Source organism: Grampus griseus, assembly GCF_964374135.1.
Source record: "Grampus griseus genome assembly, chromosome: 6".
Classification (NCBI taxonomy): domain Eukaryota; kingdom Metazoa; phylum Chordata; class Mammalia; order Artiodactyla; family Delphinidae; genus Grampus; species Grampus griseus.
The window spans coordinates 96,579,118-96,651,206 of NC_139000.1; the positions used below are offsets into that span (position 1 = coordinate 96,579,118).

General features: G+C 39.2%; 1 long non-coding RNA gene and 1 pseudogene across 4 annotated transcripts; one reads left to right on the forward strand and one right to left on the reverse strand.

Annotated features, from left to right (window-relative positions):
• Window positions 1–19,438: 19,438 nt before the first annotated feature.
• On the reverse strand, window positions 19,439–41,385 carry LOC309824269. Of its 3 annotated transcripts, none has more exons than XR_014296899.1 (4): window positions 41,245–41,385; window positions 39,971–40,029; window positions 37,878–38,004; window positions 19,439–19,523 (listed from the first exon to the last, which is right to left on the reverse strand). It is a non-coding gene; the product is annotated as an uncharacterized lncRNA (long non-coding RNA). The 3 variants fall into 3 exon arrangements; XR_014296900.1 differs by having other exon boundaries at window positions 37,878–38,029; XR_014296901.1 differs by having other exon boundaries at window positions 37,878–38,029; window positions 41,173–41,362.
• Window positions 41,386–49,678: 8,293 nt separating this feature from the next.
• On the forward strand, window positions 49,679–52,696 carry LOC309824503 (nonsense-mediated mRNA decay factor SMG5-like; annotated as a pseudogene). Its single transcript has one exon. The product of its transcript is annotated as a nonsense-mediated mRNA decay factor SMG5-like (transcript).
• Window positions 52,697–72,089: the final 19,393 nt, after the last annotated feature.

Genomic DNA, 72,089 nt, shown 5'->3' on the forward strand with positions numbered 1-72,089 from the left:
TCTGGATACTATTTAGGCGTTCTTGGGACTGACCCATGAGGGTGATGGACAAATCATGGGAGCACAGTCCCTGTCACCAGATGGGTTTTGTGTATGGTCACTCACAAGGCCAATTAGTTTGTAACAATATTTGATATAAAGAATTGGTGGGTAAGTATCACTTAGACATCACCTCCAGAGAACCCATATCCTGTGAAGGGATTCAATCCCTCTGCTGCTCAGATTTGGTGTCTCATGCTAGCCTAAACCCTTCCAACACAGCTCTCCAACATTCCCCGTTTATCCACCCTGTGGTGCAGTTGTGGACAGGAGAAGTATTATTCTAATATTGTCCCTGAGTGATGGTTAGGCCCCACGGGATCTGCCAGTAACTCAATTATCCAGACTGCATAATGCAGTAAGAATGGCTATAGCCATACAGAGCACCAATATCTGATGGGCTTCTATGGGATTCCTTCTGGATGAGCTACTTGAATATCGATTAACAGCTGACTGCAGTTGCTTTTGACAAGAAAGCCATGGGATACCTCTCAAAGTGTGGGAAAGGTACATTCTCCTGCAATATGGAAAGGCTTTTGATGTCAAGTTTAGCCCTTCCTGTATGCCCCAAACCCAAAAGAAACTCAATAGACTCAGGTTTGGTGCAGAGACTCCAGGAAGCAGAGTCAGGCGTGGCCACAGACTATACTCGGAATGTGGAGTAGGTGGCGCTGAAGGTAAGGCTTGTTGGACTTTCTGTTGGGCAGTTTCCAAAGCACACTGTTGGGCCTCACCCTAATGGAAGGTGGCAAATTTGCATGTGGTTACATAGATAGGGCAAATAACCAGTGAGAGATAAGGAATGTGTTGCTTCCAGAACCTGAAAAGGCCTGAAGCCTGAATGTGTTGTGCCTGTCTGAGCGTAGTGGGTAATTCAACAGTGAGCAATGGATATTTGGCAGTTGGGGGAATTTCTCAGCCCTTAAAGTCCCAGGTGATGCTCAGGAACGTAAAGATAACACTGGGCATTAGATGTCCTAAGGGGCATTTTCCCAGTCACACTGGTGTAGGTGGTGTGTAAGGGTGTGCAACTCTGCCCATATCATTTCCTCAGACGGACAACTCAGCATAATGCCATCAAAATAATGCCTCAAAAATGCAATTTTCCGGGCTTCCCTGGTGGTGCAGTGGTTGGGGGTACGCCTGCCGATACAGGGGACATGGGTTCTGTCCCGGGAGGATCCCACATGCCGCGGAGCGGCTGGGCTCGTGAGCCATGGCCGCTGAGCCTGCGCGTCCGGAGCCTGTGCTCCTCAACGGGAGAGGCCACAGCAGTGAGAGGCCCGGGCACCGCAAAAAAAAAAAAAAAAAATGCAATTTTCCAATTGCAATTTATCTGAATCCCAGGAGCAGAGGTCCGTGCAATTGCAGTATTGTTTAAATATGCCATTGGGAGCCATAGCAATGTGTTTAACCCATTCAAAAGTGAAAGCAAATTGCATCTGGGATTCCTTTGAGATGGGAACAGATATATTAGCTAGGTCAATGACGGCAAAGCACACTCCTTGGGCCGCTTGTATCTCCCCAATCTTTCTATAATACTAGAAACTGGTGTCTTAATTGGGAAAACCTGAGAACTGAGGCTTAGCTAGTCCATGGTGAGGCACCACTCATCAGTGGCTAGCTTAAGTACCAGATAAACACTGCTATTGAAAGGGGAGGTTGGGGGCTTAATGACTCCCATTTCTGTAATAACAGGGCACAGGACTTCAGGGCCCTGTTTAAGTCAGTATTGGGGGTGCTCACCATCTTGACCTGAGGAAGAAGAGTCATTTGCAGCCAGCTGGCCACTCCCAGCAGGAAGGCCAGCAAACTGGGCTTCCTCCATGTGGCATAGATTCATGTAAGTGCATCCATGCCAATAAATAAAGAACCAAGGGGGCCACCATAAGAGGAAGCCATTTGATGTGAGTGGTCCCAACAGTTACATCCGAATGGATCTGACGGTTTTACCAGCAATTCCCTGTAAGTAGTAGGGCTCCCACACTGGGAATTTAGAGGGACTGCCTGGAATGACAGTGATATTGGTTCTAACAGGGCCAAAAGAAACCCCTGTATATTTTTATTGTCCCAATTGTCCACCAGAATGGTAACAGGAGCGACTGTCCCCAGCGGATGGGAAAAGCCCTCAGGAGCCCCCAATTTTCCAGGATAGGGGCTTAGGTGGCTGGAAGTCCTGGAGGTTAGGGAAGAACACAGAGGGAGCATTAAGGACTGAGGGGGTTTTGTGGCAAGAGGATGGATGGTAGAAAGGGGCTGCAGTGGGAGAATGCTAGTTCTATAGACTGAAATTTTGAGACTGGCTGTTCAGAGATCAAGTGGCCATGACTCCCAGCAGAGGTCTGCTATGTATTCCCTTGAGGAGCAAAATTAGGGTGGGAATTCATTGGGGAGGAAATGGGGAGCCTTTTCAATTGAGGGAAATTTGCTTTAGGGCCGTCTCTCTAGGGCAGTGGGGCAGAGGGGCATAAGCCTCAAGTATTTGGGTGTCTGGGTGCAAATCTCTCCTCCATGTCTAACGACCGGGTTCATGTCCTTCGGTGCCTTTTGAATGGTTTCAAAAGTCTCAATAAAATGGAATAGTGCCACTGTGTATTTAGGGGGAGTGCCTTGTAAAAATCCTCTGGACTAAAGAGTTAAATGGGCCCTCTTTAGGGTTAGAAACAGAGAGGCGTTCATTTGAGTCACTATAGTCATAGAAATGGTACACCCATTGGATCATGCCAATTTTGTGCAGCACAAGATGGGCCTCATCTAATGTTTTCTATTCACTGAACTTAGCAGTAATCACCATGATGAAAGGTGGGCATGGTGCCAGGCAATAAACACCCAGGTGAGGAGAAGGAGGGCTGGTGCGAGTATCAGTGGTTCTTGTCTTCTCTTGTCCTCCCCCTCCCCGTCACTAGAGGCCTTAATAACCTTATCAGCTTTTTCCTTCGTGGCAGGGGTATCTCATGAGGTGTGTGTTTTGGTTCTGCCCTCATTCGGGGAAAGCCAAGAGGGCTTAGGTTGTGGTATCTCAGAGGAAATGAGCACACAGCCCAGATGGATCTTTAAGGTCTTTAAGAGGTACTGGCTAGTTGGTACATTTCAGCAGCTGAGAGTAACACTCCAGGGCCCATTCCAAAAACCCGCAACAGTCAATCAGCTCCCTTCTCTCCCCTCTGCTGCACCAAAGTTTTAAGTTTTCAATTGAAGATATAATTTCAGATCTCAGTTTGACTTTGAGTTTTTCTCCTGTTACCTGAACCTTATGTGTTGGTATTGGAAATTTCGTGGAGGACTTCTTGTAAGCCCTCTTAGTAAGTGGCTGACTCCCCTTCCTGGGTGTCCCAGTGAAGCACCCAAGAATTAGGGTCTGCCTCCACTAGTGTCTTACACACAGGGTCTTCGGAAAAAGCCCCGAGGCCTCTGGAGAGTAATAACAAAGCCCTGGCCTGCTGTGCTCCCAAGCCACACCCAGGAAGTTCCTATAGGGATTTTACATTTATGGAGGAGTTACTGAATCTCTTCCAGAGTTTCAGAAGGCACTGGCACAAGATGCTCAGAACACTTAACAGTTGTCCATTAATTTTTTTTTTTTTCAACACTGTGTTAGGGATTGGACCCACTGTTTTGTTACAGGGCCCAGCAGTAAGGCCAGGTAATAATCACAAGATTAAGATACATGAAACTAGCCAATATTCAACAAGTCACTTGGTTTATTGCACAAAATTAGCACACATCACAGATTAGTCAAAATAGTTAACGTTCAAAGGGGATAACGAACCACACCAAGGAGAAGTCTAAGAAAGAAATGTGTCAGCACCAGCAGCAATCTCTCTGGTCCAGCAACAGGTCTTGAGACAAGCAAGAGTGGGAAGTTGCCTTCTGCTCCCACAGAGGCTCCAGCAGCATCAGTCGGGAACAGCTCTCAGCAGGGTGGAGTCGGTCCTCCAGCAAAGTGCCTTCAAGTTGCTGAGTTCAGTGGTCTCATTTGAAGGAGCCTGCTGGTAGGGTATAGTGGTTACACCCCAGGGGGACTCCTCTCTCATTAGTTGCTCCTTCTGTTCTGGTGAAGTATTTCCTTGGATGTCATCGAATACCTTACCTACACTTTTTTTTTTAATTCAAGTATAGTTGACTTACAGTGTTGTGTTAGTTTCTGGTGTACATCAGAGTGATTCAGTTGTACATATATACACATATTCCTTTCCATTATGGTTCATTATAGGATAATGAATATAGTTCCCTGTGCTATACAGTAGGTCCTTGTTGTTTATCTATTCTATAGATAATAGTTTGCATCTGCTAATCCCAAACTCCCAATCCGTCCCTACCCTTGGCAACCGTGTCTGTTCTCTTTATCTATGAGTCTGCTTCTTTTGCGTATATGTCATATTTGACATTCCATATGTAAGTAATATCATATGGTATTTGTCTTTCTCTTTTTGACTTACTTCACTTAGTATGATAATCTCCAGGTCCATCCATGTGGTTGCAAATGGCATTATTTCATTCTTTCTTTATGGCTGGGTAGTATTTGTTGTATATATATACAACATCTTCTTTATCTATTCATCTATAGATGGACATTTATATAGGTTTTTTCCATGTCTTGGCTATTGTAAATAGTGCTGCTATGAACATAGGGGTGCATGTATCTTGTAGAATTAGTGTTTTGTCTGGGTATATGCCCAGGAGTAGGATTGCTAGATGATACAGCAATTCTATTTTTAGCTTTTTGAGGAACCTCCATACTGTCTTCCATAGTGGCTACACTAACGTACATGTCCACCAACAGTGTAGGAGGGTTACGTTTTCTCCATACTCCCTCCAACATTTGTTATTTGCAAACTTTTAATGATGGCCATTCTGACCAGTGTGAGGTGGTACCTCATTTTACTTTTGATTTGCATTTCTCTGATAATTAGGGATGATGAGCATCTTTTTGTGTGCTATTGGCCATCTGTATGTCTTCTTTGGAGAAATTTCTATTTAGGTCTTCTGCCCACTTTTTGACTGGGTTGTTTGTGTTTTTGTTATTGAGTTGTATGAGCTGTTTGTGTATTTTGGAAATTAAGCCCCTGTCAGTTGCATCATTTGCAAATATTTCCTCCCAGTCCATAGGTTGTCTTTTTGTTCTGTTTATGGTTTCCTTTGCTGTGCAAAAGCTTGTAAGTTTGATTAGGTCCCATTTGTTTATTTTTTCTTTTATTTCTATTGCCTTGGTAGAGTGACCTAGGAAAACATTGTCACGATTTACATCAGAGAACCTTTTGCCTATGTTCTCTTCCAGGAGTTTTGTGGTGTCATGTCTTATAGTTAAGTCTTTAAGCCATCTTGAGTTTATTTTTGTGTATGGTGTAAGAGTGTGTTCTAACTTCACTGATTTACATGCAGCTGGCCAGCTTTCGCAGCACGACTTGCTAAAGAGACTCTTTCCTCCTGTATATTCTTGCCTCCTTTGCTGAAGATTAATTGACCATATGTGTGTGGGTTTATTTCTAAGCTCTCTTTTCTGTTCCATTGATCCATATGTCTGTCTTTATGCTTAAAGTAACACTCTTAATTCATCACACTAAGACATCCACAGTCATATACCGAACATTTCAAAACAACCAATATGTAGGTTCACATTTGCCACTATGACTCCATTTAAAATTAATTAATATACGTAAGTCCTATGATTTCACACAAGATGAATCATGACACAAAAGAAATCACATCCCGACACCCACAGTATCCCGTTAGGTTGGGGGACAAAGAGTTACAGCAGGAAGTGAGGCAGCCAGTTAGAGAAAGCAAGTCTTGGTTGAATTTCCCCTTTCTTGGTGCCATGAGTTTCTGTTGCAAGGATATTTCACTCATCTAGGTTAGGACACAATAGTCCTGGCATGCTACTGCCTCAGTGGTTTCAGGGGTAAGCTTCCCTCCACCTTACCTATGGGAATACCCCCTTTCCTTGTGCCTTTGACCAGAGCTCCACCTTGGGCAGTGATAATAGCCTTATGATTCAATCCCCCCTCCTTAGCTCTCCTTGGCGTGAGGTGTGGAAGATAGTTGATTATATTAACAGTTAATTAAGACCTTTATAATTAGTGGTCTAATCATTTTATTAGATCATATGGCCTTGACCATGCAGCTCTGGGAAAACTGTTCAATTATTATGGCAGTTGTGACACTTGGGGATGGGTACTGCTGACAACACATGGCAGAGGAATATGCAAAAACACAAAGCAGTGTCATGGACCTCCAGTAAGTGGTTGCTGCCTTCTCAAAGGGTGTTACCCAGCTGGGTTAGCCAGTCACTGATAAAGGGAACTCCCCTTGGTTAACTGCAAGTACAATCATGCAATCCTGCTGGCTACGCCAGCAGGATGTACTGGTCTCATTCTATTAATAGTGAGGTTATTGAGTAGGAATCCCTGAGGCACTCACCTAGGATGTACTACTGGTGGTGAGAAACCACAGACACCACCAGGGAAGCCCTAATGTTAGCATCTTTAATACATTTTCTGCAAAACAGCCACAATGATCTTTTAAAATATGCAATGTCTTGGGCTTCCCTGGTGGCGCAGTGGTTGAGAGTCCGCCTGCCGATGCAGGGGACACGGGTTCGTGCCCCGGTCTGGGAAGATCCCACATGCCGCGGAGCAGCTGGGCCCGTGAGCCATGGCCGCTGAGCCTGCGCGTCCGGAGCCTGTTGCTCCGCAACGGGAGAGGCCACAACAGTGAGAGGCCTGCGTACCGCAAAAAAAAAAAAAAAAAAAAAAAAAAAAGCAATGTCTTTAGACTTCTGGGCTGCTAGTGACAGAGTACTTAGTACGCAACTGGCACTAATTCAGTCAAAGACAAGTAATAATGAACAAAATATGTCACGCCAGTATTTTCAGTCATGCACAACCAGGCAATTGCTTTTTGTTATGGGGGCACATTCTTGATCCATAGAAATTATCTAAACTAAAGATCAGAAAGAGAAATAGGCTGAGAAACAAGTGAACACTGTATCAATGATCTGTGAGAAAATACTAGTGATCGAATGTGTGTGGTTAAGACATAGAGAAAAATGGTAAAATATCTGAAGAAATAATTCTTGAAAATTTCTAAAATTTGGTGACAAAATTACTTTTTGTATCCAAGAATCTCAAAATCAAAGCAACATAAATATGAAGAAAATATGTAGGTACACAACAGAAAAACTTCAAAACCTAAACATGAGAAGAAAAATTTTAAAGCAGCCAGAGGGTTTTCTGAGGCTAAGCACAGAGGTGTGGTGGATCATCGACTCACATAAAAAACAAACAAACAAAAAAACCCAACAACAACAGCAAAAGAGCCGATTTAACTGGAGAAAATTGTCTTTAAAATATTAAAAGTTTCTGGATATTGTCTGTAGTGCATATCGTAAAGGGAAAAACACAGATTTGAGAAAATCTAAATTTTACTAACAGCCAGAGTCTGAAATATGAATGCATTACTTTCCCCTTCTCCCACCCCACAGATCTTTGCTGTGGGCATGCTAATCTGAGCAGATTCAAACCAGCAAATGGGTTCCATTCCCCCATTTCAGAATTTTGCATTTTTACCTCAGGAGGGGCAGGACATGGAATTTCTCATTTCTGCCCGCCCGGGGCTGCAGAAGCTCTTTCTTGCAGACGCGGCAGTGAATATCCCCACCCAGACAGTACACATGGGATGGAAGCTCTACTCCAGGTACAGTTAAGTCAAAATTATTTGAGTCCTGATAAACCTCACAGTAGCTCACGGGGTGGAGTATCCACACAGGGAAGGGCAATCCAAGAAGACTAGCCATTACAGCCCCTACCCTGCATGTTTGCAGAGCATGCATGTCATTCCAGGAGAAGCAGGATACTGCCTGAACCCAGTTCCAGAGCAGTGATGCAGAGATTTTACCTGGGAAGGAGAGGCAGTTGGAACAGCTCCTCAGTTTTGCCTTGAGGAAGTGCATCAGAGCAGGGATAATTCAAGCCTAGCAGCATTATCAAAAACCGTGGAGACGGTATGTTCATGTTTCCACTCCAACACGTGAAGAGCCTTGAAATTGTCAGTCCCATCTTCACAACAATGAAGAAAATCTAACAAATAAAGTGAACAACTACACTTCTTGGATCTATCAGACAACTGAGGTTGTTAGGGGAGACAGTGATTAAAACTGCCCACCCTAGCCAGGCACCACAGTAACCATTTGCATGAGTTATTTTATGACAGGAGATCCTGGTAAGGAACATGGAGCTAACAAGCTACCACCAACCAGAAGAATTAGGGAAAGGTCAAAAGGAGAGAGGAGACTCCAGTCCATTATGTCCTACCAACCTCCCAGAATCCGCCTCACTGGAATCCATCTGGGCTAAGCGATGCACACGTCACCAGGAAGGGCCCTGAGTCAGAATGTTTGGCCAGAGACAACCCAGAAAATAATCCTATCGCCATAAAACCCGAGACTGCGAGCCACATGGCAGAGCAGTTCACCTGGGTTCCCTTACCCTCCTGCGCTTCACCCAGGTGCCCCTTCCCAATAAAGTCTCTTGCTTTGTCAGCATGTGCGTCTCCTCGGACGATTCATTTCCGAGTGCTAGACAAGAGCCTGCTCTCACGCCCTAGAAGGGGTCCCCCTTGCTGCAAGAAGGTCACTGGGAAAACAACTGCCCCAAAAGAGGTGAATACAGAGAAACACAGCTTGCCAAGAGAAGAAGCTGCTAGAGCCAGAAACTGGTAGGTAAATATAATCAAACTGCTGGAGCTTGAGTATGGACTAGCTTGAGATTTAGAAACTCCCGTGAGCCTATTCTTAGGGGAAGTGCCAGACGTTCATGAGTTTTACCTCAAGGAGCCCCACCAAGTTCTCCTGATGACGGTCAGAGAAAAATCCCCTCGTGTTTCCAGCAGGGAGGGGGAAAAGGAGCCATTTTTAATATATCCAGAGCATACTGTTCTGTGCCTGTTCTTAAGAGAAATTACTCTGAGTTAATCTAACTCATGTAGGGGAAGGAAAACACTCAACTCCAAGCCTCTCTGTTTCTCACACCTACAGGAAACAAAAAGCTGAGAAGCACTTGAGAAGGATACATCCCAGGGGCACAGGTCAAGTAAAAGACTGATAGGTAATCATAGACTGCTTCCCCTCCCCCCACACCTATTAACTCATTAACAGGATTCTTGCATAAAAGAGGATTACAGCTGAAAGAACTGCAAGATTTAGACTCTGAGGAGGAAATTCTAGGGAAACTCAAAGACAAGAACAGAAAAACAAGCATATTAGAGGAAATTGATTTAGACACCTACAGGTATAGCAAACAGTGAACAGTGCAGTGAACATGCTAGCATAAGTCCTAGCAAGATAAACATAACCCTCTCACTGAAGTCCCAATAAATTATGTCTGGCTTTCAGCCAAAAATTACAATGTATTACAAGACAAGAAAAAATACAGTATGTAGAGACAAAGCAAGCAAGAGAACCAGACTTAAATTTGACAGATTTTGTAATTATCAGACTGGAATTTTAAAATATGATTAATAGGCTAAAGGCTCTATTGCAAAAAAAAGGATGACACGCAAATACAAATGGACATTAGGAGAACAGAGATTAAAACTGTAGGAAAGGGACTTCCCTGGTGGTCCAGTGGTAAAGAATCCTCCTTCCAACCAGGGGACGAGGGTTCGATCCTTGGTCAGGGAACTAAGATCCCACATGCCGCAGGGCAACTAAGCCTGTGTGCCACAACTACTGAGCTCATGCACCTCAACTAGAGCCCACATGCCGAAAACTAGAGCGCCCACGCGTTATGGAACCCCCGCGCCACAACTACAGAGCCCATGCGCCCTGGATCCTATGCTCCACAACTAGAGAAGAGAAAACCCACATGCCACAACTAGAGAGAAGCCCGCACACCACAACAAAGAGCCCATGCGCTGAAATGAAAGATCCCACGTGCCGCAACTGAGACCCGACGCAGCCAAAAATAAATAAATAAATAAATAAAATATATATATTAAAAAACCTCTAGGAAAGATCCTAAAGGAAAAGTTAGTAGTTAAAAACACTACAGCAGGGATTTCCCTGGTGGCTCAGTGGTTGGGAATCCGCCTGCCAAAGCAAGGGACACAGGCTCAATCCCTGGTCCAGGAAGATCCTACATGCCGCAGAGCAACTAAGCCAGTGTGCCACAACTACTGAGCCTGCACTCTAGAGTCCACGAGCCACAACTACTGAAGCCCACATGCCTAGAGCCCGTGCTCTGCAACAAGAGAAGCCACCGCGATGAGAAGCCCACACACTGCAACAAGGAGTAGCCCCTGCTCACCGCAACTAGAGAAAGCCCATGCGCAGCAACAAAGACCCAATGCAGCCAAAAATAAATAAATAAAAAGTAAATTTATAAAAAAAAAAAGAACACTACAGCAGAAATGAAAATACCTTTGACGGGCTCCCAAGTAGCCTGGACACAGCAGAGGAACAATCAATGAACTTCAAGATGGAAACAGCAAATTGAAATGCAAGAGGAATAAAAGGAAAAAAAAACAGACAGAACACCCAAGGGATGTGTGGACAATTACAAAGGAAGCAACATATGTATAATGAGGATACCAGAAGAAGAAGGCAAAAACAAATGAAATATTTTAAATAATAATGGCTGAGTTTTTCAAAATTAGAGACAGACTCCCACCACAGATCCAGGAAGCCATCGGACACCAAGCCATATATAAATAAAACTATCTAGGAATATGCTGTTCAAACTTCCAGCATATAGAGTATTATTTGAAAGTACCTGAATTACCTTTAAGTGTATAGTGTACTCTGGGGCAACCACTAAAGCTTTAAAAATGATAATTGGTATATCAAGAGGAAAGAAAATGCAATCACATAAAATGCACAGTTAAAATTACACAAGGCAGGGCTTCCCTGGTGGCGCAGTGGTTGAGAGTCCGCCTGCCGATGCAGGGGACACTGGTTCATGCCCTGGTCCAGGAAGATGCCACATGCCGCGTAGCGGCTGGGCCTGTGAACCATGGCTGCTGAGCCTGCGTGTCCGGAGCCTGTGCTCTGCAATGGGAGAGGCCACAACAGTGAGAGGCCCACGTACCGCAAAAAAAAAAAAAAAAATTTACACAAGGCAGGAAAAGAGAAGAATGAAAAAGTACAATGAATAAATATTTTAAAACAGCAGATATATGTGAATTATCTAAATATACCAATGAAAAAACAATCTCAGAGTGGATTAAAAAAAGACCCAAATATATGCTATCTATACAAAACCCCTTTGAATGTAGAAAGATATATTAAAAGTAAAGGGATGAAGGGAATTCCTGGTGGTCCAGTGGTTAAAATTCCACCTTCCAATGCAGGGCACATGGGTTCGGTCCCTGGTTGGGGAACTACGATCTCACATGCCACAGGGCAACTAAGCCTGTGCACCGCAACTACTGAGCCCGCATACTCTGGAGCCTGTGTGCCACAAATAGAGAGAAGCCTGCGAGCCGCAACGAAGAGAACACGCACCACAACGAAGGGTCTGGCATGCCGCAACTAAGCCAAATAAATAAATAAAATTTTAAAAGCCATTAAAAAAAAAACAAAACAAAAGTAAACTACAGTAGCTTTATTACTTTCAGACAAAGCTGAATTAACAAAAGGAAAATTATCAGGAATAAAGAGGAGCATTACATAATGGTAAAGGGGTAGATTCAGCAGAAGATAGAACAAGCCTTAAGAGTATGTGTTTAAAAACAGATCAAAATAGGAGGCAAGAACTGGGACTTCCCTGGTGGCACAGTGGTTAAGAATCTGCCTGCCAGTGCAGAGGACATGGGTTTGAGCCCTGGTCCAGGAAGATCCCACATGCCGCAGAGTGACTAAGCCCATGCGCCACAACTACTAAGCCTGCTTCACAACAAGAGAAGCCACAGCAATGAGAAGCCCGAGCACCGCAATGCTGAGTAGCCCCCGCTTGCCGCAACAAGAGAAAGTCCACGTGCAGCAATAAAGACCCAACGCAACCAAAAATAAATAATTTTTTTAAAAAAGAACTGAAAACAATTATAGTTTGAGATTTCAACAAACCTCCATTTGTACTTAATGGATCCATCAGTCGAAACAAGGACACAGTGGAACTGAGCAGCACCATCAATCAATGGGATCTAATCAACGTTTATAGAATACTTTATTCTACAACAGCAGAATACACATTTTTAAGCTCAGATGGCACTTTGATTGAGATAGACAACATTGTGGGTCACAATGCACAATTCAAAAGACAATGAAGCTAGAATTAATTAAAAAAACAGCCAGAAATATCAAAACATTTGCAGACTGAACAACACACTTCTAAATAACATTTACATCAAAAGAGTCCCAGATAATTTTAAAATATTTTGAACTAAAAGAGAATGGAAATACAACTTCTTTTTCTGTTTACAGGGTAAATAGTGAGTACCACTGTTCACAGCAACTCAATTGAATCAGATTTGTTCTCCCAAGGACTGTGCATATGACTTTTGCATAATGAATATAATGTTCACACTAAATGCACTGGTGACCCTGAGACAATAAAAGTCTTGCAGAAAACATTGTTTGGCTTCTTTCCTGAAGAGGCAATTCACTAACAATTGTATATCTTTTATACACTGGCCAGAAGACAGTAAGAGAAAATAGGAACATGAGGTATTTTAACTATCCAAATGTATCCTCTAACATGTTTACATAATGATAGTTTTTACATAAAAAGTGCATAATTCCCACTACCCTCATGTTGGATTCCAATACAATTAAATTGAAGGTCGTCTTTGGGGAGAAAAGTTTTCCTCATCCATTACCTTCACAGGATGTTTTTCCTGTGTAAATTTCGAACACCCACTGAGTAGTCTGGTGGAAAGACTGTTCATAAGTGATTAATTTCAAGGATTTACCTCTTGTTTGAGTCCTCTAATGTCCAATGAGGGCTGAAATCTGGTTGAAACACTATCCATACACAATGCACATGAGGGATTTCTCTGGGAGTTTTGTTGATTGATGGTTGATTTCTCGAAGAGAAAATTTCCAGGTTTATTATACTCATTGATCTTCCCCTGAGTTCTCTGATGCTGCACTTCCAGTCAAAGATTCCCCATATCCATTACATTCATAGAGTTTCTCAGTCTGATGTGTCCTAAGACCTGACTTCTGGCTAAAAGCTTTCCCATATTCATCATGAATGGGATTTCCCTGTGTGACTTCTCTGATGTGTTCTTAGGCCTGGGTTGCTGCTTTAAGTTTTCTAAAGTTTACTACCGTTGATAAGGTTTCTCCCACGTGGGGACTGTCTGATGTACTCTGAGGTTCAGTTTATAGGGGAAAACTTTCTCACGTTCATTACTAATAGGATTTCTCCCCAGTGCGAGTTCTCTGAAATCTTTAGGACTGGCATCTAGTTAAAGCTTTCTCACATTCAACCCATTCATTGGGTTTCTCCTCCGTGAATTCGCTGATGCAGAGGTAGATGAGAATTTTCACAGAAGGATTTTCCACAGTTACTACACTGTTAAGGTTTCTGTTCTGTGTGAATTTTGATGCCGAGTGAGGTGAGACTTCCTAGAGAGACATTTTCCACATTTACTACACTCATAGGGTTTCTCCCCTGTGTGATTTCTCTGATGTCTTTTTAGGGTTGACTTATGGCTAAAAGCTTTCCCACACTCACTACATTCATAAGGTTTCTCCCCTGTATGCGTTCTCTGATGTTCTCTGAGGTTTGACATGTGGGTAAAAGTTTTCTCACATTCATTACATGCATAAGGTCTCTCCCCACTATGAGTTCTCTGATGTCCAGTGAGGTATGACTTCCTATAGAAAAGTATTCCACACTCATTACATTCATAGGGTTTCTCCCCTGTGTGAATTCTCTGATGCACAACGAGGTATGACTTCCTACAGATAGATTTTCCACACTCACTACATTCATAGCGTTTCGCCCCTGTGTGACTACTCTGATGCTCAGTGAGGTGAAACTTTGTATAGAAGACTTTTCCACATTTATTACACTCATAGGGTTTCTCACCTGTGTGACTTCTCTGATGTCTTTTTATGGTTGACTTATGGCTAAAAGCTTTCCCGCACTCACTACATTCATACGGTTTCTCCCCTGTATGAGTTCTCTGATGATCTCTGAGGTGTGACGTGTGGGTAAAAGTTTTCTCACATTCATTACATGCATAAGGTCTCTCCCCAGTATGAGTTCTCTGATGTCCAATAAGGTAATACTTCCTAGAGAAGGATTTTCCACATTCTTTACATCCATAGGGTTTCACCCTTATTTGAGTTCTCTGATGTACACTAAAGGTAGACTGAGCGGGCGAGGTTTGCCAAAATATGGTATCATGACGGAAGCTCCCTTTTGTGTCACATTTCTGGGGAAAGGTAAGGGCTGCATCAGGGCTGAAGTTTCCTCCAATTTCAAAGGTCTTTATTTCTGAGTGAGTGCTTTGATGTTCTCTGCAGTGTAACTCCTGGCGGAAAGTTTTCTCAACTGTGTCTTTATTCTGAAGTTGAGCAAAAAAGTCTTCCTGCAAGTATTTTCCTTGATTTGCCAGACTTTTCTCTAAGAGGTTATCAAGTTTGCTATCTTATAAAATAAAGAAAATTAAAATGTCTTATGAACATTAAACACATTTCTTATAGGATGCAGCCTTTATATATATGTGCTATATTGTATTTAATTATTTGCTTTCTAGGCACCAAGTCTCCCTGAAATAAACATTCCAAATGTTTATACTATTCCTATACTCCTTGAGAAAAAAGGACAACAAAATTATGATGATTATTACTATATAGTTGGCATTTTAAAAATAAGGAAATGAATGGTAAATAGATAATAGGACTCTCAAAAGTGGTTCACTCAGGAAATCTGAAAATGAGAGACTGGGATGACTGATTATGAGCAGTAGGTAGAATTGTAAGAAAAATCAGTTAACAAGGGTTTTCAAATGATAGATGAAAGAAGGGATTGGACTGAGGAAGAATAACAATGTCCAGGTCCTTATACTTCCAACTAGAGATTACAGTGGGAAGTCTATAAGCTTCCGGCTGGAGTCCCCCCTTTTCTATTCTAAACACATCAACACTAAAATAAATTGATAATTGCACTAATTTTCTCCTGATTATAGAAACAATTCTATAGCTCAAGCTGAAATCCTCCTGGAGTTATTCACAGAAATACAAATGTACAAGAAGTGTAAAAGTGATGAGAGGTAAAACCATAATTTGACCTAGAACGAATTCATTTCTATATGCTGGCTCTAATGCCTTAGTTTACTACACCAGGGTTGTTCAACAACAAACCTCTCTTGAACATCAAATCATAAGTTTCCACTTTCACTATGATTACTCACTCTCTTGAAACTAGTCTTAACCATGACTAATCTCTATATACTCCACCTACTTCTCAACATACTTAGTTTCTATTAGCTGAGATGCTTAAATAGCATGTTTCAACCTGTTTCCAAAAGCCTATTTAGAAATACCCTTTTTATTCATTTCACATAAGTTTCTTTCATATGTGTGACTCATCTTACCTAGGCTATTTTAACCTTTGATGTAAAATGTCAGCCCTATGCTAAAACCTAAGGTGGCACTGAACACACTACTCTAAATACAACAGAAAACAGGAGTTAAGTGGCATCATTCTGGAAAACAACTTTTTTTTTTAACAACTCCAGGCACATTAGATATTCTAGCTACCATTTCACAACTCCATATTTTCCAATCTAGTCTGGCCAGGCTATTTGTCTCCTATCAGTGGTTCCTTATCTACAATAATATTTTTCAGTTTCAACATTTATCTTCTACTCACAATCCTTTCTCTAAGTAACTCTATAACCCAATTTAAGGATTAAAGATTAATCTAGATATCTTTTGAGGCAATACTATTCTCTAAACTTGACCAAGAAAATACCTTCTTAGAGCTCCCCAACACTAATTTACACTCTCACAATAAGTACTGCCTATACCATTCATCTTAACAATGAATAGATGGAGAGCACATGTGCACATTGGGGCACACACATTTTTAAGCAAATTATTATCACTTAAATCAGGATTCATCTTAAAATTAACGGCATGCTGACAGTTTTTTAGCTACCCCTAAATTAATGGTTCCTCTTTCAACTGATACCTTCTTAGAGCCTATAAAATATATTTCATGCAGCTTTGTGCTCCTAAATCTGAAACAGAACTCTCATTCTCTGATTATTTTTGCACTCCTCTGTGATATGATATAAATTAGTAGTCCTTAAAAATGCAGTATGGAACTTTGCTGGTGGTGAAGTGGTTAAGAATCTGCCTGCCAATGCAGGGGAAAAGGGTTTGAGCCCTGGTCCAGGAAGATCCCACATGCTGCAAAGCAACTAAGCCTGTGCGCCACAACTACTGAGCCTGCACTCTAGAGCCCATGAGCCACAACTACTGAAGCCCATGTGCCTAGAGCCTGTGCTCCGCAACAAGAGAAGCCCATGCACCACAATGAAGTGTAGCCCCCGCCCACTGCAACTAGGGAAAGCCTGTGCACAGCAACAAAGACCCAACGCAGCCAAAAAAAAAAAAAATATATATATATATATATATATATATATATATATATATATATTTTTAAATGCAGTATGTTTCAGAGCTACCCAGACCACTCTCAGTTACACTGGCTTAGTCAAAGAAATTTGACTGCTGCACCAATAAGTATGAAATACCTCTCTCCAACCTTATGGTCAATCCAATGTAACTACACAATATTAATTATATATAATGTCCCAGAAGAGGCAGGAATAAAGTAGGGAATATTCTTTTCTGGTGCATTATAATACACCAAGTAATTTACCCACACACATTCATTTTAAGTACATCTTAATTTTTGTATGTGTGTATGTTTTAACATTCTGTTCCAAATAACAAGATACTATTCAGTTTTTTGTTTCTGACCATTATTTATATGGCATTTTTCTACCAATAGACTTTTGCTGCTTGATTTCATATGCATAATTTTCATTTTAGCTTCACAGACCATGGTTGTCCTGCAGTGTGTAATATTCCACTGTATTATTATATCATGATTTAACTTTAAGTTCACATGTAAATTAGTATTGAGGTTCCTTCCAAAATTGGCCTTTTTACAAATGTTGTATGAAAAGTATCTTATTTTGTTTCCCAGTGAAAATGTACAGGAAACTCTAGAAGATAAACCTGGGAGTGAAACTACTGAGTCATGGGGAACAGGTATGTTAAAATTTAAAGAAAATGCTAATCTGTTTTCCCAAATACCAATTAATACCGCTCCTGCCTTGCTGATGATTCCCTGCATATCATCATACTCTTGGAATCATAAAACTTCTCCATGTTTGAAAATTGAGTGAGAAGAACATCATACTACAGTGTGATCTGATCTGAATTTGTGCTTCCCAGAGTAAGCATTTTTTTTCCATCTATGCCATTCATCCCCTTCTTTGAGAAATGCCTCTTTATGGACTTTGACTCTTTTTTAAATGGGTTACTTACCTTTTTACTAACAATTTTAGTAGTTTAATATTTAACATACATTTGAGTCCCAAGTTTTTGTCTCAGGTACTGAATCAGAAAATAAAATATTTTAAATATTTGCTCTCAGAGAGCTTATATTCCAGTGGAAAGAGACAGAGGGAAAAATTCATACTTCACAATAGTATATTAGGTGTTGAGTGGTTGGGAGAAAAATGAAACAGAAAAAAGGAGGAAATAAGACTATTTGACACAGGAGTGACATTTAAAATACAATAGTCATGGAAGGCCATACTAAGGAGATATCTGTCTTAAGAGCTGAATTCCTTATTGTATTATAGAAATAAATTCTTTCTGAGGTATATTTATAACAAATATCATTTCCCACTGTTTGATTTGTCTCCTCATGGTTATAAAAATATGAAACTTAGCATAAATATACATACAACTATTCTGTCCATGATAAGAAATAGTACAGAGTGACCACCCATGGAATTATCATTCTCATAAAGAAACAGAATATGACTGGATCAGAAAAACATCAGGTCTTTCTTAAGCACAAGTTTCTGCATCATTACACGTCACATCACTCAAAAAATTTATAGTAATTAATTACTCTCATTTCTGTGCTGTTTTACAACTCTCTTTTAGAGGCCTTAAGAATTTGGACGTTTAGAAAAAATATATTCAATATCGGAAAAGTAAGATGTAACAAAAGTAATGAGATGTAATCCTGATGTTTTTCACATCTTGAAAAGCTAGGAAGCCAAATACATAACTTACAGCTGACAAATCAAGTAACGGTCACAATGATATTGAAGAGGTAAAAACTAAGAAAGATTTATAAAAGAAACTAAGAGATTATATAATAAGAGATTATAATAAGAGATTATAAAAGAAACTAAAGTTGGGTGTTAAAATATGGGAAGGAAGAGAAAGTAAGCATTTTAATTTCATAACTGTTTACACATCAGGTGATTACTAGACATTGTCTAAATAAATGGATCATTAAGCAATTGCATGAGATTATAAATTTTTATGGTCACACCTTAAGCCAAAGTACAACCTAACTACGTTATTAGGAGAAAAACACACTTATTCTAAAAAGAAAAGAAAGCAGGGCTATTACTGAAGAGCTTCTGTAACATTATACACAGAAACAGCATTTAGAAGTAACTGCCGATCAATATGAATGGGCTAATGTAAACTATTAAAAGAAAATGCTATTAGACTGTATTTGAGACATACCTAAAATTAATTTGGAAAATCAGAAATATAAAGTGGTAAATTAAGAAAACATATAAAAATAATTCAGGATTCACTAATCTCAGTCAAGGCTGAATTCAATTTTTCAAAGTTAAATTCAAGGTTTAATATCATGCCAAAAAAAATCTCATGAGTATTTTTTGAAATTTGATCAGCTCATTATTAAAACATGTCATAAAGGTGCTGTAATCAATATGAAATGGTCTAGTGTAGAGATATTAAAGAGGCCACAGAAACAACAGAGAAACCAGGACCAAATACATGATTTACTGACTCTTGACTTCTAAAGTAACAATGCATAAAACTGAAGAAAATTCCCCATGTGAATGACTGCTAAATTGCATGTTTGAATGGAAATGTTTATATCATTTATATTTAGAACAATCATCTATGTATTTGGGTTTGTACTGTATCTTGAAGCTTACTATTTGTAAGATGAGAAAATCAATGTGCTAATATTCCATCCCTTTTCTTACACACTCATTTACATCATATTTGGTATACTCTTTACACACTTCAAGATATAAGTCCTCACAAAGAAAAGTGTTTAAACTATTTCACAGTGTCCACCTCTAACTGACCATTTTGGATCTAACTTCCCCCGGAGTTGTGTCTAAAGTACTCAACTCACCTGCATGGCTCTTGTTTAGAAATTCTTCCTCTAATAACAATGGATCATCTTGCTCCAACTTGATGATTACATCCGGTTTTGTAAAATAATACCCTGTAAATGGGAAATAATATGGCATTTAGATCAGCTGAACTGGCTTTAATGCACATGAATGTGAAGGAAGGAATAGTTATAGGAGTAGCAAAGTTATGGTGCTCATTTGACCTTTCCTTTGGAGAGGAAACTACAATATAGTTTTTTTCTGAATCTAAAAAGGAATTGATCTCATTAAAGCCCTGAATCATAAGGATACATAACATTGAGTCTACATGTACAGAGGTTTAAATGAGGCTCTGCACAGGAACTTCCAATCATGACCATCATGGTGTAAGAGGAATAATGGTACAAGCCAATCAACTGGAAACCATACAAAATCAATAAAATAATGACCTTTAGGGATTACACATGAGACAATGGCACTGGAAAACAAGGACCTCTGAGAGAAGGGAAAGAAACAGAATTTCTAGGTTATGGTACAGAAAGAAGACACCAAATCACAGCCTGCTGAACTACAGAATGCAAAGTTCAGAGTTCAGGAAAGCCAAAACAATTAGAATTTCTGGAGTAAAATATTTCAGAGGAAAGAGGTATGCTGAGAGAGAGGCAGGAAGCTCTAACAGAAAGGTCACCTTGAGTAAAATTTGTACATTCATATAAGAAAGCTTCCAACAATGCAGGAAAAAGAACCCAAACACAATAGGTGGAAAAATTCCCAAGCATACACAGAGACAGGATGTTTGGAAAGAGTGGAAAGATCTTCTACTATGTGAGGTATTAGATGCTCTGTATCCAAGAGTATTATTGTCCTACTACTGTGACCAAGTTAGTCTTAAAGAATGCTCTAGACCTGAAATAACAAGCAAATACTGAGTTAATTTAAATGATTTACTTGAATTAAATTACATTAGGGGTTTCCCTGGTGGCGCAGTGGTTGAGAGTCCACCTGCCGACGCAGGGGACACGGGTTCGTGCCCCGGTCCGGGAAGATCCCACATGCCGCGGAACGGCTAGGCCTGTGAGCCATGGCCGCTGAGTCTGCGCCTCTGGAGCCTGTGCTCCGCAACGGGAGAGGCCACAACAGTGAGAGGCCCGCGTACCGCAAAAAAAAAAAAAAAAAAAAAATTACATTAGAAGCAAGCACTGAAAGGATTAAAATTATTCTCAACTAATTTACTACTCCCCCAAAAAATGCCCCAAAGAATTTAAACAAATATCACAAAATCTAGCAGTCAACAATGCAAAAGTCACAATATGTAGCACACTATCAAAAATGACTAAGTATGGGGCGGGGAGCAGGAGACAAGATGGCGGAGTAGAAGAACTTGAGCTCACCTCCTCTCATGAAAACATCAAAATCACAACTGCAATCAACCATTGACAAAAAAGACTTGAACCTACCAAACAAGATATTCTACACCCAAAGACAAAGAAGAAGCCAAAACGAGACGGTTGGAGGGGAGCTTCTGTGATATAATCAAATCCCATGCTCACTGGGTAGGTGGCCTACAAACTGGAAAATAATTATATCGCAGAGGTTTTCCCACAGGAGTGAGAATTCTGAGCCCCACGTCAGGCTCCCAAGTCTGTGGGTCTGGCATCAGGAGAAGGCGCTGCCAGAGCATTTGGCTTTGAACACTAGTGGGGCTTGAGTGCAGGAGCTCCAAAGGACTGGAGGAAACAGAGATTCCATTCTTGGAGGACACACACAAGGTTTCACGTGCACTAGGAACCAGGGCAAAGCAGTGACTCCATAGGAGCCTGTGCCAGACATAGCTGTGGGTCTTGGGGGGTTTCTTGGAGAAGCGGGGGTTGGCCGTGACTGTCTGTGGGGGCAAGTACACTGCTGGCAGAGGCCTCAAGAAATAATCATCACCATCAGCTCTTCGGGAGATCGTCATCTTGGCACCGACAGCTGGCCCCAACCAACAGCCTACAGGCTCCAGTGCAGGGATGCCTCGGGCCAAACAACTAACAAGGTGGGAACACAGCCTCACCCGCCAGCAGACAGGCTGCCTACAGTCTTCCTAACCCCACAGCTGCCTCTAAACAAACCCCCTGACAAGGCCCTGACCACCAGAGGGACAAGACCCAGCTCCACCCACCAGTGGGCAGGCACCAGTCTCTCCAACCAGGAAGCCTACACAAGTCTCTGGAGCAACCTCACCGACCAGGGGGCAGACACCAGAAGCAAAAGGAACTACAGTCCTGCAAACTGAGGAATGGAGACCACAAACACAGAAAGTTAGATAAAATAAGACAGCAGAGAAGTATGGCCCAGACAAAGGAAGAAGATAAAACCACAGAATAACAACTAAGTGAAATAGAGATAGCTAACGTAACTGGAAAAGAATACAGAGTAATGATAATAAAGATGATCCAAGATCTTGGGAAAAGAATGAGGCACAGATGAAGAAGATAGAAGAAATGTTTAATAATGCACTAGAAGCTTTGAGAAGGGAGTTGAACAATACAATAACTGAAATATAAATACATGAGAAGGAATCAATAGCAGGAAAAATGAGGCAGACTAACAAATAAGTGAGCTGGAAGACAGATTGTTGGAAATCACTGCTGCAGAACAGATAAAGAAAAAAGAATGCAAAGAAATGAGAACAGTCTAAGAGACCTCTGGGACAACATTATATGCACCAATATTCGCATTATAGGGGTTCCAGAAGAACAGAGAGAGAAAGGAAGGGCCTGAGAAAATATTTGAAGAGATAATAACTGAAGATTTCCCTAACATGGGAAAGGAAACAGTCACCCAAGTCCAGGAACTGCAGAGGCCCAGTCAGGAAAAACCCAAGGAGGAACACACTGAGACACACATTAATCAAATTGACAAAAATTAAAGACAATGAGAAAGTATTAACAGCAACAAGGATAAGCAACAAATAACATACAACAAAATTCCCATAAAGTTATGAGCTGATTTTTCAGCAGAAACTCTGCAGGCCAGAAGGGAGTGGTATGATATACTGAAAGCGATGAAAGGGAAGAATCTACAACCAAGAATCCTCTACCCAGCAAGGCTCTCGTTCAGATTCAATGGAGAAATCAAAAGCTTTACAGACAAGCAAAACCTGAGAGAATCAGCACCGCCAAACTACCTTTACAACAAATGCTAAAGGAACTTCTCCAGATGGAAAGAAAAAGTCACAACTAGAAACAAGAAACAAGAAAATTATTAATGGAAAAGTTCATTGGTAAAGGCAAACAGTAAAGGTAGGAAATCATCCACACAGAAATGATATCAAAGCCAGCAACTGTGAGAAGAGGATGGTACAAATGTAGGATATTGGAAATGCATTTGAAATTAAAAGACCAGCAGCTTAAAACAATCTTGTTTATATACAGACTTCTATATCAAAACCTCATGGTAACCATAAACTGAAAATCTACAATAGAGACACACACACAAAAGAAGACAAAGCAAGGCAAACACAACTCTAAAGATAGTCATCAAATCACCAAAGAGAAAAGAGGAAGGGAAGAAAAAAGCCCCACAAACACAAATTCAAAACAATTAACAAAATGGCAATAAGAACATACATATAGATATGCTCCACCCAAAAGACTTATAGGCTGGCTGAATGGATACAAAAACAAGACCCATATATATGCTGTCTACAAAAAACCCACTTCAGACCTAGGGACACATACAGACTGAAAGTGAAGGAATGGAAAAAGATATTCCAAGCAAATGGAAATCAAAAGAAAGCTGGAGTACCAATCTTCTTATCAGACAAAATAGTCTTTAAAATAAAGACTGTTACAAAAGGACAAATAAGGACACTGAATAATGATCAAGGGATTAATCCAAGAAGAAGATATAAAAATTATAAATATATATGCCCTAACATAGGAGCAACTTGATATATAAGGCAAATACTAACAGCCATAAAAGGAGAAATCAACAGTAACACATAATAGTGGGAGATTTCAATGCCACTATTATTAAACCCCACCTTCAAAGGACAGATCAACCACACAGAAAATCACTAAGGAAACACAAGTCTTAAATGACTTCGTTGATATTTATAAGACATTTCCATCTCACAGCAGAATACACATTCTTCTCAAGGGCACACAGAACAATCTCCAGGATAGATCACATCTTGGGTCACAAATCAAGCCTCTGAAAATTTAAGAAGATTTACATCATAGCAAGCATCTCCTCCAACCACAGTGCTATGAGATTAGAAATCCACTACAAGGAAAAAAACTGTAAAAAACATAAACACATGGAGGATAAACAATATATTACTAAACAACCAATGGATCACTGAAGAAATCAAAGAGGAAATAAAAAAATACTTTGACACAAATGAAAATGAAAACATGACGATCTGAAACGTGGGAGGCAGCAAAAGCAGTTCTAAGGGGGAAGTTCATAGCAATACAACCTTACCACAGGAAAGGAAAATCTCAAATATTAACAACCTAATATTACACCAAAAGCAACTAGAGAAAGAACAAACAAATTCCAAAGGTAGCATAAGGAAAGAAATAATAAAGATTAGAGCAGAAATAAATGAAAGAGAGATTGAGAAAACAATAGAAAAGGTCAATGAAACTAAAAGCTGGTTCTCTGAAAAGATAAAAAATTGGTAAACCTTTAGCCAGACTCATCAAGAAAAAAAGGGAGAGGGCTCAAATCAATAAAATTAGAAAAGAAAAAGGAGTTACAACTCACACCATAGAAACACAAAGGATCTATAAGAGACTACTACAAGCAACTATATGCCAATAAAATGGACAACCTAGAAGTAATGGACAAATTCTTAGAAAGGTACAATCTCCCAAGACTGAACCAGGAAGAAATAGAAAATATAAACAGACCAATCACAAGTACTGAAATTGAAACTGTGGTTAAAAAATTTCCAAGAAACAAAAGTCCAGGACCAGATGGCTTCACAGGCGAATTCCATCAACATTTAGAGAAGAGATAACACCTATCCTTCCGGAACTCTTCCAAAAATTGCAGAGGAGGGAATACTCCCAAACTTGTTCTATGAGGCCACCATCACCCCGATACCAAAATGAGACAAAGACACCACAAAAAAAGAAAATTACAGGCCAATATCACTGATGAACATAGATGCAAAAATACTCAACAAAATACTAAAAAAACGAATTCAACAATACATTAAAAGGATCATACACAATGACCAAGTGGGATTTATCCCAGGGATGCAAGAATTCTTCAATATGCACAAATCAATCAGTATGACACACCACATTAACAAATGTAAGAATAAAAACTGTATCATCATCTCAACAGAACAGAAAAAGCTTTCGACAAAATTCAGCACCCATTTATTATAAAAATTCTCCAAATGTGGGCATAGAGGAAACCTACCTCAACATAATAAAGGCCATATATGACAAGCCCACAGCTAACATCATTCTCAACCATGAAAAGTTGAAAGCATTTCCTCTAAGATCATGAACAAGACAAGGATCTCCAGTCTTGCCACTTTTATTCACTTTTACAGTTTTGGAAGTCCTAGCCATTGCAATCAGAGAAGAAAACGAAACAAAAGGAATCCAAATTGGAAAAGAAGAAGTAAAACTGTCACTGTTCACAAATGACACGATATTATACATAGAAAATCCTAAAGATGCTAAAAGAAAACTACCAGAGCTAATCAGTGAATTTGGAAAGGTTGCAGGATACAAAATTGATGCACAGCAATCTCTTGCATTCCTATACACTAACAATGAAAGATCAGAAAGAGAAGTTAAGGAAACAATCCCATTTACCATCACATCAAAAAGAATAAAATACCTAGGAATAAACCTACCTAAGGAAGCAAAAGACCTGTACTCTGAAAACTATAAGACGCTGATGAAAGAAAGTAAAGATGACACAAACAGATGGAAATATATACCATGCTGTTGGATTGGAAGAAACAATATTATCAAAATGACTATTCTACCCAATGCAATCTACAGATCCAATGCAATCCGTATCAAATTATCAATGGCATTTTTCACAGAACTAGAAGAAAAAAATTGAAAATTTGTGTGGAGACAAAAAAGACCCTGAATAGCCAAAGCAATTCTGAGAAAGAAAAACAGAGCTGGAGGAATCAGGCTCCCTGACTTCAGACTATCCTACAAAGCTACAGTCATCAAAACAGTATGGTACTGGCACAAAAACAGAAATAGAGATAAATGGAACAGGACAGAAAGCCCAGAAATAAACCCACACAACTATGGTCAATTAATCTACAACAATGGAGGCCAGAACATACAATGGACAAAAGACAACCTCTTCAATAAATGGTGCTGGGAAAACTGGACAGCAACATGTAAAAAGAATGACACTAGAACATTCTTTAACACCACAGACAAAAATAAACTCAAAACGGATTAAAGACCTAAATGTAAGGCCAGATACTATAAAACTCTTAGAGGAAAACACAGGCAGACACTCTTTGGCATAAATTGCAGCAACATCTATTTAGATCCACCTCCTAGAGTAATAAAAATAAAAACAGATATAAACAAATGGGACCTAATTAAACTTAAAACCTTTTGCACAGCACAGGAAACCATAAACAAAACAAAAAGACAACCTACAGAATGAGATAAAATATTTGCAAAGAAAGCAACTGACAAAGGATTAATCTCCAAAATATACAAACAGCTCATGCAGCTCAATATCAAAAAACCCCACAAAACAGAACAATCAATAAATGGGCAAAAGATGTAAATAGACATTTCTCCAAAGAAGACATACAGATGGCCAAAAAGCACAGGAAAAGATGCTCAACATCTCTAATTATTAGAGAAATGCAAATCAAAACTACAATGATGTATCACCTCACACCAGTCAGACTGGCCATCATCAAAAAGTCTATGAACAATAAATGCTGGAGAGGGTGTGGAGAAAAGGGAACCCTCCTCCATTGTCAGTGGTAATGTAATTTGGTACAAGCACTGTGGAGAACAGTGTGGAGGTTTCTTGAAAACCTAAAAATACAACTACCACATGACCCAGCAATCCCACTCTTGGGCATATAACCGGAGAAAACCATAATTTAAAAAGATACATGCATCCCAATGTTCACTGCAGCACTATTTACAATAGCCAAGACAAGGAAGCAACCTAAGTGTCCATCAACAGAGGAATGGATAAAGATGCAGTGCATATCTACCGTGGAATATTACTCAGCCATAAAAAAGAATAAACTAATGCCATTTGTAACATTTGTAGCAAAAAGAATAAAATAATGCCATTTGCAGATGGACCTAGAGATTATCACACTAAGTGAAGTCAGACAGAGAAAGATAAATATTACATGATATCCTTACATGTGGAATCTAAAAAAATGATGTAAGTGAACTTATTTACAAAACAGAAACAGACTCATAAATTTGAAAACAAATTTATGGTTACCAAAGGGGAAAGGCGGGGGAGGGACTAGTTAGGAGTTTGGGATTAACATATACACACTACTATATATCAAATAAACAAGGATATACTTTATAGTACAGGGAACTCTACTCAATATTCTATAATAATCTATATGGAAAAAGAATCTGAAAAAGAATGCTTATATGAATATTTAAAACTAAATCACTCTGCTGTACCTTGAAACTACTACAACATTATAAATCAACTATACCCCAGTATAAAATTAAAATTAAATTTAAAAAAAATGACCAAGTATGAAAAGAAGGAAAACATGATTCATGACCAGGAAACAAGTCAATCAATGGGACAGAAGAAAAAATGTCATCTGAGATTAAATTTGCTTCCAAGGACCTCAAAGCTGCTATTCTAATACACTCCATAGGTTAAAGAAAATAGAGAAAAACATGAACATGTTGAGAAAACAGTGTTAAAACAAAAGTCCAGAACTGAACTTCAAGGCAGGACAATATACTCCCTGGAGGGGAGAAAAACACTAAAAGACTCCAAAGGGTTTTGTTAAAAGGATTACCAATATTTACATCAGATATAAAAACTGACATAGATCTCTTTAATAAGACATGTAGGTTCTCATGTGCTTTTGCACTCATTTTGTTATGTTCCAATCATATACTTATTTGGAAACTGCATTGTTTGCTTGTGAATGGTGCAAAAGGCTAATACCTTAGTGTCGTTATGGCAGCTTTTGACCTCAAAGGCACTCTGAGAAGGTCACTGGGACTCCCAAGTCAAAGGGCCATATGGTCCTAATAGACCTGCCATATTCAGTGCCTTCAGGAATTCCTCATTAATTTCAAAGGGCACCCGGCCAACTGAGCATTCTATTACTCTAGTGGTTCTTAAGTTGTGATTCTGGGGTGACATATGAGAATCTGCATTTCTAACAAATTTTCCCAGATGATTCAAAAGTCTAATATTAGAGTCTAATATTAATATTAGAATGTCTAATGTTCTGGGGTGACATATGAGAATCTGCATTTCTAACAAATTTTCCCAGATGATTCAAAAGTCTAATATTAATATTAGAATGGCAAACATTTCTGTTCCCCTGTGACTTATTCTAAATGGCAGCTTTTAAAAAAAAGTCAGTATGTCCAAACATGAGATTTTCAAACTGTTCATGCTTATCTTACAAATTCAGTACATTATTCTTACTAACTTTCTCTGCTAAATAAAGGACCTAAAATTAAGTATTAACTTTCACCTGCCCCAATCAATTTAGGTTCCTCTTGTCTCCCCAAACCAGTGTCTGGAATCCTGAGCAAACTCAAAGTCCTAGTACTTATCCAAAAATATAAATGACACTTTTAGACAAATGAATAAATAAAACCCATTGCCAGCTGACCAGATCTAAAAGAAAAGTTAAGTCATCTGGATTTTAAAAAATTATACCAAGTGTAAATATGAATCTACACAAAAGAAATAAAGAGAAAAGTAAATGGATAATATATAAATAAAACACATTGTTCTTGTTTTAAAAATATATTAAAGTGCAAATAACATTTTATAAGAAAAAAACAAGGTATTATGTGGATTATAAAATATGTAGAAGTAAAATAAATGACAACAAGAACACAAAGGATGAAAGACAGAAAAGGAAAATATTCTGTAATAACAAAGTTGAAGTAACAAGATATTTGAAGGCAGACTGACACTTCAGAGAGGTATATTTAGAAACCACTAAAAATACAAACAAGTATATCTCAGAAGCCAAAAGTGGTTAAAGGAGATTCATTAAAAATAAGTAGTTAAGGGAATTCCCTGGTGGTCCAGTGCTTAGGACTTGTGCTTTCACTGCTGAGGGCCCAGGTTCAATCCCTGGTCAGGGAACTGAGATCCTGCATGCCACACAGTGCAGCCAAAGAAAAAAAAAAAGGTGGGGGTGGGGGGGAACGAGTTAATCACAGAGAAGGTAGGAAAGAGGGGGGAAAAAAAGACAAAAAACTAGAATGTAAACAGCAAGAAGGTTTCAAATTCAACCACAAAGATAGTATTAAATATAAGTGATATGAACATTTTGCTAAAACACAAAAATTGTCAGAGCTAATAAAAAGTAAAACAAACATACTCTCTTAGAAACTGACTGTGAATGTAAAGACACAAGTTAGAAATAAAAGGACAGAAAAACTATATATCACACGAAGCACACAATAAGCAAATGATAGTCTGACTGACTATACAGTACCAAACAAAATTCAGGAAAAGAAATACTACCAGGAATAAAAATAAACAATGGAAAATGCTAAAAGGGAAAATTCATCAGGAGGATGTAACAATCCTAAGTGCTTTGCCACTTAAAAACAGAGCTTCAAAATGCCTGAAGCAAATCTTGTTAAGAAAGATAACACACAAATTATACTTAGATACTCACATTCCTTTCTCAATATTTAATAAAACAAGTAGATAAGATATTAAAAGGATATAGAAGCCTTCAGCAATATGATCAGCCCACTGGAACTAATCCCCATCAAGAAAAAGTACTCTTTTCAGTCACATATGGAACATTCCCCAGGATCATATGCTAGGCCCTAAGACAAATTTCAATACATTCAGTAAGACTGAACCATGCATGAAATATTATCCAGAGTGACACACAAACAAAGGATATAAAAATTATAACAATAAGAAATTATGAAACAAATAGTTGGAAAGTAAACAAATTCTACAAAACCAATGGATCAAACAAGAAATCACTGGACATTTTAAAAAATATCTTGGATTAAATGAAAATAAAAACACAACATCAAAACTTGTGTGATGCAGCTAAAGCAGTTTTCAAAGGAAAATATAGTGCCTTATGCTTACATTAAAAAAGCAAAACCGGGTGGCACAGTGGTTAAGAATTCGCCTGTCAATGCAGGGGACACGGGTTCGAGCCCTGATCCAGGCAGATCCCACACACTGCAGAGCAACTAAGCCCATGTGCCACAAACTACTGAGCCTGCGATCCACAACTACTGGGCCCACACGCCGCAACTACTGAAGCCTGTGCGCCTAGAGCCCGTGCTCCGCAACAAGAGAAGCCACCGCAATGAGAAGCCCGCGCATGACAACGAGAAGCCCACACAACACAATGAAGAGTAGGCCCCGCTTACTGCAACTAGAGAAAGGCTGCATGTGGCAACGAAGACCCAACGCAGCCAAAAATAATTAATTAAAAATAAATAAATAAAAATAATAAAGCAAAACCAAGTCTCAATTCATGAGCTTAAATTTTATCATAAAACAGCAAAGAAAGGAAGGGCAAGGTAAACCAAATCAGTATAGAAAATCCTAAGGTATCCAGAAATAAATAAGTAAACTTCTAAAAGTTAATAACCAGGTTCATCAAGGTTGCAGAATACAAGATAAATATGCAAAACTCAGCTGTATTTCTATGTACTAGCAATGAGCAATCCAAATATGAAATAAAGAAAACAATTCCATTTACAATAGCATCAAACAGAATAAAATACTTAGAATAGCTTTAACAAAAGTATAAACCTTGCCCATTTAAAGCAACAAAATATCATTGCAATAAATTTTAAAAGGCCTAAATAAATGGAAAGACAGATAATCTCAATGTTCATGGATCAGAAGAATTAAAGTTGTCAAGATGGCAATACTCCAGGAGTTGAGCTACAGTCGAACCCTCTCAAAATCTCAGCTCTACTCTTTTACAGAAATTGACAAACCAATCCTAAAATTATGGAAATGCAAGTTACCCAAAATAGCTAAAACAACCTTGATAAAGAAAAAACTTGGAGGGCTCACACTATTCAATTTCAATTACTCTGTTATAGTAAACACTCCTGTTTCTCATCTATATTACTGTCTCTACTCACAAAATACTTCTGTATTCTCAATACTACTTCACTGCTGGTCACTGAATGTGTAGAGGTTTTTCCCACTACCAGGCAACTGCAATACAAGCAAGGTGTCCTACATTCAATTCAGTTCTGACATATCTACTTGGAGTTTGCATCAGATCCCACAGGCTAGGGGTTCAGTCCCGCAAGATTGCCTCTCCTCACACTTTAGATGTCAATTACAAGTCCAGGTTGCTACCTGTGCTTCTGACCAGCTAGCTATAAATGGGAGGTTCCCACATCCTGGTCCTCAGGTTTAATTTGCTAGAATGGCTCACAGAACTCAGGAAAACAGTTTGCTTACTATTAATAGATTGCCAGGTTTATTACAAAGCATACAACTCAGAAACAGCCAGACAAAAAAGCTGCATAGGGCAAAGCTTCCATGCCCTGTCCAGGAGCATCAGCCTCCCACCACCTATAAGTGTTCACCAACAACAAAGCTCTCTGAACCCTAGAGTTCAGAAATTTTTATGGAGATTTCATTATGTAGGAATAACTGTTGTTAGTAATTACGTCAAGCCCTGGAGGTCTGGGGGTGGGCCTGAATGTCCCAACCCTCAAATCACTTGATTGGTATTCCTGGCAACAAGCCTACATCCTCAGGGGGTTTCCAAATGCTACCTCATTAACATGAACTACGGCATGGTTGAAAGGGGCTTGTTACCAATAACAAAAGACACCTCAATCTCTCTTACATTTAGGAAATCTCAAGGGATTTAGAACTCTGTGCCAGGAACAGGGATGAAGACCAAATTTTCTTTCTTATTATAAATCACAATATCATACTATACTATTAAGGTAGTACTGGTGTGAGAATAAACATTATAAAAATAAAAATAGAGACCAATGGAATAGAAGTGAGAGGACAGAAATAAACCCTTACATCTATGGACAACTGAATTTCAACAAGGGGGCTACAATTCAATCAGAAAAATATAGTCTTTTCAACAAATGATGTTGGAAAACACTTCACTATTCACATGCAAAAGAATAAAGTTGTAACACATACCATCTATAAAAATTAACTCAAAATGAATAACAGACCTGAATGTAGAGAAAAAAATTATAAAATATACAGAAAAAAATAGGAGTAAATGTTTTTGACTTTGAGTTAGGCAAAGTTTTCTGAGATTTGACAAAAAAGAGGAAAAGAGAAAATAGTCCAGCTGGATATTATCAAAATAAAAAACTTTTGCGATTCAAAGAGCTCCGTGTAAAAAGTGAAAAGACAACTCATAGAATGGAAGAAAATATTTACAAAACATATAACTGATAGAGACTTGTATCCAGACTATATTAAAAAATCTTAAAAGTCAACAATGAAGACAAATAACCCAACTTATAAATGGAGAATGGGATGTGAACAGACATTTCTCCAAGGAATATACACAAACAGCTAATAAGCAATTAACACATTAAAATGCTCAAAATTAGAGAGATACAACTCATAACTATAATGAAATCCCACTTCACACTACACTTTTTTAGGAGGGCTAAAAAAAAAACAACAGACAGTAACAATTATGCAGGTACATGTGGAAAAACAGGAACCCTCATTCATTGCTGGTGGGGTGGTAAAAGAAGTACCACTGCTTTGAGAAGTTCTTTTGGCAGTTCCTAAAATTGTTAAAACAGAGTTACCATATCACCCAGTAATTCTACGCTAAGTATATACAAAGTAGAATGGAAAACTATGTGCACACAAAAGCACAACTGGTCTAGCAGCATTATTCATTAACAGTCAAAATGGAAACAACCCAAAGCCCACCAACGGAAAAAAAAATGTGATATAGCCATAAAATCAAATACTACTTAACCAGAAATTGAATTTCATTACGGATACATATTATAACACTGATGAACCTTAAAAAGATCATGCTGGGCTTCCCTGGTGGCGCAGTGGTTGAGAGTCCACCTGCCGACGCAGGGGACACGGGTTCGTGCCCCGGTCTGGGAGGATCCCACATGCCGTGGAGCGGCTGGGCCCGTGAGCCATGGCCACTGGGCCTGCGCGTCCAGAGCCTGTGCTCCACAATGGGAGAGGCCACAGCAGGGAGAGGCCCGCGTACCGCAAAATAAAAAAAAAAAAGATCATGCTAAGTAGAAGAAGCCGCTCAGAAAAAGCTATATATTTTGTATTCTACTTATATGAAACCTCCAAAATGGGCAAATCTCTATAGACATAGAGTAGATTAGTAGATTAGGGTTTCTTCTTGGGGTGATGAAAATATACTAAAACTAAATAGTGGTGATAGTTCCATATCTCTGTGAACATATTAAAAAATACTGAATTGTGGGGCTTCCCTGATGGCACAGTGGTTGACAGTCTGCCTGCCGATGCAGGGGACATGGGTTCCTGCCTCAGTCTGGGAAGATCCCACATGCCATGGAGCGGCTAGGCCCGCGAGCCATGGCCGCTGAGCCTGTGCTCTGCAACGGGAGAGGCCACAACAGTGAGAGGCCCGCGTACCCGCCCCCCCCCACACACACAAGATATATATATACTGAATTGTGTAAATTAAAAGGGTGAACTTTTGGTACACGAATTCTACCTCAATCAAGTTGTTATTAAAAAAAAAATTCCAACAAAGAAAATTCCAGGTCCAGATTGCTTCTGTAATGAATTCTAGTATGAACTTTTAAGGAAGAAATGATATTAATTTTACAGCACTAGGAATAGAAAGAAAAGAAATAGGTGACAATGAGCAACTATTTAAGGCCTATGACTAACATCATACTTAGTTGTAAATAATAAATAAATTCTTCACATTAAATCCTGGCCTGTTCAAAAAAGAAATTAAAATGCATAGAGATTAGAAAAATATCTTTATTTACAAATCATATTATTTAATATATAAAATAGTCTAAGGAATCTTCAAGACATCTAGTAGAAGTAACAAGTGAAGTTAGCAAAACAGAGATAAACAACATCAATGAACATGAATTATAATTCTACTTAAATCCAAAAAAAAAATTGGAAATTGAAGTTTTTAAAAGTATCATTACAGATAGCATCAAAAGATTTAAGGATACATCTCACAAAAAAGGCTGAAGACACGTAAGTGAAAACTGTAACACACTGCAAAGGAACATTAAATGCTAAGGAAAAGTAAGGACATTGTTCACACATCAGAAAATTCAATATTATTAGGTGTAAATTTTCCCCCAAATCTTCTAAACATTCAACACAATCCTTATAAAACACCACTAGGGTTTCCAGAAAAAATAAAATTTTTTAAAATTTATAGGGAAAGAAAAACAAACTGTAATAGCCAAAAGAAAAAGTTAAGAGGACTTATTCCTTCTGATGTAAAAACTTACTGCATAGACAGATTAATCAAAATAGTGCATGACTAGTGCACTAGTCAAATAGTGCATACCTATTAAGATAGGTATTTAGATCAATAAACCAGAATGATATTGAGAGAAGCCTATGCATATATGTACAATTTATTTCAAAAGGTGCCAAGGCAACTGAATAGGAAAAGGATAACCAGTGAGCCAAGCAGACCTTTAGCTGCAAAAATGAATCACAATCTATATTTCACACCATTTACACAGATTAACCGGAAAAAGTCAAAGACTTAAATGTAAAATCTAAACCAAGGATATTTCTAGAAAAAAACAGAGGAGAAAATCTGAATAACCTCTGTTAGGCAAATTATGAAACAGGGGTGGGGGGAATAGAATAGGAAAGTAAAGGAAATGATAGATTGGACTTCATCAACATGAAAACCTTTTGCCCAACTGTTTCACAACTAAAAAGATCAACCACAGATTAGGAGAAAAAATTTTCAACATGTGTATCTTATAAAAGTGTATATAAAAGTGTATCTTATCAAGATTGTATAAAGAACTGTTTCAACTGAATTATAAGCTGAAAAACTCAACAAAACAAATGGGCTAAGGATCTGAACTTACTTTTTTAAAAGCTATGTGAATGAACAAGTAGCATACAAAAGTTGTTCATCGTCATTAGTCAAAGAGAAATGATAAATGAAACCCAAGTAGATACAACAGACCCCCACTAAAAGGATAAAAACTCATCGGGTTTACAACACAAAATGATGGTGAATATTTGGAGCAACAAGAATTACTATAAGTTACTAATGCCCACATAAATGACACATGCACTTTAAAAACATTTGGCAGTTATTGTTTTCTTCTTCATATACAGGCATATGTCAGAGACACTGCAGGTGTGGTTGCAGATCACAGCAATACAGTGAATATCACAATAAAGTGAGTTGCACAAATTGTTTGGTTTCCCAATACATAGAAAATCTGTGTTTACACACAGAGTAGACTAGTAAGTTTGCAACAGCATTATGTCTTAAAAAACAATGTACATATCTTAATTTAAAATAACACTTTATTGCTAAAAAATGCTAACCATCACTGAGCCTGCAGTGCATGGTAATCTTGCTGGTGGAGGGTTTGCCTCAGTGTTGATGCTGCTGACTATTAATGGTGGTGGTTACTGAAGGCTGGGGTGGCTGTGGCAGTTTCTTAAAACAAGACAACAATGAAGTTTGTCACATCAATTGACTCTTCCTTTCATGAATTATTTCTCCATAATATGCAAAGCGAATTGACAGCATTTTACAGACAGTAAAACTTCTTTCGAAACTAGTCAATCCTCTCAAACCCTGCTACTACTTTATTAACTAAATGTGTAATATTCTAAATCCTTTGTTGTCCTTTGAAGGATCTTCAGAGTGTCTTCACCAGTAGATTCCATCTCAAGAAACCACTTTCTTTGCTCCTTCAAGAAGAAACTCCTCATCCATTAAATTTTTATCATGGGATTGCAGTAGCTCAGTCACATCTTCAGGATCTGCTTCTAATTCTGATTCTTCTGCTTCTTCCACCCATCTGCAGTCACTTCCTACACTCAAGTTTGGAACCCCTCAAAGTCATCCATAATGACTGGAATCAACTTCTTCCAAACTCCTGTTCAGGCTGATATTGTAAACTCCTCCCATGAATCACAAATGTTCTTAATGTCATCTAGAATGGTCAATCCTTTCCAGAAGGTTCTCAATTGACTCTGCCCAGACCCACAGAGGAATCATTATCTATGGCAGCCATAGCTTTACAAAATATATTTTTTAAATAATAAGACTTGAAAGTCAAAACAACTCAACACATGGGCTGCAGAATGGATGTTGTGTTAGCAAGCATAAATATACTAATCACATTGTACATCTCCATCAGAGCTCTTGAGTGACCAGGTGCATAACCAATGAGCATGTTTTGAAAGAAATCTTTTTTCTGAGCAGTAGGTCTAACAATAGGCTTAAAATACTCAGTAAATCATGTTGTCAACATATGTGCTGTCATCCAGGCTTCGTTGTTTCATTTCCAGAGCACAGGCAAAGTAAATTCAGCATAATTCCTAAGGCCCCTAGAATTCCTGGAATGGTAAATGAGCCCTGGATTTAAATTAAAGTCACCAGCTGCATTAGCTCGCAACAAGAGAGTCCTTGAAGCTTTGAAGCCAGGCATTGACTTCTCCTCTCTACGTATGAAAGTCCTAGAAGGCATTTTTTCCAATAGAAGATCTACATCTTTCATCTACATTAAAACTCTGTTGTGTCATGTAGCCACCTTCATTAATCATCTTAACTAGATCTTCTGGATAACTTGCTGCAGCTTTTCCATCAGCACTTGCTGCTCCCCCTTGCACGTTCATCTTATAGAGATGGCTTCTTTCCTTAACCCTCATGAACCAACCTATAATAGATTCAAACTCTTCTGCAGGTTGCTTGCCTCTCTCAGCCTTTACAGAATTGAAGAGAGTTAGGACCTTGCCCTGGATTACACTTTGGCTTAAGGGAATGTTGTTTGACCTTTTATCCAAGACACTAAAATATTCTCCATATCAGTAATCAGGCTGTTTCACTTTCTTATCATTCATGTGTTCACTCGAGTTATCACTTTCATTTTCCTTCAAGAACTTTTCTTTTGCATTCACAACTTGGCTAACTGGTGCAATCAGCCTAGCTTTCAGAATATCTCGGCTTTCAACATGCCTTCCTTACTAATAATTTCTATTTTTTAATTTAAAGTAAGTGGCATGTAACTCTTCCTTTCATTTGAACACTTACAAGCCATTGCAGGGTTATTAATTGGCCTAATTTCAATATTATTATGTCTCAGGAAATAGGAGGCCTGAAGAGAAAGAGAGAGATGGGGGAATGGCCAGTCAGCGGAGCAGTCAAAACACACACATATTTATCAATCAAGTTTGCCATCTCATACGGGTGCAATTCATGGTGCCCCAAAACAATTACAACAGATCACCATAACAAGTATAACAATGAAAGAGTTTGAAATGTTGTGAGAATTACCAAAACATGACACAGAGACACAAAGTGAGCAAATGCTGTTTGAAAACTGCCAGCAATAGACGTGGTTGGACCCAAGGGGCTGCCACAAACTTTCCATTTGTAACAAAAAGTAACAGCTGAGAAGCCCAATAAAGTAAAGCACGATAAAACCAGGTTTTCCTGTAGGTATACATAAGACCCAGGAAACAACAACTAGGGTCTTTACACAAAGGTATGAAAACATAGCCACACACAGACTTGGACTTAAATATTCATAGCACCTTTGCTTATGATAGCACCAAAGCAAAGAGGACCTCATGTCTTATCAACAACTGAAAATACACGCCAAAGAATGAAACATTACTCATCACTATAAAGAATAAATACAGACACACACAACAATATCCATGAATCTCCAAAGAATTATGCTAAGGGAAAGAAGCCATACAGACAGTATATAAAGTGTGATTCCATTTATATGAACTTTTAAAAAAGGCAAAAGTATTGAAATATAAAGAGGATCAGTGATTATCATAAAATGGGTGGGAAGAGAGGACTGACTGAGAAAGGCCATAAGGAAAATTTTCACGATAGAAATACCTGTATGATTTTGGTGGTATAGCCGTACACATTTTTCAAAAGTCACTGAATTATACATAGAAACTTGTTGAATTTTATTTTCTGTTAATTATACCTCAATATAGATGATTTTTTAAAAAAACAGGAGAAGAAACAGAAAATCAAATACACTGTAGGCAGTCGCATGATAAAGTAGGCTCACCCAATGAGACAAGGTGGCTGTAGTTCTCCAGCATCACATCTCTGTACAGGGTCCTCTGAGCAGAGCTCATACACTGCCACTCCTCCAGGGTAAACTCCACAGTCACGTCCTTGAATGACACTGATGTCTGTGAAAGCACATTTCTCATCAATCTGAAGAATTCAAAATTAGGTGACATGGATAATACCTTTGGAATGTAAGATGAAAACTGAAATTTTTTCACATTATGAAAAATCAAAAATATCTGACAGTACACACATTATCTGTGATGTCCTAGGGAAGCAGGCATTTTCCGAGTTTTGGCTCTGCCTTTAAATTCCATCCAAAATTTGATCACTTCAAAGTACAACTGCTAATATCACCATTTCTTGAAAGGATTACTGAAAGTCCTGCTATATCATTTATTTCCACCACTATCTCACTAGAGCCCACTCTCAGAGTTATTATTAAATTATAAGTCAGGTCATGTCTTTTCTCAGCTCAAAATTCTCTAAACAACCTAGTAAACAGAGATAAATATTGAATTCATAGATTAGGAGATTCAGTATGATGGAGATTGTCAGTTCTCCACAAAGAAATCTATAGATTCAATGAAATCATAATCAAAAGCTTACCAGGATTTTTAGAATCACAAGTTAATTCTAATATTTACATAGAAAGCAAACAACCTAGAATATGAAAACAGTTTTGAAAAAGAACAAAGTCAGAGGGCTGATATTACTTGATTTCAAGACATACCATAGAGCTTAACACAAAGAAAGTGTGTGATATTAATGAAAATGAAACACAGAGATCAAAAGAAAAAGTATAAAAATGATATGTACAAACATAATGCACACACACAATTATTTAATTTAGGTGTCTGGGCAATTCAATGGAGAAAGTATATTCTGACACAAATCATGTTAGACTAAAAAACTCCATTAGAAAAATAATAACAATAACCTTGATTCATACTTTCCACCACAAAAAATAATTAATTCAAACTGATCAAGACCTCAATGAATATGCTTTCTGTTTAGATTTTAGAGTCACGTGAATATATCACCTATCTAAAAAAGAAATTGACAGCTGGTGTACTGAAGTTGGAACCAGCAAAACGGTTGAGTGCATACTCCCTCAACTCAGTATTTAGAACATACTAACAGTACAAATTTCCAAGCCCAACAGCAGGCTCTGAAATTCTAGATTTATGACAGGGCCGACCCGTTAACAACGTTTGGTTGTTTTCTGATCAGCATTCCCTGTGTTAAGTAGAAAGTTTAAATATATGAAAACAGAAATTATTGATGTAACAACAAATATAAGAGAAAACTATCAAAAAGGTCATGAAAATACATTGCAAAAACAGACAAAAATGTACAATTTTCTCTGAAAATAATAAAAAAAATAGAAAACCAGACTAGATCCATGACTGTTTAAATAAAGTGACTCAGTAATCTACATCAACACACAAAAAGCAGATGTACTCACAAAGTCCAGTTTTAGAGGTGAGTTTCAGGAAGTCTATAACAGATGATTTTCTCATATGAAATAGACACAGAGAGAGACAGAGAGAGAGAGAGAGAGAGAGAGAGAGAAAGGATAAAAGAAGGAAGGGGGAAGGGAAAGGAGAGGAGAGGAGAAAAAAGCAGAAAGAGCCCCAAAGACTAATATAACCAAGATACCACAGTTAGTCAGGGACATAAGAAAACAAAATTATAGGGTAATGTAGTGTGTGAATACAGAATAAAAGTTCAAATATGATAATAGCAAAAAGATGTCAGTTACAAATTTAAAACAAAAAAGGCCCACACCCACTATCAAGTAGGGTCTATACAAGAATTCAAGAGTAAGTTAACATTCTAAAATCCATTTAAGCTACTTGCTACCTCTAATATTTGGAGATTAAAAAAAATAAGCTGTAGCTTTACTCCAACAGATACAAAAAGGTATTCGATATAATTCAGGGTACATTCATGACCCAAGTAAAACTGATTATAAAAGGGAAATAACTTACACTGATAAAAGATGTGTAACAGAATCTGAGAGCAATCTAAAATCAAGAGTTGAATCTATCATACCACTAACAGGGGGATGAATAAAGCGCTCACCTCAGATATGTTCATTTTCAGTAGGTCTTGGGAGAGTGTAGAGGATGGTGAAGATTCAGCTGGGGGGGACAGAAAGAGGAAAAGGTCAGAACACCTGGCCTGCCTTATAGTTCCTACATTCACCTCCCAATCACCTCAGCAGCCCAGCTGAGGGGCAGCCTCCCTAAGGACTCACTTTGGCCCTTGAAAAGGCAAGGGAAGTACCCTGTGGAAGCACCACTTGTCCATCTTCCAGTTTGAAATGATCATGGGGCTTAAACCTACCACTTCTCAGTTGGTAAAAATAATTTTTTTTACTAATTTAAACAATACAAACAAAAAACTAACATACTAAAATACACCAAAGAACGACACGTTTCATTAAAATTAACAGTAGAAGAAAAGACACTGCCTGCATCCTTACTTTGTTTTCCTAGCAATATTGTTTACCCCTGGAGTTAGAAAATCCACAGGAAGCCCAGTAAAAAGGATGGCAAGCTTTAAGACAATTTTTAAAAACATTATTGAAGTGGGCTGCATTTTCTCAAAAGGGACTCTTGATAAGTTTCTTCTGATGACTGAACGGTATGAACGACTGTTCGACTCCTGGCTCTGTCACATTCCGGGTGGGCCTGGAGAAGTCACAGGCGCTCTCAAACTCAGGACCACCTCACCACCCTGAGACTCAGATCTGCTTTTTGCTTAACGTGTGTTTAATGCAGATGCTCATACCGCTATCACGAGATAATTGGGAGGCTTCTGTAAACCACCCAAGGAAAAGAACAAAGTGTCTTCTGAACAACATCTACTGTCACTTTTTCGGCGGTTAGTACCTGGCACTTGCCTCTTTTTCCAAATGACACCACATCGAATTCTAAGAACAACGCCAGGAAGCAGGCATTATTCATAGCCTCCTTTGCAGACCTGACTCGTCCCCAGGTTACTTCTCCCGCCCACAGTACCGGTGACACGGCTGTAACTGACCGGGTCTCTCCCGCTCCAGAGCAGGGCTGCCCAGTACACTCTCCGCCCGCGCTTTCTGGCCCGCTCACGGCCAGCGTGACCACCGCGCCTTCCCTCCCACTGTCCGCCCCGGCGTCCCCCCGTCAGATGCAGGCGGGGCCGGGCTTTCCATCCCCACAAGCACCGTCCCCGCTCTTAACGGGTCTCAGCGCCACCTGCCCCCGAGACCACAAGGCCCGAACCGGGATCGCCCCACCCACCTTCCCAGGGCCGACGTCCAGGCCAGACCCAGGCACTGCAGTCCCGCCTGGACCAGAAGGCCCGAGACGTACCACTTCCGCCCCCGCCACGAGAACGCCGCTCTCAGCAAAGCTCCGGGCCACGCGAAGTTCCCGTCTCCACCGTGCAGATCCCGCACCTGCGAGGGCCGAAGCTCCAGGCTCTTCACACCACGAGGCCTGCGAGGGCGGAAGAGATGAGGCGGGGCCTATGTTGCACAGGCGCAGAGGAAGCCCCAGAAACCTGGAGGGCTGTGGAGGGAGAAAGACTACATTTCCCGTCGCTCCCCGCGCCCTGGGGTGTCTTGAACAGAGCAATCCATTTATTGCAGCAGAGTAGAAATACGGGGGAAATGCTTGTTCCGTGGTCCTGGGTTCTCCGAGACCCCGGATTGGGTGTTTCTCCGCACTGTGGTTCTTGAACTATCTCCATACCTGGCCTATGTGGGTGTACCAAGGCAAGCAGGTAAAGGTCATGACTGATACCAGATTCTCCAGATTGGTAGATCCTGATAGTCCCGAGAAAATATCCTCCTAATGGAATAGAATTTTCCGTCTCTGCATTAATTAACCTACTTGGCATCAAGGGGGCGTCCTTTGTGAAAGACAAATAGCGTATTTTCTCAAAAGTGAGTTCACTGGTTTAGTCATAATGGGACAGACTTCTTTTTCATTTACTGCAATTTTGAAACCAAGTAGGACGCTACAGGGCTCTTCTGGATACAAAAGCCCTTCCCTGTCCCTTGCATCTTTGTAGGAAAAAGGTTTCAGCTCCTAGACCATCGCTGAGTTCCAAAGGACAGATTCAAACAGTTACTAACCAGGGAACGGAGGGAGTGCAGAAGCAAAGAGAAGCAGTCAAGAAACAATACTGCAGCTATAAAACAGGGACCTGGTTCCTCTTCAAGGGATTATACATAAAATATCTTTGAGTTTTGCTGCAGGATCTAAAGCCCCCTCTCTGCAGGAGGATGGTAACTTCAGGTTGAGCACAATATTCCTGAAGAGCACCCAGTCACCTCATCACCAACCAAAGTAGATACCATGCAGGCTCCGACCCCAAATATGCCTATAAAACTCTTTCCTCAAAATCATCTAGGAGTTCAGGTCTTTTGAGCATGAGCCACCTGTTCATTCTCCTTGCTTGACCACTGCAGTAAATCTTTACCTGCTCCAAACATCAATGTTTTGGTCTGTTTGGCCTTACTGTGCATCAGGTACATGAACTTGCATTTGGCAATGATTTTCTAGGTAAAAATGCCTGACCTTCTAACTAAATCTAAATATGACAGTATAATGCACTGATAGCCCAACCATGTTTGTTTTATGCAAATTAGATGGCCCTCCTCATGACATAGGCCTAGCAAAATACTCAATATACTTTGCAAGTATTTTTTTCATACACCACCAATTCTGACCTGAGCAAGGCTGTTGAAAAATCATTATTCTTTCAACATTTTATGGAGTATTTCCTGTGTTCTTTAATGTATATAAATATATTTCAACATTTTGTTTTAAATTATACAAAAACACAAGATCAGTTTCATCAAAAGAGTAGTGCTTGATGGGATAATTGGAGGAAGTTCCCACTCTCCATCTCCTTCCCAAATATAACCAATGTTAATTAGCCTCAACTTTATTCAGTGCAGTACACCACACAAATACATTTTTCAGATACAAGCTTTCCTTTTTTCTACTTATTTACAGCTTATTTTGACCCTTAATTAAAATGTAATCATATCATCAGGTCAAACTATTTAGAACTACATTGCTGGGCTGCACCCTGCATGCCTGCAAGAAAAGATATCTTTACAAAAGTGAAATAGTGACATTATCCTGTCTGCCACTAATATAATCCTGCCCACTATATATCCTCTCTCTTCTTTAACTCTCTTATGCAGGTTAATACTTTTCTTCATATAGACTTACATATAGGTAAACATTTATTAAGTTCTTTCAATTTGAATCCTATTACAGTAAATAAAACACTCTCACATATGGTATAACAAGTATTTATTTGCACATAGGAGAGATGCTTGTTTTGATATATTAACAATATTTTCTCCTTCATCCTCTAATTTATTTTTTAACTAATTTTAATATTAATAGTCTTGGATTTTCATGCACAAAATGACAAGTTACTCATTTTCAATTTTATCATAATTTGTTCTCTATTATGGGCTGAATTGTACCCATCTTCCAAATTAATATGTTGAAGCCCTAAGCCTGAGTACCCTACTATGTAACTATATTCAGAGTTAGGGCCTTCAGAGAAGTAATTAAGTTAAAATGAGGCTGTTAAGGTAAGCTCTAATCCAATCCAACTGGTGTTCTTATAAGAAGCTTTGGCTACACAAGGAATGCATACCTACAGAAGAAAGACCATATGAAGACACAATAAGAGGGCAACACTAAAAAAGTCCCAGAGATCTAAAGCACAATATAGTGAATACAAACAACAATATTGTATTGTAATCATCAAACTTGCTAAGAGACTAGATCTTAATTATTCCAATCACCAAAAAAAAAAAAAAAAGATAATCATGTAACATGATCAAGGTGCTGATTGTCCCTACAACAGCAATCATACTACAATACATAAACCTATCAAATCAACATGTTTTACAGCTTAAATTTACATAATGTTATATGTCAAATATATTTCAATTTAAAAAAGGAGACAACCACCTGCAAGCCAAGGAGAGATTCCACAGAAGACACCAAAATTAAGGACACCTTGATTATGAACTTCTAGACTCTCTAACTGTAAGAAAATATATTCCTGTTGCTTGAGCCCTTAGTCTGCACCATTTTGTTATGGCAGACCTAGCAAACTAATACACCTCTCTAATGAATTAAAAGTAATAAGTACAAAAAGGCTGGTGGAGCTTTATTAAATAAGTCATAATTGAATTTAAGTAAAGATTACTAACGGAGATAAAGTACATATACATCTCATCTCATATATTATATATATTATATATATTATATATGAAATATCTTTTCTGTGTATTCATAAAACCTGCTGTGTGACACCTATTATTCTAGATGCTGTGTTGACAGTAGGGAAAAAGAAATAAAAATTCCTTTACTCTGCTCTTGGTTTTCTGTTCAGGATTAGTCTATTAGTTGGAGTCACAGCAAGCGAGCAAGAGAGTATGGCACTAACCTGGGAGAAAGTCCTGACCAAATTGGTGCTGCTCCCTTAGGTTGAGGTGCTTGGTCATGGCTGGCCCTTTGTTCAGGACAAGATAGTCCAAAGAAGAGCCTTGCTCTCATCTCACTTAACAAACCTTAATGGCAAAACACAAAAAGATCAAACCGTTTACAAATAACATAAATACATCTCAGAACCAAGCTCAAGAATATTTTTTTGACTACAAAATATCCACCACCCAACGAGTCTCTAATCCAATTAAAAATGATCAGATTTGTAAAGATTCAAGAAAATGGGATCCATGCTGAGCAAAATAAACCAATTAAAATTGTTGCTAATCATATACGGGTGTTAGAATTAGGAGAAGGGTTTTAAAACAGTTATTGTCACTGTATTCTGTACATTCAAAAAGTTAAGTAGAGGCATGGGAGATAAAAGATTCAAACTGAACTTCTAGATGTAGATGAAAACTACAATGCTTGATATAAAAATACAGTTGATGGGATCAACAGCACATTATGAATTTCTAGGGAAAAGACATAAGAAAAAAAAAGAGAAAAAAATTAACAATAAACAGCAAATGGTAGAAAAACTTCAAGTGACCAGGTAAATATGCACTTGGAGTTCCTGTAGGAGTGTGAGGGATATGGGAGAGAAAATTTAGAGAAATAATGCTTGAAAACTTTTCAAACTGTAAATCCATACATCCATGAAGTTTCTGTCAAGCATAAGAAACATAAAGCTACACCAAAGTATATCATAATCAAATTGCTCAAAACCAGTGATAAATATAAAATATTAAAAGCAGCTGGAGGCTCCCCTGGTGGCACAGCGGTTAAGAATCCACCTGCCAATGCAGGGGACATGGGCTTGATCCCCAGTCCAGGAAGATCCCACATGCCGCGGAGCAACTAAGCCTGTGTGCCACAACTACTGAGCCTGCACTGTAGAGCCCGTGAGCCACAACTACTGAGCCCACAGTGCTGCAGCTACTGAAGCCCATGCGCCTAGGGCCTGTGCTCTGCAGCAAAAGAAGCCACCACAACGAGAAGCCTGTGCACCGCAATGAAGAGTAGCCCCTCCTTGCCACAGCTAGAGAAAGGCCGTGCACAGCCACAAAGACCCAACGCAGCCAAAAATAAATAAAATAAAATAAATTAATTTTTAAAAAAAGCTTTAAAAAATAAAAGCAGCTGGAGAAAAAAATAATCTGTACAAGGAAGCTAAGATAAAGATGACAAATTTCTTGTCAGAAACAAAGCAAGAAGAAAAAAGAAAGAAAAGAAAGAAAGGAAGGGACTAAAAAAAAACCTGTCAACTTGGCAGTTGGGGAGAACAGCAAAATCTTTCAAAATGATGAAAAAATAAAGTTTTTTAAAAATACCTCTTGGGGCTTCCCTGGTGGCGCAGTGGTTGAGAATCTGCCTGCCAATGCAGGGGACACGGGTTCGAGCACTGGTCTGGGAGGATCCCACATGCTGCAGAGCAACTAGGTCCGTGAGCCACAACTACTGAGCCTGCGCGTCTGGAGCCTGTGCTCCTCAACAAGAGAGGCTGTGATAGTGAGAGGCCTGCGCACCGCGATGAAGAGTGGCCCCCGCTTGCCACAACTAGAGAAAGCCCTCACACAGAAACGAAGACCCAACACAGCCATAAATAAATAAATAAAATTAAAAAAAAATACCTCTTGATTTTATTTTTTAAAGAATTTGTGTTTCATTTGTATTTGCTTTTTGAATTTAATCACAGCTACTCTCAGGGGCCCTTTTTCCTGAAAATTATTAATTAGAAAGTAGGGTGAAACCAAATCACAGATTAGACATCCCTCTGTAAAAAATAACAATTAAAATAATCATTTTATCTGAGTATTCTGACAAACTTCAGGGAAAGAACCTGACATAGGATTTAGTCACCTCCATATATCTGTACAACCACTCAAGACTATAAGAGTGTTGCACCCTCAGGGAGCTTTCAAGGAAAAGAAGGGGGTAACCTAAACTAGAATTATCAGGGCAGAACCTAAATTTCAAAATAGGTCCATATAACCCCATATTCTTTTCATCCTGATCATTATGCAGGAGGTGCGTGGAGGAAATTAATCCTTTCTGAAGAGAGCTGAATTCAGTGACCAAACTGCTTTACTAAGGTTAATTTTTTAAGACCTGCAGATCTTAGATTTGCATTCTCTGGAGAACTAGATTATTGGTGGACCCATATAATAAATTACATAGCTCCAAGGAGAAGCTAGAGTGAGACTCATTACAAAATTAGTTATTTAAAACATCAAGTTATTTAAAACATCAAGTGTACCTATGTATGCATTATGTGAGTCCCAGATGAAGAAGAGAGAAAAGAGCAGAGAGATTACTTGAAGGATGAGGGCCAAAAATCTCCCAAATTAGAGAAAAGGAGGTATGTACAAATTCAAGAAACTCAATCATCTACCAAGAGGATAAACCCAAAGAGGCCCACACTGAGATACATTAAAATTAAACTATTGAAAGGCAAAGAAAAACAGAGAATCTTGAAAGTAGTAGGAAAAAAGTGACTTGTCACGAACAAGGTATCCATCCTCATTAAGATTATCAACCAATTTCTCAGCAGAAATCTTGGAGGCCAGAAGGCATTGGATGCTATATAGAAAGTATTGAAAGGGGAAAAAAATCTTTTCAACTGATAATTTTATATCTAATTGAGAGTTTTATATCCAGAAAAAAATGTCTTTATAAATGTGTAAGATATTAACATATTCCTGTTAAACAAAAGCTGAGGGAACTCATGATCACTAGACTACCCTAAAAAATGCTGATGGGACTCCTCCAGATTATAATGAAAGGACACTAGGGAGTAATTTGAAACCATATGAACATATAACAATCTCCAGTAAAGGTATACCCATGAGAAGATTTTTAAAAATTATAATTTTGTTTATAACTTTACTTTTTATTTTCTACAGGATTTAAAAAAAATGCATGAATGTCATTATAAAACTGTGCTAATGAGTACAGAAAATATAAAGATGTAACTTATGACATCAGTAACATAAAGTGCAGGGAGATGGAATTATAAAGGGGTAGTTTTGTGTGCAGTTACATTTATATTGTTTCAATTCAAAATAGAGAACTATAACTTTAGGATGTTATATGTAACCCTTATGGTAGCCACAAAGAAAATATCTGTAAAAGGAGTTAGAAGGCAGCTGACACATGTGACTACAAATAATTAACTAAACACAAGGGAAGGTAGTCATAGACAAAATGAGTTACCACAAAAAGCCATAAGAATTACAGAAGACAAATAATTACTTTATTTATGGAAAAATAACAAAAGAATTATTTCTTAACAGTAATTAAATATAAGTGGATTAAAATTCTGAAGCACAAGGCATAGTTTTGCACAGCTGATGGTTACAAAAAGGATATACTACATACAGCAGACTCACTTTAGATCTAAGGACGCACATAAGTTAAAAGTGAAAGGATGGAAAAGATATCCTATGCAAATAGTAACCAAAAGAGCTGCATGGCTATATATTAATATCAGACAAAATAGATGTTAAATCTAAAACTGGTGAAAGAGAAAAATAAGAACATTATGTATCGGTAAAAGAAATATTTCACTGAGAATATATAATAACTATAGATATGTGCACAACAAACCTCAGAGCTCCAAAGTATACAAGGCAAGTGTCGACAAAATTGAAGGGAGATATAGACACGTCCACAGTTAGAGAGCAAGATTTCAATATCCCATATTCAATAGTAGAACAACCAGCCCAAGGATCAATAAGGAAATAGAAAATTTGAACAATATAAAACAATTAGACCTAAAAGATATATACAGGACGCTCCACCCAGAAAGCCCAGAACACACACTTTTCTTCAAGTGCATATTGAACATTTTGTATGATACATCATATGTTAGCTTACAAAAAGAACCCCCCCAAAAAGCGAAGAAAGCCTTTGTGAACTATAGGAAACCATTACAAGTAATAATCTATGCATAACTGTGGTCCCAGAGGATGAGACAAAGAAAGGGGTAGAAAGTATATTTAAGGAAATAATGGCTGAGAACTTTCCATCTCTGCAGAGAGATTTGGACATCCAAGTTTACAAAGCTCATAAGTCCCCAAACAGATCCAACCCAGAGGGATCTTTTCCAACAAGCATTGTGATAAAACTGCCTAAAATCAAAGGTAAAGAGAAAGTTTTAAAAGCAACAAGGGAAAAAAAAGCATCACATGCAGTGGAAACCACCCCCCCCGTAAAACTATCAGCAGATACCTCAAAATAAACTTTGCAGGGTATGAGAGAGTGGGATGATAAATTCAACATGCTGAAAGAAAAAAAAAATCAACCAAAAATAGTTTACCTGAAAAGTTGTCTTCCAGAAATGGAGTGATAAAGACTCTCAAACAAGGAAAATCTAATGGAGTACACAACTGGCAAACCTACACCGCTTACACTGCCAAAGGGAGTTCCTCAAGGTTAAATGAAAAAACACTAAGAACATTAAAACAAAAAATACAAAACATATTGGTAAGGCAAGTATACAGTGAAATAGGATTACAACAATGCATAAATATGATGGTGTGTTAATTAATCATACAAATGTTAAAGGACAGAAGCATTAAAAATAACTACACTTACACACTAATTTGCTATAGATAAACAATATAAAAATACATCAACTGTGACCTCAAATCATAAACTGTTGGGGGAAGGGAGTAAAAGGGTAGAATTTTGTATGTGAATAGTTAGGTTGTTGCAGCCTAAAATAGACTGTTATATATATAAGCTGTTCATGGCTTATCAGCTTCACAGTCACCACAAAGCAAAGACCTACAGTAGATACACAAGAGAAAAACGAAAGAAAACCAAACATTCCTCTACAGGAAATCATCAGTTCACAAAGAAAGACATCAAGAGACAAGGAAAGGAACAGGAAGACTACAAAACAGCCAGAAAAAATTAACAAGATGTCATTAGTAAGTTCTTACATATAAATAAATACTCTAAATGTAAATAGATTAACATTTCCAATTAAAGGACAGAGTGATTGAACGAATTTTTAAAAAGACTAACTGTATTCCACCTAAAGAGATTTTTTTTCAGCTTTCATGACAAATAAAAATGAGGAGATGGAAAAAATATATTCCATAAAAATGAAAACCAAAAATGAGCAAGGGTAGGCAGTCGCGGGCAGCCATCTCCCTTCGATGGCGGCGGAGCAGGGCCGGCTGCTGCCCCGGCCAGAAAGACGGCAGTGGTGGAGATAGTGGTAGGTGTAGCGGGGGCCTGTGACCGGGAGCCATCCTTGGGCCCAGGCACCATGAGCCAAGGCTCACCCCCCGCCAAACGGGAGAGCAGCGAGCCCGCGAAGCAGAGGTCCCCAACACTAAGCAGCTTTATCCGGGCTGTGGTAAAGGCTGTGCATCGACTTGACCTCATCCTTTGCAACAAAACCGCTTATCAAGAAGCGTTCAAACCAGAGAACATTAGCCCGAGGAGCAAGCTGCGTGACCTCTGCGTCAAGCACCCGGTGGACTATGGGAGGAAGGCTAAGGAGCTGCTGTGGAGAAAGGTATGCTACGAAGTTATCCAGCTCATCAAGTCTAACAAAAAGCATATCCACAGCCGGAGCACCTTAGAATGTGCCTACAGGACACACCTGGTCGCTGGGATTGGCTTCTACCAGCATCTCCTTCTCTATATCCAGTCCCACTACCAGCTAGAACTGCAATGCTGCGTCGACTGGACCCATGTCACCAACCCCCTCATAGGATGCAGGAAGCCAGTGTCTGCCTCAGGGGAGTAGATGGATTGAGCACAGACGGCATGCCACCAATGGCTAGTGTACCTGGGGGATTTGTCATGATATCAGAATGAATTAGCTGGCATAAACTCCGAGCTGCTAGCTGAGAGATTTTACTACCAAGCCCTGTCAGTGGCTCCCCAGATTGGAATGCCTTCAACCAGCTGGGCACCCTTGCAGGCAGCAAGTACTATAATGTGGAAGCCATGTATTGCTACCTGTGCTGCATCTAGTCGGAAGTGTCCTTTGAGGGGGCCTATGGGAATCTCAAGCGGCTGTGTGACAAGGCAGCCAAAATATACCACAGCTGAAGAAGTGCGAGACTAGGAAACGCTCTCCCAACAAGAAGCGATGTAAGGATATTAAGAGGTTGCTGGTGAACTTTATGTATCTGCAAAGCCTCCTGCAGCCCAAAAGTAGCTCCCTGGACTCAAAGCTGATGTCACTTTGCCAGTCAGTCCTGAAGGACTTCAGCCTCTGTCTCTTCTACCTGCCCTCCCCACCCAACCTCAGCCTGGCCAGTGAGGATGAGAGTGGATATGATTTCCTCCCAGACCTTGTCAGCTTTCAAATGGTCGTCATCTGCCTTATGTGTGTGCACAGCTTGAAGAGAGCAGATCCAAGCAGTAGAGTGCAGCTATTGCCTTCACCCTGGCCCTCTTCTCCCACCTCGTCAGTCATGTCCACATAGGGTGGCAAGCTGAGCTGGAAGAGGGCGAGACTCCTGTCCCGGCATTCCAGAGCGATGGCACATATGAACCAGAGTCCAAGGGACCCTTGGAGAAGGAGGGTCTTGAGCCTCTTCCTGCAGCACCTCAAGAGGGCGAAGCCAGAAAGAACCAGAAGTTCTCCCACCTCTCCTGCCTCTGCCGCCCACCCACAGCTGGTGATGACAGTGACATGAGTGAAGGCTTTGACTAGGACTTGAGCCATGACTCAGTCCAGGCCAGCGAGGGCTCGGACAGTGGCTCTGACAAGAGTCTTGAAGGTGGGGGAACGGCCTTTGATGCCAAGACAGATTCAGAAATGAAGAGCCAAGAGTCCAGATCAGACCTGGAAGATAAGGAGGATGAGGAAGGGACATGGTCCCCAGCCCTGGAGCCACCTTGGGCCAGGTCAGAGGCTCCTGAATCCTTCAATGGCCCACTGGACCCCAGCAAGGCCAGCATTGCCAGCAATCTACAAGCGATGTCCACCCAGATGTTGCAGACTAAACGCTGCTTCCAACTGGCCCCCACCTTCAGCAACCTGCTCCTCCAGCCCACCACCAAAGCTCCCACATTGGCCAGCCCCAGGCCCTGTGTCAGAGGGGATGTGGACAAGCCCTCAGAGCCAGCCTCTGAAGAGGGCTGTGAGTCGGAGGGAAGTGAGTCCAACAGTGGGCGCACCTGTTGGAATGAGCGCAGCATCCAGGAGAAGCTGCAAGTCCTCATGGCCAAAGGCCAGCTTCCTGCTGTGAAAGTCTTCCTGGACTGGCTGCAAACCAACCGCAGCCTCATCATTGTATGTGCGCAGAGCTCTCTAAGTCTGTGGAACTGCCTGTCTGTGTTGCTGAACCTGTTGCCAGCTGCTGGAGAACTCCAAGAGTCTGGCCTGGTCCTGTGTCCCAAGGTCCAGGATCTTCTTGAAGGTTGTGAACTGCCTGACCTCCCGTCTAGCCTGCTGCTCCCAGAGGACATGGCACTTCACAATCTGCCTCCCCTCCAGGCTGCCCACAGATTCTTTAACTTTGACACGGATCAGCTCTTGCTCAGCAGCTTAGAGGAGACAGTCGTGCACATCTGCTGCATCCACAGCTTTGGCCACCTCATTGCCCGCCTGCATGGCAGCATCCTACGGTTCAACCCAGAGGTCAGCATCTTTGTCAGCATCTCCCAGTCTGAGCAAGAGAGCCTGCTGCAGCAGGCCCGGGCCCAGTTCCGCATGGCACAGGAGGAAGCTCAGCAGAATGGGCTAATGAGAGACATGGCCCAGCTATGACTTCAGCTTGAGGTCTCTCAGCTGGAAGGGAGCCTGCAGCAGCCCAAGGCCCGGTCAGCAATGTCTCCCTTCCTCGTCCCCAACACCCAAGCCCTCTGCCACCACCACCCTATCATCCGCCAGCTGGCCACCAGTGGCCTCTTCATTGTCATCATCCCAGTGACAGTGATCGATGGCCTAGATTTGCTGAAGAAGGAACACCCAGGGGCCCAGGATGGAATCCAATACCTGGAGGCAGAGTTTAAAAAAGGGAACAGGAATATTGGCTGCCAGAAAGAGGTGGGGAAGAGCTTCAAGTGGCATAAGCTGAAGAGGCAGGATGCAGATGCCTCGGTGCTCTATAAGATCCTGGACAGCTGCAAACAGCTGACTCTGGCCCAGAGGGCAGGTGAGGAGGACCCGAGTGGCCTGGTGACCATCATCACAGGCCTTCCACTGGACAACCCCAGCATGCTCTCAGGCCCTATGCAGGCAGCCTTGCAGGCCACTGCACATGCCAGTGTGGATATTAAGAATGTTCTGGACTTCTACAAGCAGTGGAAGGAGATTGGCTGAGACCGACCCCCAGGCCCTGCAGCGGGCTGACTCCACATCTCTACCGCCCTCCCTGGCAGCCAGGACCACCACCTGTAGTCACCCCACCACACGCAGACTCACGCATTGTACACAGGAAGGAAGCCCAGCTGCACACAGGCTGCAGGAAGGGCCCAGGAGCCAGCTGGGAGGGCGGGGGTCCCCCTGTTTCCAAGATAACGTCAGGAAAGCAAGGAAAGTGCTTGGAGCAGGAGAGGCCTGTGGGCCCCTAGCCAGCCTTCCTGCCTCAGCCCCCCTGCTTTCCCCAGGGGCAGGTGGTAGGCACGAGTGTCTTCGTTTCATTGGAGTAGTTCCTGGACTGCTGGGGGGAAGGGACAGCAGAAGGGGCCCTTCTTCCTCACCCAAGGCATAGGGTGGTTGGTGCCAGGAGTTTGGGCCCTCTGGCCTTGTGGGTAGAGGGGTAACACCAGATGTCTGGGTGGTTCTCTGCAGACCCTTCCTCTCCTCGAGGCCCACCCATCCCCCTCTCATCTCCCTTTGCAAAAGCTGGGCAGCTCTGGAGCCTTGGGGACTCTTAAGAAAGAGGGGCCTGGAGCTGCCTGCACCAATAGCAGGGCAGAGCTTAGATCCATCTTGCTGCAGGGGCTGCACATCCACTACCCCACTTCTCATTTCTGTCTCCCTTCATCTGGCTTCCAGTGCAGGGAGCAGGCCCATGACGGCTTCAGGCAGTCAGGCCTGTATGCCAGTGAGGGCTCCTGTGCCCACCAGCCCCATGGTCACTGCACTTTGTACTCTGGGTTGCTGTGCTGGGACAGAGCGGGATGCCAGTAAGAGGAGGGGGGGGCGATGTTTGAGGCCATCACCTCCCTTACTCTCTAGGGAGGGGCCTATGTTCCGATGGGCAGCAGAAAGGAGACATCCCTTGAAGCTGCCCAGCCAGGGGCCCTCTGCCCTGATAGGCTTCCCTACTTTTGTCCTTCCCCAGGACTAAAGGCCTGGAGGAGCTGAGCACGGGTCTAGCTTTTGGAGCGTCGAGGTGAATGTGGGACCAGAGATCATGAGTGGAACAGCAAGAGCAGGGCTGTGTGTGGGAGGCTTTGGCCAGGATTGCCTCAGCCCCTCCCCCTCAGGCTGCACATAGAGCTCGGACTGGGGGTTGAAGGTGAGGATCTCAGCTCTGCTGTTCCCCCCAGCCCCAGTGCTAGCCTAGCTTCCCAGGCTTTTCTCAGAGGACAGCAGGCATCCTGCCTCTTTCCTCTGAGACGGTAAGTCTGGGACAACCTGGGGGCAGTGTGATCACCCCCATTTCCAGTCCCTGGCAGAGACTGAGACTAAAGCATCACTGAATAAAGACCCACCCCCACCTGAAACCTAAAACAAAAACAAAACCACAAAAACAAAAATGAGCAAGGGTAGCTATACTTATAACAGAAAAAATAGACTTTATGCCTAAAATTTAACATGAGACACAGAAAGTCATTATATAGTATTGAAGGGTCAATTCAGCAAGGGATTTAACACTTGTAAATTTTATACAACTGACATTGGCACACCTAAATATATTAAGTCAATACTAACAGATCTGAAGGGAGAAATTGGACAGCAATACAATAATAGTATGAATTTCATTACCGCATTTTCGACAACAGATATATGATCCATACAGAAAATCAATAAAGAAAGAGCACACTTATGCTCTACTTAGACTAAATGGACCTAACAGGTATACACAGAGCATTCTTTCCAGCACTGACAGAATAGACATTTTCTCAAGGATACATGAAATGTTCTCCAGGAAAAAGCATATGATAGGTTACAAAGCAAGTCTTAGCAAAATTAAAATATGTAAATCATGTTAAGTACTATTTTTTTTTACCACAATGATATGAAACTAGAGATCAATAATAGGAGGAAACCTGGAAATGTGCACATATGTATAAATTTTTAAAACACATACTCCTGAATAACCAATGGATCAAAAAATAATAAAAAGAGACGTAAAAAACACTCTGACATACATAAAAACAGAAATACAACATGGCAAAACTAATGAAATTCAGCAAAAGTGCTCCTAACAGAGAAGTTTATAGTGAAAAATGCCTACATTAAGGATAAAAAGAGATCTCAAGTAAACAATGTAACTTTTTACCTCAAGGAATTAGAAAAAAGAAAACACTCAAACCCAAGTTTAGCAGAAGAAAATTATGAAGATCAGAGCAAAAATAAGTGAAAATCAGATAAACAATAGACAAATCAACAAATGAAGAGCTAGTTTAAAAAAAATAAGGAAAATCAACAAAACTTCAGCTAAACTAACACCAGGAATAAGAGCAGACTTTGTAACTGACACCACAGAAATACAAAGGATTATAGGAGACTACTATAGGCATTTATATGCTAATAAATAGGATTACCTAGAAGAAATGGATAAATTCCAAGAAACATACAAGCTACCAAGACTGAATTAGGATGAAAGAGAAAATTTGACCAGACCTATAATGAGTAGTGAGAATGACTCACTATTCAAAAACCTCCCAGGCTTCCCTGGTGGCGCGGTGGTTGGGAGTCCGCCTGCCAATGCAGGGGACACGGTTTCCTACCCCGGTCCGGGAAGATCCCACATGACGCGGAGCGCCTGGGCCCGTGAGCCATGGCCGCTGGGCCTGCGCGTACGGAGCCTGTGCTCTGCAACGGGAGAGGCCACGGCAGTGAGAGGCCCACGTACCGCAAAAAAAAAAAAAAAAAAAAAAAAACCTCCCAACCAGAAAAGCCCAGGAGCAGATGGCTTTCCAGGTGAATTCTACAAAGCATTTAAAGAAGAAGTAGTGCCAGTCTTTCCAAATTCTTCCAAAATATTGTAGAGGAGAAAACATTCCCAAACTCATTTTTTTTGAGGTCAGAATTACCCTGCTTCCAAAACCTGATAAGGACATGGCTAGAAACAAAAATCACAAACCAATATTCCTGATGAATATAGATGCAAATCATCAACAAAATACTAGTAATCCAAATCAGTCACACAATAAAAGGAACACGCACCCTGATAAAGTGGGATTTATCCCTGGATGCAAGGAAGGTACAAAATATACAAATTAATAAATGTGATACACCACTTTAATGGAAAGTTAAAAATCATATTATCATCTCAATAAATTCAGAAAAAGAATTGGACAAAATTAAAAATTATTTCATGATAAAAACTCTCAACAAGTGGACATAGAAGGAATATCCCACAAAATAATAAAGGTCATATATGACAAACCCACTGCTAACATCTTACTCCACAGAAAAAGTTTGAAATCTTTTCCCCTGGAAAAGAGAAGGATGCCACTTTCACCTGTCCTCTCAACAATGTATTGGTAGTTCTGGCCAGAGCAATTAGAAGAGAAAAAGAAGGAACAGGCATCCAAACTGGAAGGGAAGAAGTAAAATTGGCTTTTGCAGATGACATATTATTATATATGTAGAATATCCTAAATACTCCTATGCAAAAAACATTTAGAACTAATAAACAAATTTAATGAAGTAACAAGATACAGAATATAGAAAACAATGTAGCTGCATTTCATTACACTAGGAAAAAACTATCTGAAAAAGAAATAAAGAAAATAATCCCATTACAGTAGCATCAAAAATAATAATATACTTAGGAATAAACTTAACCAAGGTGGCAAAAATCTGTACACTGAGAACTATAAGACTTTGATGAAAGAAACTGAAGAAGTCATAAATAAACAGAAAGATACATTCATGTATTGGAAGAATTGGTTTTTTAACATCTTTATTGGAGTATAATTGCTTTACAATGGTGTGTTAGTTTCTGCTTTATAACAAAGTGAATCAGCTATACATATACATATATCCCCATATCTCCTCCCTCTTGCGTCTCCCCCCCACCCTCCCTATCCCACCCCTCTAGATGGTCACAAAGCACCGAGCTGATCTCCCTGTGCTATGCATCTGCTTCCCACTAGCTATCTATTTTACATTTGGTAGCATTTATAAGTCCATGTCACTCTTTCACTTCGTCCCAACTTACCCTTCCCCCTCCCAATGTCCTCAAGTCCATGCTCTACGTCTGCGTCTTTATTCCTATACTGCCCCTAGGTTCTTCAGAACCTTTTTTTTTTTTTTTTAGATTCCATATATATGTGTTAGCATACGGTATTTGTTTTTCTCTTTCTGACTTACTTCACTGTGTATGTCAGACTCTAGGTCCATCCACCTCACTACAAATAACTCAATCTCATTTCTTTTTATGGCTGAGTAATATTCCATTGTATATATGTGCCCCATCTTCTTTATCCATTCCTAAGAATTGTTATTGTTATACTGTCCCTACAATACAAAGGCATCTATAGATTCAGTGCAACCCCTACCAAAGAGTCAATTACATTTTTCACAGAAATATAAAATTGCTAAAATTAATCTGGAACCACAACAGACCCCCAATAGACAAAGTAATCCAGAGAAATAATTTTTAAAAAGCTGGAGGCTTCACACTTTCTGATTTCAAACTCTATTAAAATGCAATACTAATCAAAACAGAATGGTACTGGCATAAAAATGCACATGTAGATAATGAAACAGAATTGAGAGCACAGGAAAAAATCTCATGTGTATATGGCTTACTAATATTTGAGAAGGGAACTGTGAACATATAATGGGGAAAGGATAGTCTCTTCAGTACATAGTATTTGAAAAAGTGGATATTTGCATGCAAAATAATGACACTGGATCCTTTTCTTAAATCACTCAAAAATTAACTTCAAATGGATTAAGACTTAAATGTAAGACCTGAAACCATAAAACTCCTCAGAGAAAACACAGGGAAAAGCTTCTTGACATTGGTCTTGGCCATGATTTTATGTGTACAACACCAAAGCACAAACACAATAGCCAAAATAAACTAGTGGAACTACATCAAACTTCTGCACAGCTTCTACACACAACAAAGGAAGTAAGAAAATGAAAGGCAACTGACAGAATGGGTGCAAATATTTGCAAGCCACATCTAATAAGGGGTTAATTCTAATATATATAAGAAACTCATACAGCTCAATATCAAATAATAACAGTGATAATGATAATAAATAAATAATCTGGTTAAAAAATGGATAAAAGACCTGGATAGACTTTTTTTTCACAAAGAAGACATACAAATGGCCAACAGATACATGAAAAGTTGCTCAATGTCAGTAATCATCACTGAAATGAAAATCAAAACCTCAAAGAAATATCACCTCACACCTGGTTAGAATGGCTATTATAAAAATGACAGGAGGTAACAAGTGTTGGCAACGATGTGGAGAAAAGGGAACTTTTGTACACTGCTGGTCGAAAAGTAAATTGGTGCACCCACTGGAAAACAGTATGAAGTTTCCCCTAAAAATTAAAAATAGAATTACCATATGATCTAGCAGTTCCTCTCTGGGTGTCCATTCTTAACAAATGAAGTCACTCTCTCAAAGAGATGTCTGCTCCTCCATGTTCTTTAAGCATTATTTACAGTAGTCAAATTAGGAAAATAACCTAAGTGTCCACTGATCAATAAATGAATAAAGAAAATTATGTGTGTGTGTGTGTGTGTGTGTATATATATATATATATATATATATATATATATATATAGGAATATATTTCAACCATATAAATGTCTGCCATTTGCAACAACATTGATGTACCTTGAGGGCATTATGCTAAGTGAAATAAGTCAGACAGAGAAAGATGCATATTGTAGCACTTAACTTATGATGAAATCTAAGAAACCCTAAGTCATAGAAACAGAGAGTAGGTGGTATTTGGCAGGGAAAGGTAAGGAATATGAGTGGGAGAGGCTAAGATGGTCAAAGGGAACAAACTTCCAATTTTTAGATGAATAAGTTGTAGGGTGTAATATACAGCAATGTGACTATAGTTAACAATACTACGTACTTGAAATATACTAAGAGGGTAGATGTTACAAGTTATCATCATGGAAAACAGAGATAACTATACAGAGATAACTATGTGAGGTGATAGATATGTTAACTAAACTTATTGTGGTAATCATTTCACAATATATACATGTATCAAATCTCCACATTGTACACCTTAAAGTACACAGTGTTATTTGGCAATTAAATCTCAATAATCTGCAAAAAATAGTGAACAATGTTTTCTCAGTGAAGGAATTGTTCACCACATTGTTCTATATGGAAAGAAGGGGGTTTTTTTGTTTTTGTTTGTTTGTTTGTTTCCAGAGTTTGGCTTTATTTTGCAGTATAGGGATTATTGGAGCCACTGTGAGACAGACATCATTGAAGCAGAGGCTCTGTCAAATCAATACTGTGTTGCAGCTTGGTCCGTTGAAGAAGCCACACCTGGGTTGGAAAGAAACTTTGTGTGTATATATATATATATATATATATATATATATATATATGTATATACACATATACATATACATATACATACATATATATCTCTTTTAACATGACATAGCATTTTTTTAGAATTTTATTTATTTATTTTATCTTTGGCTGCGCTGGGTCTTGTTGCTGTGCACGGGCTTCTCATTGTGCAGCACGGGCTCTAGGCACGTGGGCTTCAGTAGTTGTGGCATGCGGGCTCAGTCGTTGTGGCACGCGGGCTCTAGAGCTCAGGATCAGTAATTGTGGTGCACGGGCTTAGTTGCTCCACTGTATGTGGGATCTTCCTGGACCAGGGATCGAATCTGTGTCCCCTGCATTGGCAGACGGATTCTTAACCACTGCACCACCAGGGAAGCCCTGTAGATATATTTAAACAAATATTTCTAACAAAGCTCATATGAGCTCCTATGAGGACTGTATTATTTTAAAGAATAAATGTGTTCATCAGCTCACTCCATATATAAATTGCTGTTTAAATGCACATATATATAAATGTTTCACAGTACTACTTTCATGTGAATTTGAAAAAATATTTCAGTGAATCACTGTCCATCCAATTGTCTGCATTTAAATCACTATTAAAGACACGTGCAAAAAATTTCATGTAACATTACTAGTGTGCAAATTTTAGAACAGCATTATTTCAATGAATATTTGCCACATTGGTCTGCATGGTAAACATTAGAGACAAATGTTATAAACATGTCTCTAAAAGGGCCACTTTTTCGAGAAGGTGTGAGAAAGGTTATTTCAGTGAATGAATGTGTTTGCCACACTGGACTGCCTATATGTGCATTGTTTAAGTGCACATTTACAAAAGATGCTTCTTACAGTATTTCCTCTGTGAGAAGTTGAGAATAATGTTATTTCAGTGAATGAATGTGTTCCCCATTTGTAATGATTATAAAAGAGTGTGTTTAAAGAGCCATGTATAAAAGATGTATCTAAGAGTGCTATTTCACCTCTAGTTGATAGAGTTATTTCAAGAAATAGGTGTATTTACCACGTGTAATAGATGTAAAATGGTTTTATAGACACAGGTATAAAAGATGTTTCTAAGAGTGCCCCTTACTTGTGAAGTTGAGAACAGTGTTCTATCAAGGGATAGATATGTTCACCACAATGTACTGCTTGCAAAGCAGTGTTTAAAGATACATGTATAAAAGATGTTTCTAAAAGTACTATTTGCATGGGAAGTTGAAAATGGTGTTATCTAGGTATAAATGCATTCACAACAATGTTATCCATGTAAATCATGTTTTAAAACAAGTGTAAGAATTGTATATAATAGTGCTACTTGCATGGAAAATTGAGATGTCTTATTTTAGGAAGAGATGTGTTCATCATACTGTACTACATAAAAACAAAGCTAAAAAAAAGTTTAAAAGAGGTTTGAGAATGCTACTTGGTGTCCATATTTGAAAACAGTGTTATTTCAAGGACAGATGAGTTCACCACACTGTAATGCTTGTAAACTGTGTTGAGAGAGAAATTATAAAAGATGTTTCTAAGAGTGCTACTTGCATGCAGATTTGAGGTCAGTGTTCCTTCAAGGAGTAGCTGTGTTAAGAACATTGTTCTCACATGGATGGACCTAGAGATTGTCATGCTGTGTGAAGTAAGTTAGACAGAGAAAAAGACAAACATCATATGGTATCGCTTACATATGGAATCTAAAAAAAGGGTAAAAATAAACTTATCTATAAAACAAAAATAGAGTTACAGATGTAGAAAACAAACTTATGGTTACCGGGGGTAAGGGGGGGAGGGATAAATTTGGGAGATTGGGATTGACATATACACACTACTATACAGAAAATAGATGACTAATAATGACCTACTGTATAGCACAGGAAGCTCTACTCAGTACTCTGTAATGACCTATATGGGAAGAGAATCTAAAACAGAGTGGATATATGTATAGGTATAACAGATTCTCTTTGCCATACAGCAGAAACTAACACAACATTGTAAATCAACTGTACTCCAATAAAAATTAAAAAAAACAACAACACTGTTCTCCATTTAAATCACTGTTTATGCACATTAAAAAGTTGTTAGTAAGAAGTTTACCTTCATGAGAAATTGAGAGGTGTGGTGGTTTATCATTGTGGTTTTTATTTGCCCTTCCCTGATTAATGGTGTACAAAAGATATTGCTAGAGTGCTTTTTGCATGCAATGTTAAGAAGTGTTATTTCAAAAAAAGGCTGTAATGCATGTAAAACAGTGATTCTAGGCAAATGTATAGATTTTTAACAGTGCTAATTACATTGAAATTTTATTATATTATTTCATGAAATAGATGCATGGCAGATCATGTAAAACAGTGATTAAAGACACATGTAAACAATATGTTTCTAAGAGTGCTTTCTTGCATTCAAATTTGATAAGTTATTTCAAAGAATGGATATGTTCAACACAGTAAATTATGTAAAACTTGTAAATATACATGTAAAAAGGGTTTCTAAGAGTTATATATGCATGAGAACTTTGGAACAGTATTTCTTCAAGAAATGTATGTGTTCACTAAGCTAATATGCTTGTAAAATAATATTAAAGATAAATGTATAATAACTGTTCCTAATAGAGCTACTTGAATGTGAATTTGAGACCAGTGTTATTGCAAGTTCCCCACACTCTATTAAATGTAAATCAGTGTTTACAGACACATGTAAAATATATTTCTAAGAGTACTGGTTAAATGCAATTTTGAAAAAAGTATTATTTCAAGGAATGTATTTTTTGACCACACTGCTGTCCATTTAAAGAACTGTTAAAGACACATCTATAAAAGTTGTGGACAGCTAAATGCAAAAGAAACAAACTGGTCTACTTTCTCACATCATGTAGAAAACTAAAGTCAAAATGGATTACAAACTTAAATATAAGCCCAGAAACCATAAAACTTCTCCAAGAAAATATAGGCATTATGCACTTTGACATCGGTCTTAGCAATTGTTTTGGATATATCTTGTCAGGCAAGGGAAACAAAAGCAGAAATAAACAAATAGAACCACATCCAAGTAAAAAGCTTTTGAACAGTGAAGAAAACTATCAACAAAATGAACAGGCCTCCTACTGAATGGGAGAAGATATTTGCAAATGAAATACCTGGTAAGGGGTTAGTATCCAAGGTATATGAAGAACTCATATGACTCAACCTCAAAAACAAACAAACAAACAGATAACCTGATGATAAAAATGGGCAAAGGATCTGAATAGATATTTTCCCAAGAAAACATACAGATGGCCAATAGGCACATGAAGAGATGCTCAACATCACTAATCATCAGGGAAATGCAAATAAAAAACACAATGAGATATCACTTCACACATGTTAGAAAGGCTATTGTAAAAAACAAAACAAAACAAAAACAAAAACAGATAACAAGATTGACAAGGATGTAGAGAAGAGGGAAACCTCATGCACTGTTGGTGAGAATATAAATTGATGCAGGCACTATGGAAAACACTATGGAGATCCCTCAAAAACTTAAAAACAGAATTTCCATACTATCCAGCATTTCCACTTCTGGGTATTTATCAGAAAGAAATGAAAACACTAATTTGAAATGATATATGAACTCCTATGTTAATTGCAGCATTATTTATAAGAGCCAAAATATGGAATCAACCTAAGTGTCCATCAATAGATGAACGGGGGGATTCCCTGGTGGTGCAGTGGTTGAGAGTCCGCCTGCCGATGCAGGGGACATGGGTTTGTGCCCCGGTCCGGGAAGATCCCACATGCCACGGAGGGGCTAGGCCCGTGAGCCATGGTCACTGAGCCTGCGCATCCAGAGCCTGTGCTCTGCAACGGGAGAGGCCACAACAGTAAGAGGCCTGTGTACTGCAAAAAAAAAAAAAAAAAAAAAAAAAGATGAATGGGGAAAAAATATATAAATATGTATATATATGATTGCTGGACTATTACTCATCTATAAAAAAGAATGAAATATTGCTATTTATAATACCCAATGGATCTAGAAGGTGTCAAGCTAAATGAAAGACGTCATCTCTGACATCCCACACTTGTCCACAATGTCAGGTTGCCAGGTCAACCATCCATCCATCCGTGGATAATGGGTCTCCTAGAATTGGTCTTGGTGTCAGGCTTCCTGGTCAACCAGCTCACCACCTTGGGTGTCTGGGTACCTTGGATTTCCTCTCAGGTGCTGGGATTCCAGGTCAACCAGATATCTTTCAGGGGTGTCTAGGACTTGGCCTCTGGCACCACGCTACCAGCTTGACCAGTTGTCATTCCTGGACATCCCAGACTTGGATGTTGATGCTGGGCTGCCAGGATGACCAGGTGTTTGTCCGGGAGTCCAGATTTTGCCTTCTGAACTTGGCTGCTGGATCTACCAGCTGTCCATTCCAAAGTGTCCTGAATTTGCACTGGACTGCCAGTGTGTCCAGCTGTTAATCTTAGCTATCTCTGACTTAGTCTCCAGCATCAGGCTACTGGATTGACCAGCTGTCCATCATGAGCATCCCAGATTTGTCCACTGTTGTCAAGATGCCTGGTCAATCAACTGTCTGTCCTGGATGTCCCAGGTATCCCAGACTTGGCTTTGAGTGCCAGGCTGCTGGGTTGACCATCTGAATACCCCAGGCATCCTGGATTTTCCTTGATGCCAGATTATTGGTTTGACCATTTGTACATCGAGGCTTCATGGATGTCCCTGATGTGGCCTCAGCCATCAGGCTGTCAGGTCAACCAGCTTTCATCTGGGGTGTCCTGGACTTAGCCTTGAATGCCAAGCTGTCAATGAAGTCAGGTGTCCCAGAATTGGCCAAGGGTGTCAAGTTGCCAGCTATTTGTCCCAAGCATCTCCAGCTTCTTTGCCTTGGCCTTGAGTGCCAGGCTGCAGAGTTAATGAGCTGGCCGTCCAGGGCATCACGGGCATCCTGAACCTGGCCTTCATTTTCAGGATGCTAATTTAACCAGCTATTCACCTGGAGTGCCCCAGTCTTCGCTTCTAGTGCCAGGCTGCTAAATTGATCAGCTATCTGTCCTGGGCATTGCAGACTTGGCTTCGGTGCTGAGCTACTGGGTTCAAAAGAACATCACATTTAAAGAAGTTTCAAGTGGCTTGTTACAAACATACTCATTAAAAATCATTCTAAAACCTTCATTTTATGCCTTACAAAATGGGTATCACTTAGCTTGAATGAACACAAACTTTGGTGAATGCAGCTTGCAAGTACTTTACTGGAAACATGTGTATTACAAGTCTTCTTAGATACTTCATGCATTAAAGAATGGGTAATACTTCCAAACAAGGAAAGACATTGGGCTGAATACATCTTGACAGTATCTTGCTAGAAACATCTTTACTAAAACTCTTATTATACACTACATGCATCACAAAATGAGTATCATTTGCAATCACTGAAAGAACTCTGGGTGGAACACTACTTGCAAGTAGCTGCGTAGAAACATTTTAGTTATGTCTTCCTTAGCACTTCACTACAGGCATTCCAGAATAGTGATAATTTCCATTCATGGAAGAACACTGTGTTGAATTCAGCTTGTAAGTAGCTTGAAATGTTTCACTGCATGTAAATATTACAGGATGGGTATCACTTCCATTCAATGAGAGAACACTATGCTGAACAAAGTTTGAAAGAAGCTTGTTAGAACTTCTTTATTACAAGTCTTGTTAAACAAGTGACTATATGCATTAGAGAATGAGCATCATTTCCATTCTCTGAAAGAATATTGTGCTGAACACAGCTTACAAGTAGATTGCTAGAGTGTACTTTACTGCAAATACTGTGAAACCCTTCACTGCATGCATTACAGAATGTCTACCACTTCCATTCAATGAAAGAACACTCTCCTGAGCAAAGGGTACAAGTAGCTTTTAAGGAGCACCTTTATTACATGTGCTCCTTGTTACACACTTTCCTACATGGATTACAATATGGGTATCACTTCCATTCACTGAAATAACACTGTGTTGAATGCAGCTTGCAAATGGATTTTTATAATCAATTTTATAAAAAGTGCTCTTAGGGCTTCCCTGGTGGAGCAGTGGTTGAGAGTCCGCCTGCCGATGCAGGGGACATGGGTTCGTGCCCCGGTCTGGGAAGATCCCACATGGCGCAGAGCAGCTGGGCCCGTGAGCCATGGCCGCTGAGCCTGCGCGTCCGGAGCCTGTGCTCCGCAACGGAAGAGGCCACAACAGTGAGAGGCCCGCGTACCGCAAAAAAAAAAAAAAAAGTGCTCTTAAAATCTTTACTCCATATATTAGAGTGTGTGTCACTTCTATTCATTGAAATAACATTGCTGAAGGCAGCTTGCAATAGCTTTCAGAAACACCTTAGTGCAAGTGTTCTTAAACACTTCACCACATACATTAAAGAATGGATATCACTTCCACTGTCTATAATGAAAGTGTAGTAAACACAGCTTGCAAACAAGCTTCTTAGAATCCTCCTTGTAAAAAATGCTTTTAAACACTTCTCTACATCCACAGGAGAATGTGCATCACTTCCATTCACTAAAATGACACTCTGCTTAATGCAGCATGAAATTAGCTAAAAATAAATTTTTAATGAAAGTTTTCTTAAATTTTTCACTACATGAGTTACATATCCAGTATCAGTACATTCCATGAAACGACACTGTATTAAACCCACTTGCAAGTAGGTACTTAAAAAATCTTTATAGGAATATTCTTAAGCACTTTAATATGTACATTACAGAATGGGTATCACTTCCATTCACTGAAATAACACTGTCGAACACAGCATGCAGGTAGCTTGTTAGAATCGCCTTTATTAAAGTGTCCTTAAACATGTCACTTCATGCATTAAACTTGGGAATCTCTCTCCTCCTTTCACTGAAATGACACAATTCTGAATTCAGCTTGCATGTAGTTTCTTAGGAACCCTTCATATCAAGTGTTCTTAAACACTGTGCTAAAGGTAGCTTATAACACTTCATTACAGGCATTACAGAATGGGTATCACTTTTATTCACTAAAATAACTCTGTGATCAATGTAACTTATAAGCACTTGTTTGAAATATCTTTACTCCAAGTGTTCTTAAACACTTCACTGCATGCATTTCAGAAAGTGTATCACTTCCATTACCTGAGAGATCACAGACAAGTGTGCAGTTTGTAATTGGCTTGTTAGAAACATTTTTATTGCAAGTGTTTTGAACTCTTTTACATACATTACAAAATGGGCATTACTTCCATTTATTGAAATAACACAGAAACACAGCTTTTAAGTAGCTTATTAGAACATCTTCATTACAAATGTTCTTAAGCACTTAAATACATGCATTGCAGAATGGGTATCACTTCCATTCACAGAAATAACACTGTGCTGAACACATCCTGCAAGAAGGTGTTTAGAAACATCTTTGGTATGTGATTATAGTCACATCGCTATGTGTATTAGATAACAGATATCAGTTCACTTCACTGAAATACCACTGTTCTGAAAAATATCAAGTAGCTTGTAAGAAACATCTTTATAAGACGTGTTCTTAAAATTTCACTACATGCATCACAGAATGATAGCATTTCCATTCACTAAAATAACTGTGTTAAGAGCTTGTTAAATATGCATTAATAGAATAATATTTACAAGTGTCCTATAGTAACCACAATGCATTGCTGAATGTTATCACATTTATTCACTCATATACACTGAGCTAAATGCATCCTGAAAGTAGTTGTTTAGGGAATTCCCTGGTGGTAGTGGTTAGGACTCTGCGCTTCCACTGCACAGGGCCCAGGTTCGATCCCTGGTTGGGGAACTGAAAACCCCATGGAACAGCCAAAAAAAAAAGGTAGTTGTTTAAAACATCATTATTAAAGCTTTTGACAAAATTCAACATCCGTTTATGATAAAAACTCTCCAGAAAATGGGCATAGAGAGAAACTACCTCAACATAATAAAAGTCATATATGACAAACCCACAGCAAACAATATTCTCAATGGTGAAAAACTGAAAGCATTTCCTTTAAGATCAGGAACAAGACAAGGATGTCCACTATTATTCAACATACTATTGGAAGTCCTAGCCACAGCAATCAGAGAAGAAAAAGAAATAAAAGGAATACAAATCGGAAAAGAAGTAAAACTTTCACTGTTTGCTGATGACATGATACTATACATAGAAAATCCTAAAGATGCCACCAGAAAACTACTAGAACTAATCAATGGATTTTGTAAGGTTTCAGGATACAAAATTAATGCACAGAAATCTCTTGCATTCCTATACACTAATGATGAAAAATCTGAAAGAGAAATTAAGGATACACTCACATTTACCACTGCAACAAAAAGAATAAAATACCTGGGAATAAACCTACCTAAGGAGACAGAAGACCCTTATGCAGAAAACAATAAGACACTGATGACAGAAATTAAAGATGATACAAACAGATGGAGAGATATACCATGTTCTTTTATTGGAAGAACCAACATCATGAAAATGACTATACTACCCAAAGCAATCTACAGATTCAATGCAATCCCTATCAAACTACCAATGGCATTTTTTCACAGAACTAGAACAAAAAAATTCACAATTTGTATAGAAACACAAAAGACCCCAAAGAGCCAAAGCAATCTTGAGAAAGAAAAATGGAGCTGGAGGAATCAGGCTCCCTGTAGTATAGTCCTTCAGACTATACTACAAAGCTACAGTAATCAAGACAGTATGGTACTGGCACAAAAACAGAAATATAGATCAATGGAACAGGATAGAAAGCCCAGAGGTAAACCCACACACATATGGTCACCTTATCTTTGATAAAGTAGGCAAGAATATACAATGGAGAAAAGACAGCCTCTTCAATAAGTGGTGCTGGGAAAACTGGACAGCTACATGGAAAAGAATGAAATTAGAACACTCTCTAACACCATACACAAAAATAAACTCAAAATGGATTAAAGATCTAAATGTAAAGCCAGACACTATAAACCTCTTACAGAAAAATAGGCAGAACACTCTGGCATAAATCACAGCAAGATCCTTTTTGACCCACCTCCTAGAGAAATGGAAATAAAAACAAAAATAAACAAATGGGACCTAATGAAACTTCAAAGCTTTTGCACAGCAAAGGAAACCATAAACAAGACCAAAAGACAACCCTCAGAATGGGAGAAAATATTTGCACATGAAGAAACTGACAGAGGATTAATCTACAAAATATACAAGCAGCTCACGCAGCTCAATATCAAAAAAAACAAACAACCCAATCCAAAAATGGACAGAAGACTTAAATAGACATTTCTCCAAAGATATACAGATTGCCAACAAACATATGAAAGGATGCTCAACATCACTAAACATTAGAGAAATGCAAATCAAAGCTACAATGAAGTATCACCTCACACTGGTCAGAATGGACATCATCAAAAAATCTACAAACAAGAAATGCTGAAGAGGGTGTAGAGAAAAGAGAACTCTCTTGCACTGTTGGTGGGAATGTAAATTGATACAGCCACTAGAGAGAACAGTATGGAGGTTCCTTAAAAAACTAAAAATAGAACTACCATATGACCCAGCAGTCCCACTACCGGGCATATACCCTGAGAAAACCATAATTCAAAAAGAGTCATGTACTACAATGTTTATTGCAGCTCTATTTACAATAGCCAAGACATGGAAGCAACCTAAGTGTCCATCGACAGATGAATCGATAAAGAAGATGTGGCACATATATACAATGGAATATTACTCAGCCATAAAAAGAAATGAAATTGAGTTATTTGTAGTGAGGTGGATGTATGGACCTAGAGACTGTCATACAGAGTGAAGTAAGTCAGAAAGAGAAAAACAAATACCATACGCTATCACATATATGTGGAATCTAAAAAAAAAAAAAAGGTTCTGAGGAACCTAGGGGCAGGACAGGAATAAAGATGCAGATGTAGAGAATGGACTTGAGGACATGGGGAGGGGGAAGGGTAAGTTGGGACGAAGTGAGAGAGTGGCGTTGACATATATACACTACCAAATGTAAAATAGATAGCTAATGGGAAGCAGCCGCATGGCACAAGGAGATTAGCTTAGTGCTTTGTGTCCACCTAGAGGGGTGGGATAGGGAGGGTGGGAGGGAGAGGCAAGAGGTAGCAGACATGGGGATATATGTATAACTGATTCACTTTGTTATAAAGCAGAAACTAATACACCATTGTAAAGCAATTATATTCCAATAAAGTTGTTAAAAAAAGAAAATAATACCATTCAAATGGATCAAAAATAATAAAATAATTTGGAATAAATGTATCCAAGGAGGGGAAATACTGAAAACTATAAGAGATTGATTAAAAAATCGAAGAAGACACAAATAAGGGAAAGGTATTTCATGGTCATGGATTGGAAGAATTAATACTGTTAATAGATACAGACTCTTCAAAGAAATCTACAGATTCAATGTAATCCATATCAAAATTCCAATGGCATTCTTCACAGAACTAGAATCCTAAAATTTGCATGGACCACAAAAGACCCCAAATAGCCAAAGCAATCTTGAGAAACAGCAAAGCTGGAGTCTTCACATTTCCTAAATTGGAACTATATCAGAAAAGCTATAGAAAAAAAAAATGCTGTTGACAAAAAAACAGACACGTGGATCAATGCAACTGAAGAGAGAGTCCAAAAATAAACTCACAAATATAAGGTCAATTAATTCACAACAAAGTGCCAAGAATATACAAGGGAGAAAGAACTGTCTCTTTAATGAATAGTGTTGAGAAATGGGGACAGCCGTATGCCAAATAATGAAACTGGACCCCTAATTTATACGATACACAAAAATTAACTGAATGGAATAAAGACTTGAAAATAAGACCTGAGACTGTGTAACTCCGAGAAGAAATATAAGAGGGTAAACTCCATGATATTAGTTCTGGAATCAGTTTTTTTTTTTGGATTTGACACCCAAAGCAAAGGCAACAAAAGCAAAAATAAACAACTGGGACCAAATCGAACTAAGAAGCTTCTTGACAGTAAAGGAAACCATCAATATATTGAAAAGGTAACCTATAGAATGTGAGAAAATCTTTGAAATCATATATGTGATAGGGCTAATTATGAAAATATACAGAGAACTCATATAACAATAGAAAAAACATTTTGATTAAAAAGTTAGCAGAGGATATGAATAGAGATTTTTCCAAAGAAGACATTCAAATGGCCAACAGACACATGAAAAAGTGCTCAAGATCACTAATTGTAGGAGAAATGCAAATCAAATTCCCAATAAGATATCACCTCATGCATATTAGAATGTATGTAGAAAAGACAAGAGAGAACAAGAGTTGGTGAGGATGTGGAGAAAAGTGAACCCTTGCGCACTGTTGTTTGGAAAGTAAAATGGTGCAACTATTAAGGAAAACAGTATGGACATTTCTCAATAAATTAAAAATAGAACTACCTAATGATCCAGCATTCCACTTATGGATATTCATCAGAAGGAAACAAAATCAGTATCTCAAATAGAAACCTGTACACACGCACACCTCCATGTTCACTGAAGCATTATATTCTAGATGCACCACAATGATTTAATCTCACTAGTAGTTGGTCTGTTCATATTTTCTATTTTTCATGATTCATAATTGGTAGGTTGTAATCTTATAGGTATTTAGTTTTCCTATATTGTCTAATTTCTTGGCAAATAATTCGTTCATAGTAGTTTCTTATGGTCCCTAGTGTTTCTAATAGATCAGTATTTGGAACTAATTTTCACGGTAATACACTGTTCTTTTTACCATATACAACTGGCTTTATGAGGAACATCTTTTATATGCTTCTTTAAATAATGTATTCCATGCAATAGAATTTGGTGAATACATTATGTCAGTGAAATGTCACTCTGCTCTTTCATATGTATAAATAACTTTCTGAGAAACATCTTTTATACCTGTGTGTTTACATAGTGTATAGCAAATATCAAAGCATGGTGAAAATATCTTTAGTGAGTTAATATTCTTTTATATATTCAGCTAACAGTCTTTGAAATTTATTTTACACAGGCATTTTTACATAGCATATTCCAACAACAGTGTGTTGAACACGTTTTCACTGGGAAAAACCCTATCATTTTATACATTCACATGTAAAACTAGCTTTTTAGAATAATCTTTTATACATGTGGTTTTCAAAATGTATTCCATGCCCATTCTTCCAGTGATCACATTCTTCCACTTAACACTGACTCATTCAGGAGTACAACTACAGTAAGTAGAAGCAACCTTTATATATGTGTCTTTTTTTGGCTGCACTGGGTCTTCGTTGCTGCGTGAGGGCTTTCTCTAGTTGTGGCGAGCAGGGGCTACTCTTCGTTGCAGTGTGTGGGCTTCTCATTGCGGTGGCTTCTCTTGTTGTGGAGCACAGGATCTATGTGCACAGGCTTCAGTAGCTGTAGCACGTGGGATCAGTAGTTGTGGCTCGTGGGCTCTAGAGCACAGGCTTATTAGTTGTAGCTCACGTGCTTAGTTGCTCTGTGGCATCTTCCTGGACCAGAGCTCGAACCCATGTCCCCTGCTTTGGCAGGCAGATTCTTTTTTTTTTTTTTTTTTTTTTGCGGTACGCGGGCCTCTCACTGTTGTGGAGCACAGGCTCCGGATGCACAGACTCAGCGGCCATGGCTCACGGGCCCAGCCGCTCCGCGGCATGCGGGATCTTCCCAGACCAGGGCACGAACCCGTGTCCCCTGCATTGGCAGGCGGACTGTCAACCACTGAGCCACCGGGGAAGCCCTGGCAGGCAGATTCTTAACCACTGCACCACCGGGAAAGCCCTATATATGTGTCTTAATTAGAGTAACCTTAGCACCACAGTGTGGTCATTCTTTCCTTCACTGAAATAACTCTGCCACATTCATATACACAACGAGCATTCTTTGAAACAATTTTATATGTGAGTTTTATCATAATATATTACATTCATAATAGTGGTAAACACTTTCTATCGCTCAATTTATATCACCTTTATACACATAAACACTAGTATTC